The sequence below is a fragment of the Prionailurus bengalensis genome, chromosome C1, assembly GCF_016509475.1.
Source record: "Prionailurus bengalensis isolate Pbe53 chromosome C1, Fcat_Pben_1.1_paternal_pri, whole genome shotgun sequence".
In the NCBI taxonomy this organism is placed as follows: domain Eukaryota; kingdom Metazoa; phylum Chordata; class Mammalia; order Carnivora; family Felidae; genus Prionailurus; species Prionailurus bengalensis.
Genome location: NC_057345.1, coordinates 206,739,993 through 206,812,081, shown reverse-complemented (window position 1 = coordinate 206,812,081; position 72,089 = coordinate 206,739,993). Strand labels below are relative to the sequence as shown.

The 72,089-nt window shown below is 41.5% G+C and overlaps 1 pseudogene; it reads right to left on the bottom strand.

The window, feature by feature from the left end:
* Window positions 1–40,025: 40,025 nt before the first annotated feature.
* Window positions 40,026–41,219, bottom strand: LOC122479527 (annotated as a pseudogene).
* Window positions 41,220–72,089: the final 30,870 nt, after the last annotated feature.

Sequence of the window (72,089 nt, the reverse complement as noted above, 5' to 3'; positions counted from 1 at the left end):
TTGTTTGGTGTAATTTCTTGCCTATGATTCTCCTTTTTCAGAAACATCAGAAATGAGCCCCATTTGACTTTCTGGAGTCTCATGAACTTCTGAGGCTGCGAGATCCTAAAGAGACCCTTGATCCAACCCTCTCCTTTTTTTTTTTTTTTTAGGTTAAAAATGTTTATTTATTTATTTTGAGAGAGAGAGAGAGAGCAGGGGAGGGGTGGGAAGAGAGAGAGAGAGAGAGAAAGAGAGAATCTCAAGCAGATTCTGAGCTGTCAGTGCAGAACCCGAAGCTGGGCTTGAACTCACAACCATGAGATCATAACCTGAGTTGAAATCAAGAGTCAGATGCTTAACAGACTGAGGGACCCAGACGCCCCAACCCTCTCCTTTTATAGGTGAGGAAAAAAAAGCCTGGGATGTGTTTGTCTGAGGTCAGTGACAGAGTTGAAACGAGGACCAGGGTCTCTCGCCTGCCCAAAGCGGGCAAATTTTCCTACTACATCATTCTTGCCTTGCGGGTCCTTCTTTTTCTCAGCAATGTAATGGCTATGCTAGCCACATTTCTCCCAGAGACTGGCTCGCATGCTGGAGGTTTTCCTCGGACTATAGTTTCACTGCGAGCGCTCACTGTCCCTTACCAGGGTGACTGAAACCTTACCCCAATCCATTTGTCCTTCCTACCTCCTTCCAACAGGTGGTGACAAGGTATTCTCACCTCTCGCTGGGCATTAAGAACTACGCAACCTGCCAGCAGTGAGTGTTAGTGGTAGTTCCTGTTCACCAACCTTTCCTCTGGAAGAGCTCTTCTAGAGGCTCCCCAAACTACCTACCCAGGGGATCCAGATGGAAACAGTGCTCCTTCGGTGCATGAAGTGTGGATACAAGGAAGCGGGGAGCACAAGGCTCAGGATGCTTGTTTCAAATTTTGGCTTTGCCACTTGGGCAAGATACTTAGCCTCTGTGTCTCAGTTTCCTTGTGTATAAAATGAGGTTGAGAGGAGTATCTCCTTAATAGGATTGTTATGAAGATTCAATGATTTAATACATATAAAATATTTATTTTTATTAAACTTTTTAAAAAATGTTTATTTATTTTTGAGAGAGAGAGAGAGAGAGAGAGAGACAGAGAGTGACCAGGGGAGGAACACAGAGAGAGGGAGACAGGGAATCTGAAGCAGGCTCCAGGCTCTCAGCTGTCAGCCCAGAGCCCAACACGGGACTTGAACTCACAAATCGTGAGTTCATGATCTGAGCTGAAGTCGAGCGCTTAACCAACTGAACCACCCAGGCGCCCCACATATAAAATATTTAAAAGTGACTAGTACATAGTAAGTGTTCAATTAATGGTAGCAATATTATTGGTATGGGTTTTCATGTATAAACAGAATCATATTTATTTTTGGTCAAGATAACAGCCCAAGGAATGACACAGTTATTTCTGAATATGATTTTCTGTATTCCAGCTCTAGTGGCTTTCTTCCAATTCACAAAACAAGCTTTTTTCTCTTTTTTAAATTAAAAAAATATTTTTATTTATTTTTGAGAGAGAGAGACAGAGCATAAGAAGGGGAGGGGCAGAGAGAGAGGGAGGCACAGAATCCAAAGCAGGCTCCAGGTTCTGAGCTGTCAGCACAGAGCTTGATGGGGGGCTTGAACTCGTGAACCACGAGATCATGACCTGAGCTGAAGTCGAATGCTTAACCAACTGAGCCAACCAGGTGCCCAAATAAGCTTTTTTTTTTACCTAGTCCAGGTACGTTTGTACAAATCATTCCCTTTGACTACAGGGCTTTTTTTTCTTTACATCTTTAAAATAGATATTTAAAATTGTTTTTAATGTTTATTCATTTTTGAGAGAGAGAGAGACAGAGAGAGAGACAGAGCATGAGAGGGGGAGGGGCAGAGAGAGGGAGACACAGAATCTGAAGCAGGCTCAAGGTTCTGAGCTGTCAGCACAGAGCCCCCGACGTGGGGCTCGATCTCATGGATTGTAAGATCATAACCTGAGCCGAAGTCGGATGCTTACCTGGCTGAGCCACCCAGGTACGCCTAAAATATATTTTTTAATGTTTATTTATTTTGAGAGAGAAGAGGCAGAGTGTGTGTGGGAGGGGCAGGCAGAGAGAGGGAGAGAGAGAGAGAGAGAGAGAGAGAGGGAGAATCCCAGGCAGGTGCCACGCCACCAGAGCAGAGCTTGATGCAGGAGTTGATCCCATGAACTGTAAGATCTTGTCCTGACCTATAACCAAGAGTTGGACGCCTAACTGACTGAGCCACCCAGGAGCCCCTCTTTCTTCACTTTCATCATCAAGTTAGATTCCACTCGTCCTTAAGAATTTAAAATCAGCATTACGTCTTCAGGGGAACCTCCCATGACCCCCTAATACTTCACTATTCATCCTCATTGAACTTCTCTGATAGGACTGTATTTGTAGCACTTATAATAACATAATTTGGTGTGTCTATGAATGAAGATTGGATCAAAGCCTATCTTCCCCACTAGACTGGAGACTGCATTAAGTAGCATAGGGATTTTGTCTGCTTTTACTGACCATTGGCTCCTGAGTGCCTGCGCGGTGTGGTACACATGGAAGGTGTTCCATAGCTCTTTTTAAAATGAAAGAGCTGGGGCGCCTGGGTGGCGCAGTCGGTTAAGCGTCCGACCCCAGCCAGGTCACAATCTCGCGGTCCGTGAGTTCAAGCCCCGCGTCGGGCTCTGGGCTGATGGCTCAGAGCCTGGAGCTTGTTTCCGATTCTGTGTCTCCCTCTCTCTCTGCCCCTCCCCTGTTCATGCTCTGTCTCTCTCTGTCCCAAAAATAAATAAACGTTGAAAAAAAATTTAAAAAAAATAAATAAAAGAGCAAAGATGGGTCTAATAGACTCCTCATCCTGAGGTCAAATTGGATGACCCTCAGGAGGTGTAGCTCAAATAGGTGGATGCCATGAGATGAACACCATCACCATGTTTTGTATAATCTGCCGCGAGAAATCAGGCTCTGAAGACCAGCAGGTCTGGAAGCCCACGGAGCCAGAAGTCAGTCCCCCTTTTTGTAAAACGGAAAAATTAACTTCATAATTTTATAATATCGAATAACTCACGTGCAATCAAACGCATGGTTTTCAGCGCACATTTCAGTAAGTTCTGATAAGTATATAACCCCACGACCGGCACCACGACTGACTGCCTAAGCTACTTCTGTCTATACCTACTGCCGTTGTCTCAGTCAGGTTGGTGCTCTTCCTCTATCGGTCTTCCCACTTGCACTCTGTTCTGCTCTGATCCATTCTCCTCCCGAAGCTATCCACATCCTAATCCCCAGAAACCGCGACTTTGTTACCTCACGTGGCAAACGGCGCTGTGCAGATGCGCTTAAGTTCAGGCTATCGCGATGGGACCGTTCACCTGGGGGATCTGGGTGGCCCCCGTGTACTCAGTGAGGAATCAGTGAAAGAGGGAGGCAAGAGGGTCAGAGTCAGGGAAGCAAACGTGAGGATAGAGGGGAAGGTGATGTGATGCTGGGCCACGCGCCCAGGAATGCAGGCACGGCCTCTGGAAGCTGGCAGAGGTCAGGGATGGATTTCCCCCCGAGCCTCCAGAAGGAACGCAGCCCCGCCGTCGTCTTATTTTAGCCCCCCACGTAAGACTCATCTCAGACTTCTGAGCTCCAGAACTGTAAGATAATCACTTTGCGTGGTTTTAAGCCTCCTAAGTTTGCGGTTATTTCTTACAGCGGCGGTAGGACACGGATACAAGGTCTCTGTTTAAAATGCCAGCTTCTCGGGGTCACCTCTTCCCAACAGTCCTGCCTATGATAGAGCTCCTTGCTGCTCCCACCTCCCCACTTTCCGTCCCATTCCTACCTCCTTGTCTCTACTTTGGTCTCTCTTTGGATTTTTTTTATAAGAAAACTCACCCCTGGCAGTCTTCCTTTTACTTATTCTTTGCCCTCTTTGCTAGAATGTGCAGAATGTGTGCTCTTTGAGGGCAGGGGTAATATCTCATCCACCATCAGATATTCAGGAACCAGTACAGCACCTGCGACTTTGCACGTGTGTGCTTATAAATCTGTAGAAATGATCCAGGTCTGTGCTGCCCGATACGGTTGCCACGGGTCACATGTGAGATGGGCTACAAGTATAAAACACCAAATTTCCAGGTCTTTAAAATTTTTTTTTTTCAACGTTTATTTATTTTTGGGACAGAGAGAGACAGAGCAAGAACGGGGGAGGGGCAGAGAGAGGGGGAGACACAGAATCGGAAACAGGCTCCAGGCTCCGAGCCATCAGCCCAGAGCCCGACGCGGGGCTCGAACTCACGGACCGCGAGATCGTGACCTGGCTGAAGTCGGACGCTCAACCGACTGCGCCACCCAGGCGCCCCACAAATGTGTAATTTTAAAAAAATAGAAAAATTTTTTGTATTACCTTTTTAAAATTTGTAGTTTGATGTAATTTCTCATTATAAATATTCACATCTGTACCTAATTTTGTTCTTAAAATTTTATATTCTTTTTCTTTTTCTTTAATTTTTTTTTTAACATTTATTTATTTTTGAGACAGAGAGAGACAGAGCATGAATGGGGGAGGGTCAGAGAGAGAGGGAGACACAGAATCGGAAGCAGGCTCCAGCCTCCGAGCCATCAGCCCAGAGCCCGATGCGGGGCTCGAACTCACGGACCGCGAGATCGTGACCTGGCTGAAGTCGGACGCTTAACCGACTGCGCCACCCAGGCGCCCCTAAATTTCCAGGTCTTCAAATGAAGCAATAATGCAGAATATCTTTACGTCTTAAAATTAATATCTTAAATATATATTTAGATATATGAAAAACTTTTTAATTAAATGTTGAAATGAGGATATTTGGGATTGTACTGGGGAGAATAAGTAATTTAACTTAATATTACATTATTAAAAGAGTGTTACCTATTTGTTTTTTTTCTTCTCTTAATATGTCTACCAGAACATTCAAAATGATATATGTGGCTTACATTATATTTCTATTGGAATATAGCCCTTATTGGATTGTGGATTTCTTAAAAGCCAAACGCCGTATTTCACTCCTCTTTGTATGAACTCAAATAATTTGCCTCTCGTAACTCCTCAATAATAGTTGCTGCATGAATATTTGTTAAGTGTCATTTTATAAAAATAGGTATGTATCGTTGCACCAATGCAGAAAATTGGGCCAAAAGGAATTTTCATTCAACAATTTCTACCAACTGTATTTGTGGCTATACGTGATATTTTTCACCTGATAGATTTTCTAGTTGCTTTAAGATTAACACTCTTTTTTTTGTTTGTTTGTTTTTTACACTCTTAATACGTGTTACAAATCAGCCACTGTTTGGGTGGGGGGCATCTGGGGGGCTCAGTCGGTTGGGCATCTGACTTCGGCTCAGGTCATGATTTCATGGTTTGTGAGTTCGAGCCCCGCATCAGGCTCTGTGCTGACGGCTCAGAGCCTGGAGCCTGCTTCAGATTCTGTGTCTCCCTCTCTCTCTGCCCTTCCCCCCGCCTCAAAAATAAAAAACATAGAAAAATTAAACAAACAAACAAAAAAGAAACCCAACCAAATCAGCAACTGGGCACAGAACAAGATGGCAAAACGGTACATTTGACCTTCTCGTGCTGTTTGGCACAGTGGGACTCTACCTTGAGGGACACGGTCTTTTTCCTAAGAACACCCACTTTCCCGTGAAACGTCCAAAGCCATATCTGAGGACATCCATTAGGCAGTGCTTCTCGATCATTGTCCACAAATTATTTTGAAGGCCCCAAAGAGAGAAAGTGTACTCATGGTTGGGAAATGGAGCAGTTAGGACCTAACTGCACGTTCTGCCCAATTCTGCCCTATCCCAGCTTGCTTGAATTTTCTTTAACGTCCACCATTTTATCTTACAAATTTGACATCATTTGTCTGTATTTGTTCCAGTATAGAAGTATTGCTCTGTCGTCCAAATAGATATTCCACACCTTCAGTCTCAGGACGCTCGTGCCCTTGATGTACTGAGGCACCCAGGGACCCTGGCACTACATTCTCTGAGTAGCATGGAATTAGGACTGATGTCTCAAGCCCTGAAGTCTTGAGGAGTCCTTGCATGGCCCAAATGACAACTGGTTCAACAGTGAGCTGGGCAGTAGCTGCTGGAGAGAGGATGGCGTGGTTCTCCCAGTTGATGTGGAGGCAGAGGGTGAGGAGAAGTAAGAACAATAAACTGTCAACAAAAAGATGGAGAGCAGCTTGAGGCTTGTGGGTATCACCAAGGCAAATTGCTGGATCTGTCTTGTCTCTGGCCACTCTTCGTTTCCTGGGTTCAGGCTGCCTTTTGAGATTGTATGTGTGTGCACGTATGTGTTTTTTGTGTGTGTGTGTGTGTGTGTGTGTGTGTATGTGTATACGCTCACCCTCACCTTTGTATATATGGGTTGCTTTAAAGCAACCGTTGGGATCCATTTACCTCTATAAAAACTGGGGAGGGGGGCGCCTGGGAGGCTCAGTCGGTTGAGCATCCGACTTCGGCTCAGGTCATGATCTCACGGTCTGTGAGCTCGAGCCCCACGTCAGGCTCTGTGCTGACAGCTCAGAGCCTGGAACCTGCTTCCCATTCTGTGTCTCCCTCTCTCTCTGCCCCTCCCCTGCTCATGCTCTGTCTCTCTCTGTCAACAATAAATAAAGATTAAAAAAAAGTTGAAAACGTTGGGGGGAAGGGGAAAACAGAGTGTCATTTTTCTAGAGCGTTTTCTCCCTAGCCTGAATCTATTTGGAGATAGGCTGGCTCATCCTCCTTATTTTCCATTCACTGTATTTTTAAATCCCATTTCAACCCTGTAAGGTAGAGATTGGTTACTACCATTTGAAAGACAGGCAAACTGAGTCTCAAAGAGGTTATAAAGTTGGCCCATAGTCTCTTCAGCCTGTAAGTGGCAGTCAGGATTAAGAGACTCTGGCTCTGTGCTATTCCCGGCACACTTTTCTGCCTCTCCAGCAGGTTTAGAGGCCATTTCCACTGGATGCTACAATTTCTTTTGAGTGCCTCCTACGTCCCAGGGACCAGGCTTATGAATAAAGACATGTTCCCTGCTGGCTCCCAGGCCAGAAACTCTTCCCTTCCACGACTCTCCGAGCAGCATGTAAGAAGGATAGTAACTATTAAATTACTTTCTCGGGGCAATTCATTGCGACTAGCCCACAGTTAAACATTTCTTCTTTAACATTAGCAGATGGTGAATGAGGTAACAATGTCTGCGCTGGAAACAAAACAAAAGTAATAAAAAGAATTGGCACTTGAATAGAAAAGACGAACCACCATTTCTGCGCGTCCTTTGTCTCAATCATTCAGGAGAACGGAAAAAAAAAAATCACTTCATAAATCAGTCAAAGCTGGTCTCATTCTGCCATCCACAGAACGTGGAATTACTTGCTGAGACTGATAAATGGATGTCTTTGCCACAGCACTGTCACCGAGGCTTATATAACTTACAGTGCAATTATTACTTATGTCCTAGGAAGGACTTATTTATTTTAGCTTATATCATCTTTTCATTCTTGAAACATGTTTTTTATGTGTTTGCTTGCGAAAACTGGAGTAGATGCCAGTAGGAAAAGAGGCCTTTCTATTACTGTAACTGAAGTATAATTTTGCAAGGGAGTGATATGAAACAATGCCTTGATTCTTTGCATTTTATCACCAGAGACCAGAGCCAGAGGAAAGTACCAGCCGCATTTTTGTAAAATTAAGGCTAATCTGAAATTATGGTTGGATCCCGAGACGTTCTCAAACCAGGGTGGGTGGAGTGGGTAAGACCTAAATTTGTTAGTACCCAACAGACTGATTCACTACATCTGAGTTGTTCAGATCCAGAGGATAGACACAATCTATCTACTTGGAAGAACGCACACATACATACAATATATCTATGCATGCACGTATATGCATATACATAGAAACTTGCTCAAACCACCCCCCCCAATTCTATTTTAATCCTTTAAAATAAGTAAAAGGCTGAGTCTGATTTTTGCTCTGTATCCTGTGATCTCAATATTCCTGGGGAAGCGAGCTGAACGGAACCAAATACATAACCTGTTAACTGGGCACATCTTTCAGTCACCTTCTGCGATTCCCAAGAGTTTTGGTGAATGTTGAAAATTAATCTCTAAACCATTTTTCCCATTCATCTTTATATTTTTAACATGTGTTATAAATCTTTCTCTCCTTGTCCCTAGATTATGGCATATCTACTTTGAGAATGAATTCAGAACTGTAACTTTGCCTTGGGTGATGGCTCTATTTTGATACCCAGTCTGAGATTGCCCAGTGCCCGTCTGATTCTCAGCCTAAACGAAAATCGAGTAGTAGCACCCATCTGGCTTATAGCCAAGTTGGCAGATCTGCAACAATTTGAAACTAGAAGACTTTTTTGATGTTTTTGCACATAGTGCATCCTATATGTTCCTGCAGAAACCACTGTGTGTTTCTTTTTTTTTTTTAGATTAATATTTATTATTTGAGAAAGAGACAGAGAGCAAGCAGGAGAGGGGCAGAAAGAGAGGGAGACACAGAATCGGAAGCAGGCTCCAGGTTCTGAGCCATTAGCACAGAGCCTGACGCGGGGCTCGAACCCACGGCTCGAACCCACAGACCACGAGATCATGCCTTGAGCTGAAGTTGGCCGCCTAACTGACTGAGCCACCCAGGCACCCCCAGAAACCACTGTGTACGTTTCTTTTCTAAGTAATAAATAACTACAATTCTTTGGTAAAATCCAGGATTTACCCCTTCCTCCCCTATTTTTAATTACACTTTGGTTTAGAAAGTCACATTTATAGTTATTTTCCCCAGCCCAAACAGGATTGCTTAATTTAGTTGTTCACTTACCTTCCTTCTGTTGTTACTTTTCTAAAAGAAGGTTTCTACGTGATCATTTTGATGGATTTTAGTAGCAGCTCAAAGAACAGAAAGGGGAAGTGTCTGTTGACTTTTATCTGTAACCCAAGCTCACCTACTTCTTTTGCAGGTGCGTAGGAAACGACATTACCTCGTGTCCTTTGGCCAGCTCTCCTCTTATTTTCTTCCCATCCTTCTTATTTATGCCAAATGGAATATTATGGAAATGGCAACTGAAGAAGAGTGGGTCAGAACCAAAATCAAGAGCATTGTGTGACTTTTTTTTTTATTATACATTCTATGTAGTTTGAATTTTTTGTTTTCAATTTTTTAAAAATCCAGCAATAATAAGACATCTTTTCTGTCATTTTTCAAACTCCCTTACTTCGTGGCTGCTCTAAAGACCCTTTTCTTCAAACCTACACTTTACCTTCCTCCCTAGCCTAGTTCTGGGAGACCTTCCCCCTCCTTCCCTTCTCCCTTTCCTCACCCCAGTCTGATTCTGTGTCTTGCTGTAATTATTTGACCTGCTATGCATCATGAAAGCCTAGAATAAAAAGAAGTTACTACGTGGGATGGGGAATGGAGAGATGAAACTGAACGGCAAAGATAAAATGTGTTCTTGCGTGGGGTAGAAACATACAGAAAGTTTGGGAACCCCCACACTTTAATTTTGTTCCAATTATGCCTAAATTGAGACATCTGATTTTCCTTTGTCCTGCAGACATTTCTTCCCCCACTCCCAAACTTACTTATTTCAAATTCTGGAATCAAACACTAGGGCTTCCAATCTCCTAAAAGGAATTCGTCTATAGCATTTGAATAGAAACACTGTATATACTTACATATACTATGTATCTGTTCCAATTCTTCCCATTATTATGGGTGATGGAATGAGGCAAATCCCCAACAGGGAGTGGCTACACCCAAGCTGTGGACATAGCTTGAAAGGTAAACTCCTTAGAAAGCAAAGATTTTCTTGATATTCTATGTAGCGGTTCTAGTATATGACGGTATCCTGTAAAAATTACATAAAATGAAATATTCTGTAAATATTACAAAACATAAATCCATAGTGTTTGATACCCTGTTCAGGCCTAAATGAAATATTTTCTTCTAAACATAGGATTAAAGATCTTCCAAAAGTAAGGCTAATGTCTCCTTTTTAGGATTCTTATAAAATTATTTACTTAACTTATTAAAAAAATTTTTTTTGTTAATGTTTATTTACTTTTAATAGAGAGAGTGTGAGCAGAGGAGGGGCAGAGAGAGAGGGAGACGGAATCTGAAGCAGGCTCCAGGCCCCATGCTGTTAGCACAGAGCCCGACACAGGGCTCATACTCATGATCCATGAGATCGTGACCTGAGCCTAAGTCTGACACTTAACCGACTGAGCCACCCAGGCGCCCCTACTTAATTTATTTTTTATTAAGGTATTCTCTTTTAGGATTTAGGCATTTCTGAAGCTACACTTGGAGAAAATATAGCTACACACAAAGAAATGAAAATACAACTTGAATACATTTTTTAAACCTATGGAAAATTCAGTTTTATGAAATTTGAGACACAGTTGAAAACTATCATTATCTTATATCGCACACACCTACACACGTACACAAAACTAAGATGTGCTTACTAGTTACGAATTTATTTTCACCTTTGCAAGATTTCTTTGAGACTTAATTAGAAATGTATTTTTTTTTTTTAAATCATACTTCAGTCTTCTGCACACATCAAAAGGGAAATAAAGTAAAAATGATTAAGGCGTTCCTAACCTGTTCACATCCTGCCACTGTGGCTCAGGGCTGCTGGTGTCTGTGGTTTTTCTTTCTCCTTGTCCTGTCTTCCCTTTTTGAAATGAGACGAGACGAGACGAAATGAAACAAAACGAAATGAAACGAAACAAAACCCCCGAAGAATTAAAAGCACTGTAGCTCTGGTGAGTCTACTGTTGTCTCCATCCAACGGTCTCCTACCTCTGTATGGGGATGAACGTGACCTCCAGCTCACTCTTCACGAAAAGAAGCTTTGTTCTCGCACCTGTTGGTTCTATTGTGTCCTTGCCATTCCTCAGAGAGATAGATAGAGATAGAAATAGAGACAGAGGCAGAGACAGAGATAGAGATAGAAAAGACAGAGTTCCCAGATGGTCCCAGTCTCTAGCTCCCTTCAGGAGCACAAAAGGGCTCATGGGGAAGGGTCTTCCTTGTAGTTCTTAGAGAAAAGCAAGTCCTAGAGCCTGGTGGTGGCGACACTAGGTCTCCATGGTTTGTCACTCTCCGGAAAGGCATGTTGTGCTGTTTGGTTCCAGGTTCCCCATGTCGCCCGTCTCTAATCCCTGCACGTGTGACTTTCTTGCCAAACCTGGACACTTCCCTCAGACCGCGTCTGCCTCCTTACCCTTTTGGGTAGTGCTGTAGATGTGTTTCATGGGAAGTCTTTCTCCTAGCCCATACAGGAGCTCCTTGGCCAGAGCTGGAACAGGCTGGTTTGTAGTGATCAGAACATTCATACAATCACACAGTCCTTTCTGGGTCGGATGAGAAGTAAGGACTTGGATGTAGTTCCTAACCAGGAATCTGTTAAAGCGTCAACTTCTGCTCTTAGTCTCTGTAGTTAGTGCAGGGGTGTTTGGCTGGCCCAGCAGGTGGAGCCTCTGTCTCTTGATCTCAGGGTTGTGAGTTTGGGCCCCATGTTGAGGGTAGAGATTAGGTAAAAAAAAAACAAAAAAACAAAAAAAACCACCGGCTACCCGGAGGAAAAGCTCTTGTGCCCTTGTTTGATTTGGGGTCTGTGATTTTTTTTTGACTCCCGCCATCCGCTGGGCCAGCTGGCCTGTTAATGATGAAGGATTTCTTGAAAGGGTGCTCCAATATTGTGTCTAGCATTTTCTTCAAAGCAGCTGCTCCCTATTTGCGAGTTTTGAGGCCTGTTCTTGTTTGTACCGGAAGGTATCAGCAGAATATTTTCAGACAATAGCTAGGACCTGTGTTGCTTCTTCAGATGGACCTTACATAGTTTGTTGACTGCACCATTAAGGGGTTATGACTGTCCCGTTGGGTCTCTAGGAAGAACACCTGACTTCCTACCTGCACAGGTAATGATAACTACTTCGCACTTCTCGCCAGCTGATGACAGTTGTAAGATGTACTCTGTTATAGATGTAAAATATGAAAAATGTTCACTTCAGAATCGATGAGAAATGATGGACATTTTATTAGATGCCAGATATTATATTTGATTGATTATTCTACAGAAAGGAATCGCTAATCTAATCATTCATTTTACCATTATGTATCATTAAACATGGCCTTATTCTAAAGTTTAATGAGCTTGATATCTTCACTTATCTTATTTTCCTGTTGATTCCAGCTCTTACAGAAATTATGGGATATTGAAATATTTTGTGGTAAGATTTCAGGTCTGCTTCTCAAGTAAGAGTAGACTGAAGCACCCAATAATGGAAGATGTTCAGGTCCATTCCCTGGGAGCCGATTCTTAACTTTGGGGTCCGTGCAAATTGTAACGGGCAATGGCAGAGAATTTGAAGACCGACGGTCTTGGGTCCAAATTTGGCTCTGAAAACAGTAACTGGAAGATCTTGAGACAGTCTCTCAATTTCTCTTCCTTTTCTACCTAAAGAGGCATGTTAATATTTATTTGTAGTATTACTTTAAAGATTGGAATTGTTGAAACCTGGTGGGTTTAACAAAGGGTTAGCTGTTATTTTTTTAAAAATTTTTAGTGGTTATTTATTTTTGAGAGAGAGAGAGAGAGAGAGAGAAGGGCAGAGAGAAAGAGGAAGACACAGAATCTGAAGCAGGCTCCAGGCTTTGAGCTATCAGCAGAGAGCCCAGTGCGGGGCTCGAACCCACGAACCGTGAGATCATGACCTGAGCCAAAGTCAGACACTTAACCGACTAAGCCACCCAGGTGCCCCAAGGGTTAGCTGTTATTATATATGGTCTGCCCCTATTGGGTATCAGGATGATGACTTCAACTGTCATTTGGGTGTATTTAATTCCATTATCTTTGTTTATCTTTTACTCAAAGTGATATTTAACTTGTGATTTTACGAAGACTAAAACTTAAGCAGAATGAAGTAAGCCGTGCAAAGTTTGGAAAATGACTTGTACTCAAATATACACATATGTATGAACTTCAGATGCTGTTATAGATCAATTATGACATAGTTTTGGCACTTACTCCCAGGTCCCCCTCATCAGGGTGGGTTGGTTGAGCTTTTAACTAAGAATGACAATGGCCGTATTTCATGTCTGTTCCTGCCACGAATTCCCTTCACTCAGTATGTGACTGTGCAGGAGCTTTTGCTCCAGTTGTAGTGACTCTGCGTGGATCCCTAGCAATCTCAGATGGACTGGTTGTTATCCTCTATCATTGGTTGTCTACCAGGAGCTGAGAGTTTTCATTCTGTGGTGTGCAAAGCAAGGGTCTTGAACTTGTCGAGATTTATCAACTGTATTTATTTTGTGCTAGCTAATGCTCTTGGCTCTACCCATTATTGAATCGTTTCTTCAAACACATACAGAGTCTAGCCCCCTCCCCATTGGAATGAATGTCACAAATGGCCTTCTGTTACTAAGTGATAGGGGTTTCTAGAAGGTTATCGTGTTTCATAGCTTTTCGCTCAGACATCTTTTCTTCTATGTCCGCTTCCGTCTTCAGGCTCTTTGAAGTCCCCATTGGCTACGGCAGCTCGAGTCAAAGCCCGCTTGTCTCCTTGGGTTTTCTCTTACGATTTACTTACACTTGGGTTACATTTATACAGAGGTTCTCTTTGACAAGTGGCACATTGCTGAAATAGTTTTCTCCACCCATCCCAGCGAACAGGATAGTGTCCATTAACTATTCATTCAGTTACCTCTAATTGTGAGCATAAGTGCATAATGAAGGAGCATGGAGATTGGACGTAGGCAAACTGGGTTTAAATTTTTACTCTGCCACTTGCTAGGGGTGTGACCTTGGCGATTCAACATAATATCTCTACACCTGAGTCTTCTCATTTATGAAAGAGAGATCTTACCTCTCCAGGCTGATGTGAATATTAGATAAGATGGTATTTGTAAAGTACTCGGCACAGGAAAAGCCCCCAGTAAATAGTTGTAATTATGAAATGTGCCATCATCTTGCATTCAGTGAACAAGTTGGTATCGAGACCTCCCCTTTGGAATGTATTTCACTGCCCTTATACTGATGGGCTTTCTGGATTCACCTTGAACTATCTCATTCCTCAAAGGATTGCCTTTAATAGTATAAATGGTGCACCCATGCTACATATATATATTTTAAAAAGTGAAGCCCTATTAAATTTAACAACTCACTTTCTTCTGTTGCTTGAAATGAAGTTTTTGTATTTAGTGAGGAAGACGCTTGTAAAACAGTGGCTTGTCGGGATGTTGAAACATTCTGATATTGAATACTGAAATGTTGGAAATATTGGTTTGAATCTCTTATCTGTGTTCCATGAAGACCAGCATTTTACCACAATGGGTGTCAGATTCCCTGTTATCACTAGAGCTAGGTGTTTCAATAGACCCTTAATTTTCATCATCTCTGTTTAAAGGACAACATCCCGCCTAACACACGGGCTTCTGAACAATTCGCTTGTGCTTGAGATTTCCATCATGGAGGGAGCTTTCATTCACAGAACTGCCAAAAAGCTTAACAGAAATGGGCAAATATTTCTATTTTCTCATACTTTCATAGAGATGGAAGAAACATGTCAGGGACAAAGCTTGCCTTTAAAGGATAAAACATTATATCAGATACGTGAAAATGTGAGTACCTCATTTAGGAATTAATATTATATTACAGTTCCCACCAAGCATTATTCAAGCAACTGTTTATTCTGTCAAGCAGGCATGACATGGACCCCTTTCCATCACAACCTGTGAAGACCTTGGCAATAACAGTGGGCTTACGGTGCCAGGAGCTTCAACTTTTAGAACTAAGTTTGTTGAGACATAAGATCACTGGTATAAATGTTGGCAGTTCCTTCACCAAAGTTGTGATAACAAGTGTTGATGTAAGGAAAGCAAATGAGATTAATGATCTCTTCCAGGTTTTTATCTGGCAGTGTCTTGCGAGATTGAAATTCCTTTTGCTTTGCCTCAGCCGTGGTTACTCCCCCCGCCCCCCTTCCCCGTCTCCAGTCGAAATGAAGTAATACAGAATTTATCTTTTGGGTGTTCTTTAGAATATACACATGGTCTCACGCATACCATAGTATGTATTCATGTTGAGAGGAACTGTACAAATATAAAGTAGTCTTAAAGAAAAAAAAGCTTACAAATTCAATGGGGGAGAAAAAGGGCATAGAGTTCCTCTTGCAAAATGAGCATCATTTAATGCAAATAACAAATTAGCAAATAAATTAATCTTTCTCTAAATATAGCCTATATCATAGCCAGAATAATTCAGGTTTTAATGTCAAAGCATAAAGTTATTTTAGAAATGTATTTTGACTGACAAGTCTTTTTTTTTTTTTGCAGTAATATAGAGGATATAGATGATAAAATGACAGTATACAGCTGATGTCATAGCTTAATTAAATAATTGCACTTTGGATATTACACTGTTGCTTATTTGCAGTAATTCATGCATTACTGCAGCTAATTCACATATTAGACATTAGATTCCAAACTAAACAGTAGAATTTGCCTGTCTAAAAGATTTATTTAACCAAAGTTTTCATTAAATAATGGAGAGATCATACATAATGAAGGTATTTTCTCCTGTGCTAAGAAATGGTATAATCCATAGGTTTCTTCCAGGAGTGTATCATGAGATTACACAAATTTTCATTACTGCATTCGAGAACAATATTGTTGAGTAAATATTTGTACTAGTATGTTGCCATTTTAGGCTTTCCTGAGGTGTACAGAGTCTCAAAAGATAAATAATTAAAGGATCTTCCTTCCTGGGTAGCACCAAGCAGGGCTTGATATAGGTTTGATTATTTCACTTGTCTCTTTGATAATCCATAACTGTCTTCTCAATTATTTTCATCATCCAGCCAAGCAAAGATAAAAGATGGAACACACTTCCTTTGCCTACTCCCAAGGAAACTCCATTATCCTTGAAAGGCCATGTGACTGCATAAAGCCCAATGTGGGTCGAAAGAAGCAATCCACAAGGACAAGCTTAGTGTGCGCCGAAAATGAAGTTGTTACCAGACAGCAAAATGCAGTCCTCACTTCTTATGAATATTTGAATGAGTAACTAAAAACAGCTCAGTAAACTCTAAGCAACTATGACAGCTCAAACTGTCTGGAAACCAGGAGTCTGCCAGGACTGTGATGAAAAGATCACCAGTTACCTTGTGCTTCTTCTTCCTGTGGGTCTTCAGAGGGATGGTATCAGATCTATTTTACTCAAATATAAGTTATGAAAAATCTGATTTATCTCTGCACATTCAGAAGCTAAACAGCCCCCAAATCTCTTGCGTTATTTTGAATTCATTAAAATGCAATGATTTCTAACAATCTTTTCAAGGCAAGAGAATGCCATGTTTCTGCAGACCCTGAAATATTGATGTTGTTGTTGTTTTTGCCCATAGAAAATTGGCCCTAGTCAATCTTCCGTGAGTATCTTTCAGATTTTTCCATGTGGGAAGAAAGACAATGAGAACAGAGTCCCTAAAGCCAAAGTTCTCTGAATAATTCTTCCAAAAGCTCTAATAAAAAGAGTTACCAGGTACATAGCCTGACTTATTTATTCCCACATAGGTTGTTGCTTTCCTGTAAAAAAAAAAAACAGATAAATTGCTATTTTTATTGGAGCAGAAAATTCAAAACAGATTTTGTCACATGGAGGGAGTTCTAGAAAATATTTGTAGAAGTTAAATTTATTTATTTTTACTTGACTTCCTTGGATATGTAGACAAAACAGGACTACCTTAATTTTCACGTCCAGGGTGCTGAGGAAGTCGTGTACAATTTTCAAAGTGATGCCTTTAAGTGGAGAGAGAGAGCCAGTTATTCAGTTTCTCTAAGTGTTATAGTCAATTCTACTTAAACCCACTTAGTTTTGTGCATGTTGATGAGCCGTGTAAATAAAATAAAGCCCTCTCATAGTCCATGAATTCCTGGTGAAGAAAGAAACAATGCAGGTTGAATATCTAATGCAGACAGTGCTGCAATTCAAACCTAGTAAATGACTGAAGATAAAATCACACTGACGGGACCTTGAGGACGATGCCATTCATTCGGTGGTTGTTTATACAATCTTTATGAAACTTGAAGTTTCCCTGAGAAAGCCCATTTAGAAAGTTCCAGAAAATATTGGTCATTGCTTTAACTGTGAAGAGTTTGAGAATATTTTCAACGACACTGGGGTCCACAATGCCTGTCCAAGAGGCCACTGCTGGGACTCCTCTGCTCATCACTGGAAATGAGAGTCATATTTCCATCTTGATTGTTAAAATACAATTCCAGCTCCTTGGTGTATCTGGACAATGGCAGACGTTCCATGGCTGTTGGCCGTGTCCTTTCTCTTTAGCCATGTGTGGATTTAAGATTAGATGTTACCAGGTTTTCAGGTTTTCCGTACAAGTGGTAAGGAGCATGCAAAATGCCATTCTAGCTTGTGCTCATCCAGTGGAGAGAAGGAAGGAACTAGACTGAATTTGCTCACCCCCACATCAGAAGCCCAGCCCCTCAAGATGGACAGGAACAGTCACTCTGAAGCAGTGTGAAGAGAAAGAGCTCCATTTGAATATTCAGAGTTAGTCGGATTTCATGCCAGTTGCAAAAGCTCACTAACCTCAGCAGGGCTGTGGAAAGAATGTGGAATCAGCGGTCGGAAGTGTAGCTAGCAATGTGGCCTTCGGAAGGTCACTTACACGCCTTGGACTCTTCTCTCAGCTGTGCAGGGCGGTGTGACTAGATTGACAGTTACAGGGGCAGTTCTGGGAATGGAATGAGCACAGCTTTTAGGTTCAGAAGGCCTGGGATTGCCTTCCCTATCCATCACTTACCCATTGTGGCAGCTTCCGGAACAATCTAGGTTTCCATTTAGGAGGCTCAGACGGCTCGCCTCTGGCAGGGGGGCTTGAGAAAAATGAAAGATACGAGGGACGGAGAGAGCCCCACACATGCAGGTGCTGTGATAAATGTTAGTTTTTTCTCTTTCCTCATGCTAAAGTTTTTTTGTCCCTCCCAATTTTAAATCCTGCAAAGAATTTGTTGAACAAGATAAAGTCTTTCCTGCGGTGTATTTGAACAGAAGTGCTGTCTTGGTATCTCTTACCCACGGCACGGGTGAAAGATTGAAAATATAGTGGTTGGGATACCCGGGAAATACCAAGAAACGAATAGATGGCAAAGAAGGACAGGGTCACTTGAAATCACTAAGTATGATAATTTTGATACTTTCCAACTCTTTCGTCTTATGGTCTATGATACAAAATTGTTGTATATCAAATGTAAAGTTTAATTTCAAAGGTCACAACTAGGTCAGTTTAGAATGGAAGTGTCTCCAAAGACTTACACAATAAATATGTATTTGGGTGATAAATATGCATTAACAGGTACTCGTTTTTCTCGCATTACATTGATTTTCAAAATTAATGGGAAAGAAGGCAGCCTTATAATCAAGTGATCTTAAAAGTGGCGTCAGAAGACAAGAGAATAGTGCAGTCAGATCCAGCAGTAGTGAATTCTTAAAAGTTTTACTTTAGGGCACCTGGGTGGCTCTGTCAGTTAAGTGTCTCCCTCTTGATTTCACTTCAGATCATGTCTCATGGTTCATAAGACTGAGCCCCATGTCGGGCTCTGCCCTGACAGTGTGGAGTGTGCTTGGAATCCTCTCTCTCCTTCTTGTTCTGCCCCTCCCTTGCTCACACAGCGCTCCCTCTCTTTCTCAAAATAAATTAAAAAAAAAAAAAACTTAAAAAAAGTTTTACTGTAATGCACGGGAAAAATTTCCTCCCCAAAAAGCCACCTGTTTTAAGTCCTGTTAAAATAATTCTAAGACCCGGTAATCCCATTTTTTGATATTTGGCCTGAAGAAATACCATTATAATAAAAGCAGCAGAATTTACATGGTTAGGGCAGCATTTTCTCTAAGAGTAACTAATTGGAAATGCCCTACTTTTCTCTCAGAGGAGAATAAATAATAATACATACATGCCATGAAACGTGATGTTGTTATTAAAAAGAATGAAGCAGACCTATTCATGCAGCTAAGAGAAGATGACTATGATTTGTTGTTAGGTGAAAAAAGAAAATGACTGGCCAATATGCTTAGTATGTACCCATTTTGAAACAAAAAATACATATATGCATTATATAAATGTGTGTGTGTGTGTGTGTGTGTGTGTGTGTGTACCAGGCTAACAAAGAAAAATACCTGATATACAGGTGTCGCTGTTTACAGTGACTATCTTGGGTTTGAATTTTTTTTTAAATTTTTTTTTTAAGTTTATTTATTTTTAACAGGGACAGAGAGCGAGCATGAGCTGGGGAGGGGCAGAGAGAGAGGGAGACACAGGATCCGAAACAGGCTCCAAGCTGTCAGCACAGAGCCCGACGCGGGGCTCGAACCCACAAACCGTGAGATCATGACCTGGGCTGAAGTCGGATGCTTAACCAACTGAGCCACCCAGGCGCCCCCGGGTGCGAATTTTTTTTAAATGCAATCCTGTTGTGGTGTAACATGCCACCACAAATGTAATACTTTTACAATTAAAAATTAAATTTAAGTATGAGTCTAGGTATTAAAATGACTTGGAAAATCAACACATTTCTTCTGACATTTTTTTCTCCTAGCAACTTAACAGTGATGTGCTTTAAAAACTCAAGGTCCGTATGTGAGATGAATTAGTGGGTGTTGGCGCTGTGTTTTCCTGCCCTGAATCTAATATTGACTCTTCCATTAGCTTTCTTTGACTCTCAGAAAAACTGGTTCATTCTCAGCTTCCTCATCGAGAAAACAAAAAGATTTGAAATAAACGAAGGGATTGGGCAGAGAAATCCCCTTCCAGCTCTGAGATTTGGTGTTTCTGTTGAAATTAACTAATTTCATGGTCCTTCGTGGTGTAATGCTTTTGTTCAATATGCTTCATCTTTTACTGTAAATAGCCGATTACTTCAATGGAGAAATGACCAACAATACTCTATTTGGTCGTGATTTTTTTGTTCTGAATAACCGGAATGTCAATTCGTGGATCAGGAAGGTCTTCAGACCTTCACAGTCCTCACATAAGGATAGTTCACAGGTCTGACCTTCCATTTGGGGAATGGCGGTCAAGTGCATCCCGTGTTTGAAGTGACACGGATTGAGGGCACACTGTTCTTCCTCAACGTCTTCTGTGATGCTTGGATTTCTGGGATTCTGGGATTGCAGTCTTTTTCCTCCCCCCTGGAGGGCGGCGGTAGGCAGATTTTGTAGATCCCTGTGTCACGAGCCTTGTTGATCTCATTGTTCATCTGGTCTGTGGCATGTATTTGTAGCAAGCCGGCCTTTCAAGAGAATGCATTCTGAATAAAGGCCACCACAATTTGTCTGACACCATTAAAGTTATTTTGTTTTCTCTGGCCACAGTGAGATCATGAATTATTCTCCTTCTCTGAAAAACCGAGTAAACATGGCTCTAAAGATCCTCCGCTGTGTGCAGGAGAATGAGAAGCACAGAAGACATTGTGCCTGCCCTTGGAAGTTTAAATTGTACTGAGGGAGACAGAATGAAAACAAAATAAATCCACAAAAGTAGAACACAATGTGCTATTAAAAAAAAAAAAAAGCACCAAAGATAAGTGTTCTGAACAAAGAGATAAGGAACTAGGTTTCAAGGAAATACTGAAGTGGCCTCTTGAGAGCTTGATAGCACTTTCCCTGGAAACATATAAGGGAGAAAAGTCAGAGATTTTTATTATATCACTATTACAAAGGGATTTCTGGGACAATTTTTTATAAAGATAGCTGAGGCCACATTGGATGGATTTGAACATAGAAAGCTCAAATCAGATGATCGCTTTTATATTGCGAGTGGATTAGTGGTAGATAGGAGCTCAGACAGACAGAAATCTCAGACAGAAATGGAACAGGTTCCCTCCGTGGCAAGTGTCCTCAGGTGGGGTCTGAACAAGACCATCTATTGGAATAAAGAAAGGAAATACTTGATCTTTATAAATTCATCCTTAAGTTTATCCTTCAAAATATCCCACCTTCGTATTTGTTTTGTAATGCGACATACTGGTAAGTATTGCACGAATATAATTTATAAATAAATATTCCCGGTCGGGGCTGCATACTTAGACATTTTATTTCTTGAAATACACATTTGTTCAAGTCTACCTTAATTCAGTCATTTTGCACATTTTGGTAAATAGTTTAAATGACATTTATCGGACTGCATTAGCCAAAAAAATCTGGAACTCAATGCTTTTGAGAAAAATAACTCCTGATTTAGTTTGTATTATAAATTGTAGATTTTTTTAAATAAGGAAATGTACTGAAAACGACTCTAGCATTTCTTCGGAATTTCTTACATACCAGCGAAATTTTTCAGGCTGACAAAGTTGGTAGGAACATCAGTGATTCATGGATGGATAGCTCTCCCTCCTTTCAGGTACCTCTGGCTTTTGAGCTAAGCCATTAGGGATTTTCATGTGGGTAAAGAGCGCCCAAGGTAAGAGGTTTGTCTTTTATCTTTAAGGTTTGAAGGCAATGCCTTCGGGGATTTCTGTGATTTACTGGCAGTACAGTAACTGTGGTAAGCTAAGCCACTTGGTGCTTCCTTGTCATTATGCTGGCAGGAACACGGTGGAATCCGGTGGAATCTGCTCTGAGTCCTGTGCCCTTCCCCCTCACCATGTAGACTGTGATCAATGTCACCAGCTTTGTTTCTCTATTCTGTCAGATCCCCAGCCTCATCCTGTGCAGGTGGGTTACTCTTGTTGATTTTCCCCCTAACTATGTGACATTTCTTGAGCACCAATGGGACGTTTGGTTTTGGTTAAGGGATTATTTACTGATCGTGTGGCTCATGGAAGGTGGGGCGGGGTATTTCTATCTTCTTTCAAGAGTGTCCATAAACAAGAAAGGGTCAGCAGGTGTTTGGAAAAACCACTGCAGTTATAAACTGGCATAACCTTTGATTTATAAAATGACTTTTCTCCATTAAATAAAAAGTGAGAGTAGATTTTTATCAATAAAGTAAGCATGGTGCAGGATATTCTTCATATCTGTATAAGTGTTCTTTAGAGAAACAAAACCAATAGAAGATATCTATATTTATATTGATATAGATATAGGTATATCAGTCTTTTTTCTATTAAGGTCCTCAATCGATTAGATGAAGCTCGCCCCGCATTATGGGGGTAATCTGCTTTACTCAGGGTCTACTGATTTACGTGTTAATTTCATCCAAAAAATATACACTCACAGAAACATCTAGAATCGTGTTTAATACAAATATCTGTGTACAGCAGTCTAGCCAAGTTGAGACATAAAGTTAACCATTACAATATGCTCGCAAAGTCCCGGACTACTTAATGAATTACTGCTCTGCCATACATAGTTGACAAAATGCCCCTTGTTGTACTCCTGCATGCTAGAAATAATTCTAGTTCAGTGATGTCACTTTCAACAAAAGCTCTCTAGTTATTTCCTTTTCAGAGCAGTTAGAAATAGGCTTTGATTACTGAAGGCATGAACTCACTATCTACAACTCAATTTTAATCAGGTTCTGTCTAAAGAGTCAAAAAGAGTGTGTGATGTGGATTAAAATGTTGGACGCGCCCCTCCTGTGTGGTGCCAAGGAAGGGACAGCAGGTGATATAAGGGAGTGGGAGTGTCCCCTCGGCGTGTCCCCAGTGAACCAAATCGTCATTTTTACTTTTGCCAGATCCATGCATTCTCAAAGCAATACACTTTTGTCAATGTTAGTCCCTTTGATATTTAGCTATTTATTCATTTATTTATAAAATAATCTCTGTCCAACAGGGGGCTCCAACTCATGACCCCCAGATGAAGAGTCGCACACTCTCCCGACTGAGCCAGCCAGGCACCCCGATGTTAGTCCCCTTTAAGTTGGAAAACACTCGACTTACTGTGAGAAATTAATATCATTACAAGTCGTAGCTAGCACTTACTTCTAAAATACCTTTCAAGAGTTCAGCTCCAAAACTGCATCTCCCAAAGGGCTCACATTTCTTTTCCTGACCTGGATATGCCTTAGGTAAAAATGTAGAGAAAGAATGGTTCTTGCCTTTTATTTAACATTACCAGGATACAATGTCCTTGCCTCCAAGCTGTTTTGCTGGTAAACCCGAAGTGCCAAATGCTGTTCTCTTCTTCTGCAGGAGTAAGTCAGGCGTCCACACTGCCAGCTCCCTTCAGGAGTCACCTCCATGGGTACATATTGGACAATGCAGCACCTGGACTCTTGTCTCTCCTGAGTCATCCGGTAGCTGCTCGTCCACACCTCATCCACTATCTCATGGCTCCTAGCTCTGTAGGGGATACTGCTTAATTCGGTTCACTAGTTTTAGCTCATCACTCTTGGTGGTGTCCACTGGGGAGGGCTGCTTCCTTCCTGGGCCCAGCAGAGTGGGGAATTGGGGGTAGAACCCACTTCTCTTTACTGCCTTGTTCCTTGTCCTCTATGGTGCACTGCCCCCAGATGGTTCCTTGGCTCTCTCATTGGCTTTTTGGTGGAGCAGGGGAAGTCAGAAGGAATAAGAACACAGGTGGGGAAAATAGTGAGGGCAACTGAGCCCCTCCCAAAACAAAGCCAGTATTCCTTTCTTCCTCTGCGCTAAGTTGTTTTCCTCTGGAAGGCGGCTTCCCTCGGTTTCATCCATCTTTTGGAAATGCTTCTCCTAACCAACGAGTGATCTCTCTCCAGGATTTCTTCCCTCATCTGTCTTTTCCTCGAGTGAGAGCTAAATGAGTCTAAAATACTGCCCTGGAGGCTCCGCTAGGACTGGATTGATGATCTTTGATGCCCTGGGTCTCACGCCACAGTAGAGGTGGGTGTGAACATTTACGTTTCGTCTCTTCGAGAGCTTCCGCCGGTGTGAGCAGCAGATAGGGTTCCTAGGTCATCTGGCATCAAGTGGGTATCTGCTGGCAGGTGCGTGCACACGTATTCATACTCGTATCGAGGGTAAACTGAATCTCACAGAGAGTGAAATCTAAATATATATGGAAGTGACATTTTTCTCGCCGGCTCGTACCAAAGCTCTGCTCGGAAAAGGTGCCCGTTTTTTTTTTTTTGTTTTTTGTTTTTTTAATATATATTTTGCCGAACAGACACACTTACTCTTTATTTTCAATTTCACACCGTGTCCCTAGGCTTCCTGAGCCCAGGCGCTGGCTAAAAGATTGTGGCCAGAGCCGAGTCATTTGTTTGTTGAGAATGCCTCTTAGCCCAGGAAGCCCAGCTTTGAAATTGCCCTTGGTTTTGAGCTGGGCCAAATCAAATCTTGGCAAAAATGCATTGGCATTCCATTTTCTTTGGTTAGCTGAAGAAATATGGTAGGATAATACCGGACTGTCCATTACTAAAATGCCATGATGGTGCTCCTGGTGGTGTAGGTTCATTATGCTTTTCTACCTATGCAGAAACAACAAGGGGTTACACTGAGGTGCTCACAATTTTGTCTGAAAGAGCTTAGTTTTTCAGAGTTTCTTACTAACATAGTTTCCTGACTGGCGATTTCTTTCCTCCAAGGAGAGGATTGTATTTGGAGAAATAAATGCCTTGATAAAGTGATTGGAAGTGGAAGGTTGGGTTTTCGGGAAGAGATTGGACGGAGGCAATAGAAACACAGCTAAACTTCAAAGAAAGGAGTTGATGGAGGGAGTGGGTCATGGAGAGCTGATCAGCTATTATGGGGCAGGAAGGGAAACTATGGGCTACTGGGCCAATTTTGTGAAAATTTGAACCCCAAGCTGACAGTCATTATTACAGAACTAGTTAAAGGATAGAAAAAAGAAATACCCAATTTTAAATTGTCTGCTGAACCGCTCTGTTGCATTATTTCTTCTTCCCCGGTAAGTTTCTGTCTCCAGGGGCCATCTTTTATGAGTAGGATAGAGTGTGTTTGTGCTGAGAGGAGAGGAGTGCAGTAAAGAGAAGCCCCCTTGAAAAGGAAAAAGGTACAGTCCTAGACACAAAGTAGGGAGAGAGAAATGGACGGAAGTTGGACACTGGAACCAGAGGTGACTAAGGAGTAATGGGATTTCTATAATTTTGAAATATTCCCTGTGAGAACTTTGGACTTCCCACAGGATGTGAGTTGGTAGTTGAAAATCATCTTATAAAGATTTTAAGGGGCGCCTGGGTGGCGCAGTCGGTTAAGCGTCCGACTTCAGCCAGGTCACGATCTCGCGGTCCGGGAGTTCGAGCCCCGCGTCGGGCTCTGGGCTGATGGCTCAGAGCCTGGAGCCTGCTTCCGATTCTGTGTCTCCCTCTCTCTCTGCCCCTCCCCCGTTCATGCTCTGTCTCTCTCTGTCCCAAAAATAAATAAACGTTGAAAAAAAATTAAAAAAAAAAAGATTTTAAGTGGCAGGGTGGCCCCATGACACCTTGGTTACACTGAGCAAGTACTGAATTTTTGTTACTTAGAAGGAATAATTCAGGAGCATTCATTAAAAAAAAAAAAAAAAGCAAAGTCTCACCAACACAATAGGACAAAATAGGTGGTTTGAAGCAGTGACTTGGGTGTACGTTTTGTCTTAGGTTCATTTGATTGAACGGAACGAAGGTGTACTCAAGAAATCATCAGTCGGTGTTTCCCCAAATCCTCATCAAATTACTGTTAATTACAGTGGAGAGTAAATGCTCTCCCTCAGGAATCTGGAACTCAGCCTCCTGTAGACCGTCACCGTCCCTTCTCCTCTCCAAGTCTTTGAAGGCGCATGTTCTATCCTAAACAGTCATTAGATATTTGTATAATACTATATAATACTGCCTTTAGTTTTCATACAAAAATTCCCCCACCCTCGCGCACAGTATTTATGGTCAAACAAACACGCTAAGAAAATTTCCCATCCCTGGGTGGGAAGCTTTCTCCCCCTTTCCAACTTTAAAAATGTGTTTTTTTTTAACCTAGTTATTTATTGACTGTCTCCTTAGGTAGAATGCAAGGTCTGGGAGAACAAGGAATCTTTGTTTTCTTTGTTTGTGTATCCAGATCAGAAGTTTAATACACATTTATTGAACACATGGATAACGTGGCATACCTACCCCAGCCTTACTTTGCTTTATATCCCCAGGGATGTACATAAATGAGGCAGAGAAGTCTTAGGAAAGGGGGTTTATTGAGAAGAATCTCAACCCTTCGGTTCTAATTCTAAGCCATTCTGTAGTCTCTCCTAGGCTATAGTTGGTATATAACGAGTCTTGGTGCAAATTATATAAAGGTGCTGTCACAAAACAGGTGGGTTTTTAAAGGTCTCTCTTTATCTGGGTTGACAGGATTGCTGCTAGGGCTCGCGGCTTGGCCGACTGAGCTAGGTCTGCAGTGCCACTGAACAGTCTGGGCTCTCTCTGAACCTCTCAAGGTGTCTTGATGGTCTCTGCCTCCTATCTCCCACCTCCTCAAGCAAGGAGGAATCTGATTGGTCCCCTCAGCCACCACGTGATGTGATACTGCTTTATTGGCCTGTCCCTGGCTCACGCTCCTATCCTTGGTCCTATCAATGCAGGCGCCTTGGTAGGATGGCCTGGTTTTCGCAGAAAAGGACCAGAGCAGTCTGCCTAATTTACGGGATGGTTCCACTGTGACTTTCACGATGGATACAGCTTTTTAACACCAAAGTCATGTCAATAGGTGAGAGAAGGAACCATAGGTACCATCAAATTTTGCTAGTGGTAGGAAAACAAATTGTCATGGAGTTAATATCCAAAAGAGGCTGGCAGCTTACTTTGGATTGTTTCGGTATGAACTGTCTTCAACTGCCTCTCCCATTTCTTCTCACAAACACTGTGCGCATTATCCCTATTTGATGGCTGAGGACACTGAGGCCCAGAAAGTATCAGTGCACCCAAAGTCACACAACCATCAAATAGACTCGACAGTCGGACCCAGATGTCTTGTCTTCTCATTTCCGTCTGTTATTGTATTTAACATAGTGCTTTCATTTCAAGAACAGCCCACAGGGTGAAGGTGCTGGAGATGGTGACTTAAATGATAGGGTTTTCTCGTATCTACGAAAGGTGTTGCATTTTTAAAACGCCTGATCAACTGCCTGAAATGACTTAAGGCCACATGCATACTTTACATTCAAATATTCATTTATTTTTTTCTTTAATATTTCCTGAATTCCTTCATTGTAGTGGGTCACCCTTGCAAAGACTTTTCCAAAAACCATTAGCTTTGTTAACAAGAGAAAGAGAGACACAGAGAATATTCTGGAAAAAATAGCATTTTAAACCCTGATGACATTTATTTATTCTGTCACTCTGCCACCTTTTCGTCCTTTTCTGCTCCTAATATCAGAGCAACAACTAAATAGAAATGCTCTCTAAGGTCTTCCTTAATCTTAGTTCTCAAGAAGACAAGCGAAGTAAGTATGACTGATAGATGCTTTGAAGATCTCCTCATACATTCTCAGTAGCGCTGTAGGAATATCTTTATATCTTGGGCACAAAAGTCTAGCTCTTCATGGGGAACAATTTTCTATGTGGCACAGAATAAAATGGTCGCAGGAAATGCTTCCAGCCCTAAAGCTTTGAGCGCCTCAGATCACATGATATGCATATCAATTCACAATAGGCACATCATGTATCTTTTTGGCTTTGTTTACTTTTATTTATTAATTTGCTTATTCATAAATTTGTTCATCAGCTGCTTCATATTTTCATGTTGACCACTTTCCAACCTAAAAAAAAAACTGTCCTTTTGTCCCAGGGATTCAACATAATGGAAGGAGCACCCCACTGAGACCGCCAACTGCATTCTCCTTCAGGTTTACACGGTCAAGTTTCTCTCTTTTTTTTTTCAATATATGAAATTTATTGTCAAATTGGTTTCCATACAACACCCAGTGTTCATCCGAAAAGGTACCCTCCTCAATACCCATCACCCACCCTCTGCTCCCTCGCACCCCCCATCAACCCTCAGTTTGTTCTCACTTTTTAAGAGTCTCTTATGCTTTGGCTCTCTCCCACTCTAACCTCTTTTTTTTTTTTCCTTCCCCTTTCCCATGGGTTTCCGCCAAGTTTCTCAGGATCCACATAAGAGTGAAAACATATGGTATCTGTCCCTCTCTGTATGGCTTATTTCACTTAGCATCACACTCTCCAGTTCCATCCACATGGCTACAAAGGGCCATATTTCATTCTTTCTCATTGCCACGTAGTACTCCATTGTGTATATAAACCACAATTTCTTTATCCATTCATCAGTTGATGGACATTTAGGCTCTTTCCATAATTTGGCTATTGTTGAGAGTGCTGCTATAAACATTGGGGTACAAGTGCCCCTATGCATCAGCACTCCTGTATCCCTTGGGTAGATTCCTAGCAGTGCTATTGCTGGGTCATAGGGTAGGTCTATTTTTAATTTTCTGAGGAACCTCCACACTGCTTTCCAGAGCGGCTGCACCAATTTGCATTCCCACCACCAGTGCAAGAGGGTTCCCGTTTCTCCACATCCTCTCCAGCATCTATAGTCTCCTGATTTGTTCATTTTGGCCACTCTGACTGGCGTGAGGTGATATCTGAGTGTGGTTTTGATTTGTATTTCCCTGATAAGGAGCGACGTTGAACATCTTTTCATGTGCCTGTTGGCCATCCGGATGTCTTCTTTAGAGAAGTGTCTATTCATGTTTTCTGCCCATTTCTTCACTGGGTTATTTGTTTTTCGGGTGTGGAGTTTGGTGAGCTCTTTATAGATTTTGGATACTAGCCCTTTGTCCGATATGTCATTTGCAAATATCTTTTCCCATTCCGTTGGTTGCTTTCAGTTTTGTTGGTTGTTTCCTTTGCTGTGCAGAAGCTTTTTATCTTCATAAGGTCCCAGTAGTTCATTTTTGCTTTTAATTCCCTTGCCTTTGAGGATGTGTCAAGTAAGAAATTGCTACGGCTGAGGTCAGAGAGGTCTTTTCCTGCTTTCTCCTCTAGGGTTTTGATGGTTTCCTGTCTCACATTCAGGTCCTTTATCCATTTTGAGTTTATTTTTGTGAATGGTGTGAGAAAGTGGTCTAGTTTCAACCTTCTGCATGTTGCTGTCCAGTTCTCTCAGCACCATTTGTTAAAGAGAGTGTCTTTTTTCCATTGGATGTTCTTTCCTGCTTTGTCAAAGATGAGTTGGCCATACGTTTGTGGGTCTAGTTCTGGGGTTTCTATTCTATTCCATTGGTCTATGTGTCTGTTTTTGTGCCCATACCATGCTGTCTTGATGATGACAGCTTTGTAGTAGAGGCTAAAGTCTGGGATTGTGATGCCTCCTGCTTTGGTCTTTTTCTTCAAAATTACTTTTGCTATTCGGGGCCTTTTATGGTTCCATATGAATTTTAGGATTGCTTGTTCTAGTTTCGAGAAGAATGCTGGTGCAATTTTGATTGGGATTGTGTTGAATGTGTAGATAGCTTTGGGTAGTATTGACATTTTGACAATATTTATTCTTCCAATCCCTGAGCATGGAATGTTTTTCCATTTCTTTATATCTTATTCAATTTCCTTCATAAGTTTTCTATAGTTTTTAGCATACAGATCTTTTACATCTTTGGTTAGATTTATCCCTAGGTATTTTATGCTTCTTGGTGCAATTGTGAATGGGATCAGTTTCTTTATTTGTCTTTCTGTTGCTTCATTATTAGTGTATAAGAATACAACTGATTTCTGTACATTGATTTTGTATCCTGCAACTTTGCTAAATTCATGTATCAGTTCTAGCAGACTTTTGGTGGAGTCTATTAGATTTTCCATGTATAATATCATGTCATCTGCAAAAAGCGAAAGCTTGACTTCATCTTTGCCAATTTTGATGCCTTTGATTTCCTTTTGTTGTCTGATTGCTGATGCTAGAACTTCCAACACTATGTTAAACAATAGCGGTGAGAGTGGACATCCCTGTTGTGTTCCTGATCTCAGGGAAAAAGCTCTCAGTTTTTCCCCATTGAGGATGATGTTAGCTGTGGGCTTTTCATAAATGGCTTTTATGATCTTTAAGCATGTTCCTTGTATCCCGACTTTCTCGAGGGTTTTTATTAAGAAAGTTGCTGAATTTTGTCAAATGCCTTTTCTGCATCGATTGACAGGATCATATGGTTCTTATCTTTTCTTTTATTAATGTGATGTATCACGTTGATTGATTTGCGAATGTTGAACAAGTCCTGCATCCCAGGAATGAATCCCACTTGATCATGGTGAATAATTCCTTTTATATGCTGTTGAATTCAATTTGCTAGCATCTTATTGAGAATTTTTGCATCCATATTCATCAGGGATATTGGCCTGTAGTTCTCTTTTTTTACTGGGTCTCTGTCTGGTTTAGGAATCAAAGTAATACTGGCTTCATAGAATGAGTCTGGAAGTTTTCCTTCCCTTTGCATTTTTTGGAATAGCTTGAGAAGGATAGGTATTATCTCAGCTTTAAACGTCTGGTAGAACTCCCCTGGGAAGCCATCTGGTCCTGGACTCTTATTTGTTGGGAGATTTTTGATGACTGATTCAATTTCTTCACTGGTTATGGGTCTGTTCAAGCTTTCTATTTCCTCCTGATTGAGTTTTGGAAGCGTGTGGGTGTTTAGGAATTTGTCCATTTCTTCCAGGTTGTCCAGTTTGTTGGCATATAATTTTTCATAGTATTCTCTGATAATTGCTTGTATCTCTGAGGGATTGGTTGTAATAATTCCATTGTCATTCATGATTTTATCTATTTGGGTCATCTCCCTTTTCTTTTTGAGAAGCCTGGCCAGAGGTTTATCAATTTTGTTTATTTTTTCAAAAAACGAACTCTTGGTTTCATTGATCTGCTCTACAGTTTTTTTTTAGATTCTATGTTGTTTATTTTTGCTCTGATCTTTATTATTTCTCTTCTTCTGCCGGACTTAGGCTGTCTTTGCTGTTTTGCTTCTATTTCCTTTAGGTGTGCTGTTAGATTTTGTATTGGGGATTTTTCTTGCTTCTTGAGATAGGCCTGGATTGCAATGTATTTTCCTCTCAGGACTGCCTTCACTGCATCCCAAAGCATTTGGATTGTTGTATTTTCATTTTTGTTTGTTTCCATATATTTTTAAATTTCTTCTCTAATTGCCTGGTTGACCCTTTCATTCTTTAGTAGGGTGTTCTTTAACCTCCATGCTTTTGGAGGTTTCCCAGACTTTGTCTTGTGGTTGATTTCAAGCTTCATCGCACTGTGGTCTGAAAGTATGCATGGTATGATTTCAATTCTTGTATACTTATGAAGGGCTGTTTTGTGACCCAGTATGTGATCTATCTTGGAGAAGGTTCCATGTGCACTCGAGAAGAAAGTATATTCTGTTGCTTTGGGATGCAGAGTTCTAAATATATCTGTCAAGTTTTTCTGTCATCCACTTGGCTGGCAGGGAAGTTGTCAAGATAAAGGAGACAGTGTTCCTAAGGTGCTTTTAGATTTTCTGAAGAAAGAGTGGTGAGACACACATTGATAACAATGATGATAATGGTGATGATGATGGTGTGTGTTAATGATTATATTGAAGAAGGGAGAAAGTGGTTTTAAAAAATAAGTTAATAACCTTAGATAACACTGACGGACAAAAAGAAAGTACTGTATTCTTATGAAACTGCAATATGGTATTTCCTCACAGTTGCTAAACACTGAGTCTCCCTTTTCAGGAAGTCAAGGTAGTTCCCGTTTGTGAAGGGACCACCATTTTAGAAAATATTTCGTTTAGGTGGCTCAATACAACCGATCGATAGATCCACCAATGCATCCTGTTTCCCGTCCGCTGAATTTTGCAGTTCAAGGTCCTCCAGGGAAGATCGAATGGAAATGAATTTAGAGTCTGGGATGGTAAGGAAATTTGGGTTTGTTGAGAGTCTGGGTTATAGACTGAATGTTTGTGTCCCCTCAGAATTCATGTTGAAGCTCTGACCCCCCTTGTAGCTCTATTTGGGGATGTAGCCCCTAAAGGTTAATTGAGGCCAGAAGGGTGGAGTCCTGATCCAACAGAATGAGTATCCTTTTTTTTTAAATTTGTTTTTAATGTTTATTTGTTTTTGAGAGACAGAAGGAGAGCAGGAGTGGAGGACGGGCAGGGAGAGAGGGAGACACAGAATCTGAAGCAGGCTCCAGGCTCTGAGCTGTCAGCACAGAGCCTGATGCAGGGCTCGAACCCATGAACCACGAGATCATGACCTGAGCCAAAGCCAGACACTTAACTGACTGAGCCACCCAGGTGCCCCTAGAAAGAGTGTCCTTGTAAGAAGAGACACCAGAGAGCTTTCTGTCTCTCTCCTGTGTGCACAGAGGAAAGGCCGTGTGGGGACACAGTGAGAAGGAGACTGTCTAAAAATCAGGAAGAGAGCCTCACCAGAAACTGAGCCTTTATGGAAACTGGTCTTAGACTTTCTAGCTTCCCGAGCTGTGAGAAAATAAATTTCTGTCTTTAAGCCACCTCGTCTGGAATTTTGTTAAGGCAGTCCAAGCTGACCACTGCAGTCTGCTATCGTTGATACTTGAAAACAAAAGCAAGGTGTCCTCAAGAACTCAGAGATGATGGAAACAAGACCGTGCCTGTGGCTTCAAGGCCACCAACCCTGGACTGACACAATGTCAGCAACATCAGGGACACAACTATTCCATTTAACACCCACTAGATGCTAGGCACGAGCCCTGGCACTTTACAAGTATTAAGTCATTTAATCACTCCAAACGTCTGTTAATAAGTCTCTCTTTGAATGTGCAACTTTTAAATGTGGTCAGAGAGTCTCAGAATGATTAGGTCACACTCAAGGTCACTCAGAGATAAAAGGATTCAAGCCTCGGCTGTCTAATCCCCAACACCAAGGGCTTCACGTTGTCCACACTGCAACTCAACTAGATGCATTTAATACTTCAGGAGTGTGGCTATCAGAAGAGTAGTTAGTTAGCAGCAAAGCACAGGAAATGAAAATTATAGATACAAAGCTGGCATAATTCATCTTGGCACATCTGAGATCTCTGTCATCTCAAATGAGCTTCCAAAACTGTGAAAACCAAGCTTGGGCTTATAATTAACAAAAGTGCCCTCTGTTCTGTGTTACTCACATTCATTTTGTGCCTTCTACTAGCTAATGAGCTCTATGAGACCTGGAACTAGTATTTGATTTAAACTTCTTCAGGATTGTCCTTAGCTGGGAGCAATGATGGGTAAGTAGCAAGTGCTCAACAGATGTTGATTGACTCTTATTCATCTGACAGCTCACAACATCAGGTCTACTGTAGAGATTCATGGATTTTGCCTCGGTTACTGTTCGTTGCTCTTCAAGCCCCTCCTCCCTGGTCTGTAGCTCAGCCCGGTAATGTCAACACTTAATATTCCAGGCTGAATATTTCCTGGGTTTCTGCAGGCATACTGCAGACAAGAAACAAGCAATTTTTGTCCCTGAGGGCTTTCGAAAACAAAGGCGTCTCCTATGTGCCATTTCTTTGTAGCATCAGAATATCACAAACTTCTTAAAACTACAATAAATAAATTATAAATTTAAAAAATGTCTGTATTCACAAAGATGTCTTTTGACATCCTATTTTTATCCCCTGTTTTACCAGCCCGTACCTTCTAGATGATCCTTCCTCCTCGTGTCCTCACTCGAAGCCAGAATACAGGGTCACACAGGTATTGCCTCGTTCGGGCTTTCCATTTTCAAAGGTCAAATGTATCTATTTCTTTTATTCATTAGGCTTTTAAGCAAATATGCCCCTGACTTGATTCTGGTAAGTAAAGTGGGTCTTTGAAAGATATGCCAGAAATATGCAAAGCAATCTCAAAAGTGGGAGGTTTACTATGTTAAGAAAATTTGAGGATGGCGAATACTCATCTTCATGAAAGCTTGGTGGTGTGGATGCGAAGGGAGATTATCCATTACTTGTAGATTGGAGTTTAGTCTAGAATGTTAATATCGCAATGCTTATTTGCTATCACCTTATAGATTTGGAGTTTATGAGGCAAATATTTGAACACACTTTATCTCCCAGAGATTGGGTCTGCCAGTTTAGTGCAAACAGTGGGTTTTTTATTGGCAAAACTAATAGGGTAGAAGAGATTGTACGTAGATTTTTTTTATTGACTATATTCCCTATGCTGTTCTTTTCATTTCCGTGACTTATTTGTTTTATAACTGAAAGTTTGTACCTCTTAATCCCCTTCACCTTTTTCACTCCTCTCCCCCACGCCCATCCCCACTTTCTCTCTGGCAGTCACCAGTTTATGCTCTGTATTTAAAAGTCGATTTGTTTTTTCCTCTGTTTGTTTGTTCCTTTATTTTAGTTTTAGATTCCACATAGCAGTGAAATCATATGGTATGTATCTTTCTCGGTCTGACTTACTTCACTTAGCATATACACAGATTTTTGATGAATGTTTTCTCTAACAGTTGTTAAATGTCTGTCCATATCCTCCTGGCCGACTTCTAAGTTTATTTGTAGCTGTGGTGGGCAGTTTCTGTACATACTGTTTTCTGCTGGAGGCTCTCTCCAGTGTGATAGGAGCTGCCCATTTCTCATGCAGGCAATGCCGTCTAGAGGGAGAGGGGTCAGTGTTCCTCAGTGGGAGAATTCTGCAATGTGAATTGCATGATAGCTCACATCCCATGACACTGAGCCTCGGTTTCCTGCAGCTATACCCCACTCATTAATATACCCTCCTTTGGGTTTTCTCTCTTGAAGATTAGATAAAGCAACGGAGGTAACGCATGTCTGATTTAAATCTTCGGTCTGGTTTCTAAAGGAAATTTTTGTCAATGTGTCTTAACCAACGCAACCCCTTTGTTCTTTGTTGCTATTGTTCCTCGTGTTCTTCTTTAGTAAACTAAACACACTTCTTTAAGACCACCCATGGGGAGGGGCGCCTGGGTGGCTCAGCCGGTTAAGCGTCCCGCTTCAGTGCAGGTCATGATCTCGCGGTTTGTGAGTTCGAGCCCCGCGTCAGGCTCTGTGCTGACAGTTCAGAGCTTAGAGAAAATGACTGCCCACAGGGGGCCAGAGCCATGGTTGTTCTGTTTGTATCTGTATCTCCAGCTGGTAACAAAAATTTAGCACATGGCAGGCCCTTAATAAGTATGCTCCAAGTGGAAATTTATGTGTATAGATGTGCATGGATTTATTTATCGCAAAATTCAGCGGGTTTTATTATATGCACAAAGTTGTGCAACCATTGACTAATTCTAGAAGATTTCCACCCCCCCCCCAAAAAAAAAAAACCTGTATCACCAAATTCCTCCCTTCCCTAATCCTCTGGCAACCACTAACCTACTTTCTGTCTCAATGGATTTGTCTACTGCGGACATTTAATACAAATGGAATCATATAATTGGGGTGCCTGGCTGGCTCAGTTAACCATCTGACTTCGGCTCAGGTCATGATCTCACGGTTTGTGAGTTCGAGCCCTGTATCAGGCTCTGTGCTAACAGCTCGGAGCCTGGAGCCTGCTTCAGATTCTGTGTCTCCTTCTCTCTTTGCCCCTCCCCCACTCACACTCTGTCTTTCTTTCTCTCTCAAAAATAAACATTAAAAGAAGTAGCATAGGATTTTCAAGGTTCGTTCATGTTGTGGCACGGATCAGTGCTTCATTCCTTTTTATAGCTGAATAATGGTCCCTTGCATGTATATACCGTATTTGTTTATCCATTAGTCAGTTAATGGACATTTGGGTGGTTTCTACTTTTTGGTTACTATGAATAATACTGCTACGAATATTCGTGCACAAGCAGCCGTACCATTTTAGGTTTCCATCAGCAATGCACAAATGTGCAGGCCTTCTGCATCTTCACACCTTGTTATTGTTTTCATTTTTATTATAGCCTTCCCAGTGCCAGGTTGAATTTGATTTGAGAAGAATGGTCTTTGGAGGACATCTTAGCATTCTTTTTTATCTAGCAACTTGCTTTCTTGGAGACCTCTTGGCATTTTGCAGCACTACTGGAAAGAAGCTCCATGACGTAACCAATATTGTTGACTTATAAGAAGGCTGTGATGGTCCTTCAGCATTCAACATTTTCCCTGGTGCCCCTTTTCAAATCTAATCAAATCAGAGGTAGTTCAGCATACAGTTCTGAGCTTATCAGATTGTGTGACCATGGGAAAGCCCCTTTTTCTCTCTGGACCTCAGGTATTTTACATGTATATTGAGTAAGACATGTTCAATGTCTTACTGGAAGGTTGGAATAAACCCTCTCAAAGCTTACTTTTAAAGTTCAACGCAAGGCAGTAATCGATGTCTGCTTTCCAGTCTCCTCCCTGATCTGTCTCCTTTCTTTTTGGGAATTGGTCCTCTTTCTGGCAACTGATTCTTATGGGAACCTTCGAAGCAGCATCCCTCACTCCAGAAATGGACCTAATTAAAGTACTTTCTTCTGCCTGGACAGAGCGATCAGTTCAGAGATAGGTATATGGCACAAGCGAGGGAAATTGGAGTCTTTCGTGGGATTGTGAACCTAAGCTATTAGGGAGGGTGCCCTCTGCTGCTGGGACTCGGTAGCTAAAGGAGTGTGTCCCCTGTGGTGCTGGTGGCCATCATGCCCTCCACATGGAAAGTAGAAATGATGAGACACATTGTGTTGTTCGAGGTCCTTGATTCACCTGGGCCTGCAGTTAAATCCGCCCCTACATTTTTCTGTTCTTCCTTCTGTGTGTGTGTGCATAACTTATCTTAGCTGCATTTCAGTCCCTTCTCTTAATCAGAAAGTGTCTGACTAATATATACAGAAACATTTACTGAGTGTCCATGGTGGATACTTTGGAGTCAACAAAGAAATGTAAGTCCACAGTCTCAAGGAGCTTACAGGCTAGATTAATGGCCAAGCCGCAGAAATAAGAAAGCCCGCTGTGCAGTCAACCTTGTCTGTATGGGGAAAGGTGCTTTGACTGTCCAACTTACTGATCAGTATTTTAACTAATGTGCCATTTCAGAGACTGAAGTTTCATGGCACAGAGTCTCACATAGTTTTCATATCTGACGGCCCTGAATGGTCTACCACATATTAGCTGCATGACTTCGGACATGGTGTTTTAATGTTCAGAGCCTCATTTTCTTTTGCTTATCCATAAAATGGGGATACTATTATTTAGTTCATGGGTTGTTTTGAAGATGAAATAAAACAATTCAGACAACGCGGTTCCTAATACCTAATTCGTCTTCATAACTTTGCTCCCTTTCTCTGTCCAGAACCCCCTCCAGTCTTGAAAAATCAAACTAATTCAGAATCTGCCTGTAAAAAAAAAAAATACCTGTAAACAGGAGAAAGCTTTTTTTGAAACAGCGATATAAAATAGTTCTTCATCTAAATCTTAAAATAGTAACCGTTTATTTGGGATAATGAATTCACAAACATATTTAAACAACATAATTTAGTGGTTTGCCCAGGTGTTGGCACCGTTTAGGAAAGCTAGCAGGCAGAGATAGATATTCATTGAATGTAATTATTCCTCATACAGAATGAATAGGATTACTAGAAATTAACAACCAAAATGTGTTTAAGAATTCTTTTGCCTGAAAGCATGGGTGTTTTGATTCCGCGTTGTAACTGTAACAGTCTTTGTATGACATTGGTAATGTAACCAACACACCTATTTGTCATTGACTCTAGGACTTGTTGACACATAAATAAGAAATGAAAATAATGTAGTAACCCAAAGGGCATCCTGGTGAATCACCCCCATATTGTTATTATTGTTTAATGAGCACGCATGATAAATTAATGTTATGCTAATGGATAATCAGTTTATATTCTGCTGGCTCAGGGCATATATGACATGTTCACTTGACTTTTAGTTGCATTTCTAGTTTTTCCAAACATCAGTTACTCTTTTTCAAACCTTAGTTGCCCTTGTCTTTATGAACCTGACCCTACCTACAGGGTGACCAAAATTTGTTGAAGTAGTGAAGAAACAATTAAAATATTTAAAGATACTTCCTGAAAATAAGTATTCATGTATAAGGGAGAAATATGAAATGGCATGAGGGTTGCTCTTACCATCTAAAACAATGGCAAGTTTGTTTATAGAACAATCATCCTTTGAATCAATTATTTTTCTGATTAGATTACCCTCATAAGGAAATGAATACAGTGCCCTTTAGAAATGCAATATAGTTATGAAAAAAAAAAAAAGCCCACCCTCTCCCCGTACATTTTAATGATTAGCAAAGCTATCTCATGGTTTGGATGGAGGCCCAGGAAATGATCCAAATGGGATTATATTTTCTTAATCTATTAGGATAATGTACAACTTGCTTCCACTCTCCACCCTACCCCATCTAACTTGGCAAGTATTGTTAGCAGACTCTGAAATAGTTATAGTCCAGAGACAGACTCACATACAGTTTATCATCTCCAGACGCTGTGTCTGTCATAGCCTGAAATCTTAAGAAGAAAGTATTGCTGACTAGAAGAGAATTCATGTGTTTTAGAATTTGATTGATTATGGGCACCCAGTTAACAGTCAGTGTGATCAGCATTATGCAAACAGATAAGGGTCATGGCCTCTGTTTGCTAAAAGTGTTCGCCTTCCACATGCACCCCTTAAAAAGTTACAGCGAGTATTGAGTTTCAAATTTATAATCAAAATTCAGGAAAATCTAAAGTGATCATTGTTCCTTAGCACCTGCTCTTAATCTGCCTGCATAGCCCAATGCAAGTGTAAGCACTGGGGAGGAGAGAGATGCTGTTTTTGTAGTGATCAGGCGGCTTAAGATAGGCAGTCATCTGAACTGCTTTCAGAATTAAAGAGCTCTGGGTGAAAAAGTGGTGAGCACTGCTTGGGGAAGACACCAAGACTTTGCCCTCTGCTCAGATGATTTTGCCCAGATGCGATCGTGATCGTGATCATTGAGAGACTCAGAGATAAGAGCAAAAGTTGCCAGTCACGCCAGAGGAAGGGGCACTGCTCTTTCTTCTCCCTACAGATACTTATTCCCAAGGGACCTTGCAGGGCCCTGGGTTTTGGGAGATGATACCATGGACTTGGAAGAAACCTTTATTTGGTGTCTCATTTGGAACCGGCTGCTGAGAAGACCATGCTGACTACCTGGAGAAAGAACTCCATCAGCAGATCCTCCACACCTGTAGGACTTGGGGAGCCACTCTGACTGCCAGAGAGGCAAGGAATCCAGGAGGGGGGAGATCCTTCAGTCACTCCTGTGCCATTTTGAACCTTTGCGGGTTCTTTGAGAGACAACGGTATTACGGGTAATTAACGTGTACCATTGGGTTGTTGACTGTGTTTTATCCTAGTTTAAAACTCTCGTAGAATATTTTGGTCAGGGAATTGACCGACACAAACATGTCCAGCGGGCATTCACTACCTGTGTTCCGAGTGGGAATTTAAGTGAAGGAGCATCTGATACCCCCTGCTCCCCCTCACCAAATAACCGTGTCTTTAAAAAAAAAAAAAAAAGAATCCACAATTTTTTCTACCCTCTCTTTTTATTAGAGGTTTAGTTCAACTGATTAGTATTTAGTGTTTATAATATCCAACTTCTCCCTCGGGGGGTGGCATGGGGTGGGCTGAGAGCAAAACCAAAATACCCTAAAAAGAAAGCAGGCCCGTTTCTTTGCCCTTTCTTGAAACTTGATCTTTAAAACAGATCGCTTCTCTGCAAATACCTTTCCTATTTCACTAAAAATGTACCCCCCTCCAAAAGTCCTGGCCTTCCCAACCTCCTAAATGATGAAATAGAATATACCCCCCAAGCTCCCGCCACTGTGGGTAGGAGAAGGTAGGAGTAACATTCTCCACCCTGCGCCAACAAGGAGTTCATTCATCACAACGAGGCACCTTTCCTCAAGAAGAAAGCAGGAGACATGGAAGCTTTCCCCCGAGTTGGCTAGCAGGGCTTGCAAGAGGAGGGATGCATGCAGGGTTTGAGATCCTACTGTCTTTAAATATAAAGAGTCCGATCACCAAGTGTAGAGGCGGAATGCATAGGTGGAGGTGAGTGGGGAGGACGCTTGCTGTCTAGGGGGTGGGTTGCACTGGAGAAGTCAGGAGCTGTCATGCAGGTTTCAAGGGAATGGATGGGACCATTTGGGCAGAGGAGGGGAAGGTCCATTCTCCTCCTGAGGAACAGGACCAAGCCAGGCTTCCCCTGAGAATGGGTGGCAGAGGCGAGGCTCTATGGGCAGCTGGGTTTGTTTTGCTGGGATACGTTCTCTGAAAGTCTTTATATTCTTCTGGAGCAGGAGAGTCTTCCACTAGATGGGAAGAATACTTTGAGTCAAAATCATCCAAGAAAGAACGACAGTGGCAATAGAATCGCTGTGGCCATTCCTCAGTGGTGGTGGTGACGGAGGAGGCGGGGCTGGCCCAGCTGGCGTCCTAGTGGGAGGCGTGGTGGGGGCTTGCCTCGGCTCAGGGGTTCTGACCCATGCATTCAGCATGGCAGTGGGGAAGGCGGAGCATCTCTGGAACCATTTAGGATCATGGGTGAGGGGGTGGGCGTGGTACTCCCTGACTGCGAGAGTCCTGGACTGGGGGAGGTAGCTGATTACTCTATAGCGAGGGAGAGGCCCTAGGTGGCCTCTGTGGCAGCTCAGGGACCCATCCCTTCCTTGGTGGGACTGGAGGGTCCACTGGGGACCCCAGGAGGCTGGCAGCGAGATGGGGGAGAAGAAGCCAGACACTGGCCACGTGGTCCCATTCTGATATTCACAGGGGACAGAGGTGGTTTTGACAGGGTTGGAGCAGGAGGTCCCTCTTGACCAGGGTGCAGCCTGCGTCCGGGTGTGGGCGGCATGGGTTTCTCTCTGTCCTAAGACTGGAGCTTTGTTGAGGTGCATAGGCAGAGGTGGAGCAAGAGGAGCCCAAGAGCTGTGCTTCCTGCCTGTACTGCTGGTGGTATTAAGCTGAAAGAGGTCTAGTAATGAGGGTCCCTGCCTCCCGGACAATTCTGGGAGGGAGGCTCGGCTTCTGTCTGTATCATCTTGAGCACATCCGTTGGCTTGTAGACACCGGTGACCTTTGGGCAGCAGCTTGTGAACCGGGGACTTTAGGGCCAGCTCACCAGCTAGGTTCTCTGAAAGGTCCTTGGCTCCCGCAGGCCGGAGGTGCGGCACTCCTCCTAGAAAGAGACCTCCCTCGGGCTTCAGGGCAACTGCTCCAGAGCCAGAACCACCACTATTTCCTTTGGGTTTCTCAAGGTTGGGAGTGAGCACTCTGATAGTTAATGTTGGTCACCTTCTTCAGCCGTGTGTTTTATTTCAAGAAAGTTGTAGTTGAATTATGCTCACATGGAATCTTACAGTGGCTGTTCATTTTTGTGTGTATAAAAGTAGCTTCAAAGAATAAGATACAGGTGTGGTTGAAAAGAACAGCTTCCCTTTGATGTTAAACACCTCTGTCTTTATTTATTTAAAACAAGCCAACCTTAGAGGAGCCTGGGTGGCTCAGTCAGTTAAGTGCTGGACTTCAGCTCCAGTCTTGATCTCATGGTTCATGGGTTCGAGCCCCGCATAGGGCTCCGTCCTGACCCCTCAGAGCCTGAAGCCTGCTTAGGTTTCTGTGTCTCCTTCTCTCTCTACCACTCCCCCACTTGTGCTCTGTCTCTCTCTCTCCCTCAAAAAAAAATAAATAAAATGTTAAAAAAATCAAATAAAACAATCCAGCATTAGCTTGGATTAAGATTTTAGAATTAAGACACAGAGGAAAATCAGCTCCACTGTGCAATTGAGAGTTTTTTTCCCCCCACGCATAGATAGAGCAGCTACATGTGAGGTGGAGAAGTCTGCTAGGGTAGATCTTTGAGGCCTGGCCTCATGAAAATAGGTTAAATTTATTGAGCCTACAGAATTTCATACAGAGGAATTATTTGGGGTGGGCTGAAGCAGGGTAGCTTGGAGTCAGTTTGGCATTCACTCATTTATTTGTTCAATAAACATTTGTAGAGCACCCAGTTTGTACTCGGTCCTGGGTTGGCTATGGGTTCTAATGGAGAACAAGACATAGTTCCTACTCACACGTAGCTTACAATCAACAGATCAGAGTGTGTGAATTGAGCATATCTCATGTGCAAAGCAGCGGGATGCTCTGGGTGAGGTGTGCAGATGAACAGCAACTGTCTTAGCTTCAACGAATCCACAGTTTAATGGTGAAGTTGGATCTACACATTAATTATCACTCCAAGCTGTGTGTGATTAGGGCCGTATTAAAGGACTAGAGTGCCTAAAGTTCTTCTAATCCTTTCTTTGTTGCAACTTTTTATTTCTGTAGGGCTTTCCTCTGGGACACATTGGTTTTATAAATATTAATTCCATCAGAAAAGAGCCATAGAAAGCAATGGAAAGAACACTTCGGCTTTAGCCTCTGTGTTGATTGAGGCACAGCTCCACTGTGCTCATGTAATACCTCCCGGTGAATAGGATTCCTGAAGTTTCCTTTTGTCTATGAACATACAAATGGAGCCTTTTTATTCACGGTTCTGGCTTTGCACGAGCCAGCGACTGTAGACTGCTGAGACCCTCTGAATAGATGCTGGGACGACAAGCCAATGCGACAGCTCATTGAGCTTTGAGGCTCTTGCACTGCCTCCAGGACTCGTGGTCTGAAGCCATTGCTTATGAGCTAACTCTTCTTGTCCTGCCCACTACCCACAAGGCTATGACCAAGTTATCCAACAATTCTTAGAATGTCACTGGCATGACATTTCTGGAATCCACTCATTTCTCTGTTGGATGTCTGTAGTGCAGAGAAGCAGGTGAATAGCTAGTCTTGGGGCACTGTACAGAATAAAGAAAGCTCTAATGGAGCTAAAAGTTTCTAAAATCTCTACCAGTTACATTTTTCATCATTGTCCCATTGAATATTTCAATATTTCTGGGAATATATGTAGCAACTAAGCCAGCTATTTAGGAGCATAGAGGTGGGGTTGCCTAAATTATTATTCTATAAGAGCTGATTTGTGCTTTCAAGTATGTGTTTGTCTTTAGATCCTTAACCTTTACCCAATTCCATGTTTGTCATGATTTATTTTCTGTATATGTTTTTGACCTTCTCTTGGCAGATGACTCCAACATTATCTTCGTTGAGAATGATTCTGACACTGGCTGGAGAGATACAATTGTGTTCTGTTTATGCAATATAGAAAGCCAGAGCACTTTTTCTAAGCTGTCGTCATACATCACTGTCAGTATTTTGAACCACTAAATTGTTATTAAAAATTCAGGGACAATAATCCATTTTGAGAATACCATGAGAAAAGCAAATACTGTAATGACTGATTGACATTTCAAGAATAACATCATTCAAGACATGCTAATTTTTCTGCAGCCCATTTTCTTGGATAAGTGTCTATTGTATAAATAAGTTTGGTTTCCAACCCCTTCCCAGCATTTGCTTTTGACGAGGGAGTCTTTATATTAAAAAAGAAAATCATCTGAAATGAAATTTGCTTATGTTCTCCATGGCTTTACAGGGGGGAAAAGAAGCCTGCTTCATGGCTAGAATAAATGACTTTCTTTACCAACAAGGGTTTTATATCACATGGTTTCCACCATGTTTCAAGAAAAAATCTGCTATAATAAGCACCCAAATTGGCTTGTGTACTTGTTCAGGAGTAATGAGCTATGATGAGAAAAATAGTGGATAGAGAACCAGGAGATGGGAGGGTTCTGGTTCCGACTCTGCTCTGACAAAGCTGCACTCATAACCTTGAACACAGGATTTAATATCTCATGGCTGTAATTGACTTTGGGGTTTTGCTTCTTTTCTTTTCTTTTCTTTTCTTTTCTTTTCTTTTCTTTTCTTTTCTTTTCTTTTTTCTTTCTTTCTTTCTTTCTTTCTTTCTTTCTTTCTTTCTTTTTCTTTTTCTTTCTTTCCTTTCTGTTTTCTCTTTCTTTCTTTCTTTCTTTCTTTCTTTCTTTCTTTCTTTTCTTCTTTTAATTAGCATGTTTGGGTGTTTTCTGCCTCTGGTAGGCTATGATAGGATGCCTAGATAAAAATGCAAGAGAATGTTTCACTGATACCCTTTCTCATATTTTTTCATGTTTATTAATTTTTTGAGAGAGAGACAGAGCATGAGTGGAGGAGGGGCAGAGAGAGAGGGAAACACTGAATCCAAAGCAGGTTCCAGGCTCTGAGCTGTCAGCACAGAGCCCAATGTGGGGCTCGAACTCACGAACCGTGAGATCATGACTTGAGCCGAAGCCAGATGCTTAACTGACTGAGCCACCCAGGTGCCCCTCTCATGTTCTGTATGGAAGAATTTTTTTTTTTTTTCAGTCAAGAGTAGGAAATTGACCTTCCAATGCTATTGTTTTCAAATACTTTTATCCATTTTGGCAGGTCAAAAGTGTCATGGACAATTTATCCTATAACTTTCACTTGTCACTACAACAGAAAATAAAAAATAAGCAGGTTTATTAATAGTAAATATGTTGTTTGTTTCAATCAGATGCTAATGAGAATGAGCATAAGAAAACTTAATGCTTTTTTTGTGCCAGAAAGTACAGATTCCAGTATCATAAGAGAATTGATAGCAATAATTTGCATTTATGTAGTGTCCAAGTTTACCAAACACTTGCATTAAAAAAAATCTCATTTGACCCTCACAAAATAGAATGTTATCCTTTCTGCTTGATAGATGGGAAAATTGAAGCTGGGTTATGAGGGGTAGAGCCAGATCAAAATCCCTGTCTTCCATTTCTTAATTCGGTTTGCTTTGCATTCATTATACCATGCGTCCCCCAGAATCTCATAGCAGGGCAATATAAACCATGAATTATTGAGTGCCTCCAACGTTACTTTGGGATACCGGATGACACATTCTTCGTGATAAAGTGTGCATTTGAAAAAACCATCAGGAGAGAACAGTATTAGTACTCGAGGGATAATTGGGATAATAAAAAGCCTCTAATATTTGTATAGAAATACACAGTTTACTGAACCCTGATTTTAGGGGCTCCTTGAACCAAAAATCTGACACGAGCTCTGTTATCCTTTGGCTATAGATGTGGAAATCTGTGATGTGAGGCTGAGTGCATGGTTTACACAACGGCATGTGGCAGGTCCAGGTCTGTCTGTCTGGTGTGTTTCCAACGATACTACATAGGTTTAGACACCACTGGAGAACCCAGTTTGGCTGTTCTTACTGATTGGAACTTTTCAAAGCACAACACAATGAGCTCTTTACCAGTAATCATTCTTTCATGGAGGAGAGGGGGGGATGCATAAGAAGCAGGAAGTGTAGAATACTGGTTAAAGATATGGGCTCTGGAGTGAGATAAAATTCTACTTCTTGCTGACCTATTAACATCAGGATAATAGATACTATTACCCACTTGTACCCTTTGAGGGCTCCTTTAAGGTGGAAATGCCTCCCTAGAATGGGCTTCCTTTCTTGTGTCCTACTCAGTTGCAAGGGCATTAAGGTCTGATCCTAGGACTTGAAATATTCCCTCCCCTTCCAATGAAATGGATTTCCCCTTTTTAAGTTGTCAAAACAAAAGTGACCATACGTCACTTAAGCAAGCATCCTTTTTCTCCCCCCTTTTAACATCTGGAATACATTAACATCAGAAATGATAAAGTGGGGGCCTGACCCCTTCTCAGACATGATAATTGTGTCTCAGTCAAGAATAGTCCAGAATCTGATGTCCAGAGTGAGTTACAAGGGGGCTGGAGGACTAGGACTATGGCGGGTTGAATTGACATCTATAGATTCTGAAGACTCTAACCTCTTCCAATATGAATGTATCCTTTTTATGTACACTGCATGATTAAAAGACTCCCATTCAAAATGGAAAATGGATTACTGATTGATCATTCAAAGCAGATGACAATCATGTTCCTTCTACTGACAGCAAGTAACAAGAGAGATGTGTAGACATGAGGACATGAGGGAAGGTCTGGAATCGGCCACTCCATGGCCAATATTGGTTGGCGTCATGAAAGAATAAAGCAAGAGGGAAGTTAAGATGTATCTAAAAGGACAGAATGGGTTGAGAAGAATGATACATGCTTCTCATTTGTCGCTTTCTAAGGCATTCCTCGGTATCCCTTGGCTGAAATACAAAATCACTTTCCAGCTTTAAACACCAACTTATAAAGTTGAAGGGCAGGAAGTTAATGACATAGACCTAGTTTTTGTGTGGATAGACATGTATGCACTTGCAATACATTGAAAATGCATTAGTAGACAACTGCATACATCCACAGGGTGTGTGACAATTAAATGAGACATCACCTCTAAGGCGCTAAATATTACACGCATTGCCAGACATTGCTTCTTCTTGTAATGATGATAACAGTAAGAGCGTAACAAGAATAATTATTGTTCAGATATTGAGGCTCACAGGGCAGAGCCAGGAAAATGCAGTGCCTGGGGGTAGAATAAAGAAAAGAGAGGAAAAGGAACCTTGCATTGTCTACTTTGAATTCTGGTCCCAATTAGGTCTGAGGTGTGGGTTCTTTCATTGACTGCCACCATTAGGCTTTATGATTTAATGCTTGTTTCATGGCCTCACATGAAAACCAGAACAATATCTCCTCCCACTAAATGCCAGGAGGATCTTTTGAATGAGATATGGGCAGTGAGGTCGGAGCTGGAGTTCAGCAATACAGATTGGGGTTGCTGGCATTATGAAGGCTAAAAACGCAGAATTGAAGACCAGATATTTCTGGGGGATGGGAATCAAAGGCAATAGCCTTACCATTGACTTCCATGACCTCTTCAGCCAGAGCGCCAATGTTTCATATCAGTGGTCTAGAGACAGACATCCTGGGAACCAATGGTCCTTCTCTAATGGGCCATCAATACAAAGAAATGCCTGTCATTTTGGGTCTGCAGTGAAGGTTCACTGATAAATGCTTGTTAGTATTCTACAGGAGAGTTACAGAAATGGAAAGTACTCGTGAAAACATCTTCCTTCTCTCAAATACGGTCCCTGCCCCCAACTCATTTGTCTTAGGTACAGTAGATCATGAGCTTCCTATTCAATTAATTTAGGTAAGAGCAGAATCCATTCTTTGTAACCTTTTTTTCTGCCCCCAGGGAAAAATGCTTTTGAAATTGCCATCTGCTCCCTGGCATCTCTTTGCCTTGCTTCTCTTCTGTGTGATTTCAGCCAAACCCAACAGGAGGGCAGAGGACTCAGAGGTAGGTAGGTGTCTGACAAGTGTCACAGAGTGTCACAGAACCACGACAATGAAGGTGCTCTCCAACGTTCGGAGCCAACATGTTCCCCAGTTCATTGTGCATCATTTGTAAAGATAGCATTGGTCCCCTTTAGCTCGGGGAGTCCAAGGATGTATCTCTGAAAGATGATTTTTCTTGCCAAAAAATATAAGCATGTTCCGGATAGAAACTCTTTTTCTTCCTTTTCTCCTAAATACAACTTAATGATTGGGGTGATTTCAGAACTGCCTAGGAAAACAAATCAATTCTTTTTGGTTTTTAAAAACTAACAAGAAATGCTGAGTGAGTCAAAGGCAACGAGGCGGTGTTCAGTAAATGCACCCGCATCAGGAAGGAGGTCAAGTTAAAATTGTGTTTGACTGTTGGAGTTTACTAAAAAAATTTAAGTACCATTACTGGAGATAAAATATTGTACGTGTGCATTAGCTCTTGGCTAGATAGCCAGTACTCATGTACATGGTACAATTTTTATATATAAATGGATGCACTACAAATCAATGTTCTCTAATCTCAGCTGCACCCTCCATGACGCTTAGAAACGCTGTTATTCATCTGATTTCTTATCACACTCCCCCTCGGGGCCAGTACAAGCCTTTTGTAACTTCAGCTGGCTCCACTCCCCAACACACTCTAGCTGATGGCTCCTTCTCCAGAGGCTCCTGTCATTTTCCTCCTCCTCCAAGCAAGACCCTTTATGTGCAGCCTAGGTTTTATCCCCTTCCATCCTTTTGGTGTTTGGGGATCTAAAATCTTGTTGTTCAAGTCCTCCAGCGCTGTTTTAGAGCTTTGCAAGGTTCTTGCTCTCTCTTGCTTCTCTTCGTAGGAATTTAGCCTAGCTAAAGCTTAGACGTCCTTGCAAGTGGGACCACTGGTTTTAATGCCCCCCCATGGTAGCACCTGACCACACCTCGGGCAAGAGTATATCCTAGGTCCTTGCTTCTCTCTCATGCACCGTCAGTGAATCTTATTGATGGAATTCTCCTATGACAAAAACACCTTCTCTCAAGCCTGATATGCCTTCTGGCTGCTGACCACCTCTCTCCTTGCACTACTAAACTTCTGACAAAGGAATTTTTATACCAGTTGCTTTTGCTCTCTTCCCTCTCACTCACATCTCAAGCCCTGACACACTGGCAATAAAAAAAAAAAGATCTTACTTTGGCCTTTGGGTTACTACATTTTTCTGGTTTTTCTTTCTTTATAGTGGATCCTTCTCACGGTCCTCATTTTTCTCCCATTCTCCCATTCCATGTGATTCAATGTGAGGAAAGCTTAGATGCCTAATTATTTCCATATTTTAACTAATTGCCTTATGACAGTCATCCCCAAATCTACATCCCTGCCCTTTCTCTCTCCAGAGCTCCGACTTCCTGTGTTCAACTCCATTGGTAACTTCCACTCTTATGTCCATTGATACTCTTTCATTTTTTTTTTAACTCTGCCCAATTATCTCCTCTTCAAAAACCCCTTCTCCTCTTATCTTTCCTAATTCTGTTAATAATGTCATAACAAAAAAAGTCACCATTGAAATCTTAGTATTATCTTCATTTTCTCCTCCTTTCTCTTGCACCTTGAATTGATCACCATGCCCTAAACAATCTCCTTCCTGGGGTGCGCCTGGGTGGCTCCCTCGGTTAAGCATCCCACTTCGGCTCATGTCATGATCTCGTGGTTTATGAGTTCGAGCCCCACGTTGGGCTCTGTGCTAACAGCTCAGAGCCTGGAGCCTGCTTTGGATTCTGTGTCTCCCCTTCTCTCTGCCCCTCCCCGGCTTATGCTCTGTCTCTGTCTCTGTCTCTCTCTCTCAAAAATAAATAAATATTAAAAAAAAAAAAAGAATCTCCTTCCCTCCTGTCTATTCCTGCTTCTCTATTTCCTATTCCTGCTGCCTTTGTCCAGACCCTCCCCTTCTCTTCCTTTACCACCAGAGTTCTCCTCACTGGTTTCTCTGACTACACTCCATCCCCCAGACTGCCCTTGGAGATTGCCTTCTCAAACCCAGCTATGACCACACCAAGTCTCCATGTTTAAGAATGTTCTGCACTCTTCTGCCTGAAGAGTTGAATTCAAAACATGTTTCGTGTAATTTCAAGTCTCCTACCTGGCCCCACTCTCTTTCCCCTTTACTTATCCTCCCATCAGCCTCTTTCCCCTGCCATTTCTATATGTTGACGTTGAACCCATATTTCAAGGATTAGACCAAGACTCCAAAGACCCTTGTACAGACCTTCTCCGAACACCCTATTAATAGTAGCTTATTCCTTATAACTTCTTCTGCCGAGTCTTCCGCAGCCCTTTCCTCTGCCTTGCATTGCTGGCAGGTGAAGAACTCCAGAGTCTATGTTTATCTTGACCTCTCAAAGTACCCAGCACCTGGAGGAGGCACTCACCGCTTCATGGATCAGACTGAGTTGAGGCTTGACAATGATGGAAACAAGAACCTGATGCTTATGATTTTGAAATCATTTAAAAAGGTGAACTCTCTCAAAGATTTTATTCAGCAATGTTCAAATAAGGGAACTGTTTCTTTTTCACGGTTTGTAATTTATTCTGTCAGACAGGTGTAAAATGGCTGTGGAAAGGCACAGATGCAAATTAATTATCTATTTAACCTCTGACAAAAGAAAATAATCTGACTCCTCTTTAAGAGTACCCCCCCCCCCCGTCTCAGTCAGGATAATCATGTAAAATTTTACTGGTATCTTTCAAGGACAGTGTCACATTTATGGCCCCTTGTCACACAGTCTCCTGCAACTGAGCAGACTGTGGGTAGGTGATAAGGCTGGGTAAACAGAGCTCTTCTGAGAGGGGAGGGATACATATATGTGGTACATGGTGATCAAGGAAAAAGCTGGGTTATACCTGGTGGGACGCACACGTGCATTCACAAAAAAAGAGGAGGGCAGGGTTAATGATTATGTCTGAGGAGAATGAGTAAACATAGATTAGGATTGTATTTCTGGAAACCGCAGTATAAAATTAACCGAAGCAGCACTCTACCGTCTGATCCTGATGCCAAAGAATTTCCTTGCTGAATTACAGAAGTTGCCACTGGGGGGATTAATACACAGAAAACTTTGAAGGGTTTTCCTTCCTAGGTTCTTAGTTTCTTTGCTAAGAAGGAAAAGCATTCAGCATAAGCCATTAAGACTGCTTTAACAATATTTACCACAGAGCATCATCTACTCCCTATCAAGGCAACATTTCTCTGGGTATTGTTATTACTATTATTATTTTGGAGAAAGAGAAAAGGGGTTTGTATCTCAAGTGGGTTTTTGAAGCATTATAAAGACATGGCATAGTCAACTCTCTGTATGAAAATTCAATCACCTTAAAAACCGAGAGTGAGTGACTCCAAGGTCAGCATCTTGAGAAATTATTCCTTAAATGGAGTGGCTTTAAATCTAAATTAACTTTTTACAGAGTCATTTATTCAGCAGGAAAGCATTGGTGGCTTTCCTTTTCTTATTTTTATCTTTCCAAAAAAACAACCAATATGTAAGTCATCTACTTTGTATGGTACTGATTAGAGAGTTTTTTTAAAAAGTTTATTTAGGGGCGCCTGGGTGGCTCAGTCGGTTGAGTGTCCAACTTCGGCTCGGGCCATGATCTCGCAGTTTGTGGGTTCGAGCCCCGCGTCGGGCTCTATGATGACAGCTCGGAGCCTGGAGCCTGCTTCGGGTTCTGTGTCTCCCTCTCTCTCTCTGCCCCTCCCCTGCTCATGCTCTGTCTCTCTCACTCTCAAAAATAGATAAACCATTCAAAAAAAAATTTTTTTAAGTTTATTTATTTATTTTGAGAGAGAGAGAGCGAGCGTGCGCACATGAGCAGGGAAGGGGCAGAGAGAGAGGGAGAGAGAATCCCAAGCAGGCTCTGTGCTCTCAGCACAGAGCCCAATGAGGGGCTGGATCCCACAAACTGTGAGATCATGACCTGAGCTGAGATCAAGAGTTGGGCACTTAACCGACTGAGCCATCCAGGCACCTCTGATTAGATAGTTTTAAAAATCGAAGTCCTGCTCTCTTTTTCTACTGAGCACGCACCAGCTCATGGGAAATCAGAATATCTGTAAGTGTCCTGATTTCAAACAAAATTAAAACGAACCATAAGCAAACACAGGTACAAAAGGAGAGGATGCGGGAGGTGGAAGGCTGGCTGAGGTGTGGCCCTTGTCACATTCCCGTATGGCCCTGGTCTTCCCCAACAACCACCGTTACCAGCAGGGCTTTCAGAAGAAAAATGAAAATATGAGGACCCGCTGCTCTATAACAGAAATGGTCCCGTTCCCCAGACCCACCCCAGAAAGGACTCTGGGGGAGTCCCAATGTCCGGGTGACATCAGTCCTGGCTGCCAGGCGTGAAGCTATACCCCTCTCTCCGCAGCCTTCCGTGGTACCCTGTGAAAATGCCATTCTGTTGTTTCCTTTCACTGCTCTGTTTTGGAGGGAGTTGCCTTTACTTACTGCTTACATTTCCTCATCTCCAGCTTGAAATCTTTGACCTTCACCTATGTATGGTGACTACATTTCAGATCTTCCCCAGCGGGCTCCGGGTCACCCATTCTCACTCTACTCTGGCTCCCTGCCGTGTTGGACAACAGTGGATTTATAGCTATGTTTCTGTTCTGGCTTCCCCCCAGTGATAAAAAGATAGGATTGTTCATTCCACAAGCAGGCCCTCCTCTCTGTATATTTTTAAATTAAAAAAAAAATAAAGCTATTTTATGTATTATAATATCATATACTATATATAAAATACATATAGGTATATAGAAATACATATATAGGTATACATAAATTGTATAGAGATATATGAAAATCCACACATAGATGTATGAAATAACAGAAAATATAGTTATACAAAAAGTATTAAAAATAGCCCATATTTGTCCTCACCTACCACTGTTTTAAACACCTTGGTGTGTAATACCTCCTGACTGTTCAAAATGAATGTGAATATATATGCATATAAACAACCTGTTCCGTGTTCTATAACTTTTTAAATCCTTAATATAAATGAATATCTGTCCATGATAACATGTATATACTTGCTGTGCCTGCTCTTTTCCTGTGAGCTCTCAGCTCTTTTTTTCCCCTGTTCCCCAGCCATGCCTTCCTTCTTGGGACCGATCTCTCCAAACTGTACCTCAGTTTCCCCAAGAGCGTCCATTTAAGTTAAGCTAATGGGAGACTGAAGGAGGGGGGAGAATGGGACCACCTGGGTATATTATCTTAGTCTCCCTCTGCTTTGGGCGGAGTCCCTGGAGATTATGGGGCCCAGTGCAACGTGAAAATCAGATCTCCTGTTCCAAAACAGATCTCTTGTTCCAAAGTTCTTAAAAATTTCAAGATGGCGGCAGAGAATTGCACCAGGTGCACCCTGGGGGCCCTCCTGAGTGCAGTGTTCTGTGTGGCCGCACAGATTTCACACTGACAAACTGGCTCTGATCTCTGGAGGGGGCTCCATCTCTTCTGTGACTCTGCTTCTGCGGCCTCGGGCAAACAGCTCATTGGGTAACGGTTTGGACAGCTCCCGTCCAGTGGTCTGCTAGCCCTGGGGGTGGCAGTGCTTGGAAATCTTTGGGTTGTTCCTTTTCCCCTGGTTCCTCTTGTGGCTCTTTCAGTGCCTCTGTGACTAGCTCTCCCTCTTAAATTCCTTCTAGGGAACTACCTGTCTTAACCCTAATAGCTACGTTAGGAATGGTAAGAACGAGGCCATTGTACCGCCACTGTCTTTATTCTACTCTTCCTGGTCAGTCATGGGGAATAGCTTGCTTTCTTCAGGAGGAAATTCAGTCTCAGGGGGTGCCTGGGTGACTCAGTTGGTGAAGCTTCCGACTTCGGCTCAGGTCATAATCTTGCAGTTCATGACTTGGAACCCAGTGTCGAGCTCTGTACATGGAGCCTGCTTCGGATTCTGTGTGTGTGTGTGTCTCTCTCTGCCCCTTCCCCCCCCCTCCCCCACTTCTCTCCAAAATAAATAGACATTAAAACAATTAAAAATAAAGAAATTCAATCTCAGGATCCTTAACACCATGTTTGACTGCAGTTAACACATGGCCTAAAATCCGTGTGGCCTCCCATCTCTACATCATCCTTTTAAACAATCTCATGGTTTCTACTATGGCTACAGTATTTTTTATTTAACTTATCCCTAACTGGTGACAATGAGTCTGTCTTAGTTTTCCTCTACTTCGGTGATGAATCGTGTTCCGTAGGTATTTTTGTTTACTCCTCCTTTTATCTTCAGGATGATGTCTTTGAAGGGGAATGACTTCGACAGACAGAGGGTATGCACATTTTATATTTTGCTACATATTTCCATCTCCGAATGGTCGTATAAATATTAGAATGTTTAAGTATGAAATGTCTAAATATGCAAAGACTGATCTTTTCTCCTTTCGAAGTAGTTGGGAGTCATTACACTTATTGCAACAAATCATTTTCGTGATTCTTCTTGAAAATTGTCTCCAGATCCAATTTCGAAGGTGCTTAGAAGTCACCCCTTTGTGTTCAACTTACAACTTATTTTTAAAGAAAAGCAGTATTACTGAGCTTCACCACCTCTCAGTCTCCAGACTTCCTTCCAATGGACTTTTGATTACTTTTCAAAAAGGAAAATCTATTTTCATGTGTTGAAGTTCCCTTATTTTTGAAGATAGTCAAAACGATAGACTGCTCTCCCTGAAGGCTGAAACAGAAAAGTCAGAAACTCTTTCAAGAAATTGCTGCAGCCTTATTGAAAGCTTATAGCTTCGTAAGGTAACCCCTTTGGGAGAGGGAAGCGATATTTATTGAAATGTGTTAAGGTTGGTGTATTTGTTTTAAAACTCAGTTGCTTTATGTTGTTGAAGACCCTCATCTTCATCAGCGGCAGGTTGTCTCTACCTGTAATTCCTTTAATCAAAGCATTTTGTCAAAAGGGCTGTAAAATATTTATTTGGCTTGCTTTCATCAATAGAGCTATGGAACTATCTCATCTATAAGTACCTCATCTTTCACCTGGAATTGTTCTGACTGAAAACAGTGTGTCTTCTAAGTACACAGTAAATCATGCTGCTTGATTTAAAAAGATAGGCCACCCTTCAAAGAGCTTTGGGTCATTCCATTTTGCACACTCTGTCCAAGATAATTTCTAATTTGCCTTTCTCAAGGAGAGTGTGGAAAAATGCTCTCGGAAGATTTAATGTTTTCTCTTTCTTTTCTTCCCAAGAATGTCACGCAACTTTCAAATCATCACAAGGCAAACAAAAAACACCCTCCCGCCTCCCCTCTGGTTAAAATCTGTCGGTTTGAAGGCGATGTCTGGTTTCAGTAATATGAAATTCTTTGTTAGCCTTAGAAATGGGAGATCAATGACTTATTCTTGTAATCCCTTAACTCTTAAACAGTCTACCAGAAAGCTGGTTTCAAGAAATAAGACCAGGCTTTGCATTCAGATAGAGACTCAAGTGAGTCACTGGGAATGTGTGAGTTCCTTTTGGTACTGTGTTTTCTTCCCGTCAGACCAATAAATTCCTACAGGTCTCAGCTCTGTAATTCCCTTTAGGGAGGACTGGGATAAAGAATATCAGCCCATTCTAAAAAACCCTGCTGTTTTTATGACACACAGAAATAGCTACAAGAAATACCTTCATCATTTTTACTTGCAGGGCCATGTAACATTTTTTTCCCCCCTCCAAAGTTAATGATCACTAAGGGCCCGCACACATGCACACAGAACCCTGGCCCTTGGGTCTACCTAAGTCACCTTTATGGTACAGCCCCAAAATAAAACTTTGCTTCGTTCTCTGAATTTGCGCTCCTGCTATCCACTTCAGGGTTTATAGGCTTCCATTTCATTTCCTCCGCTAGCCATGTTGCAGCTATAATATTTCAGTTCCTGAGCAAGGTACTTAGCAGGGCCAGACTAATCCAGCTTAAATTTGCACTCATGGTGTAAAATTGACTGAGGCCTGTCTCCATTCATTGGAGTCTTCTAGAGAGTTTGGACCCCTCATTCTCGCATTGGTACTTCTGTAAAGTCTTGTCCCTGGAATGATCTTCTTTTTCCAGTGCATTTAATGATACTCGTTCTTCTATCAGCCCTCAGACAAGTCTCACTTCCTCCCAGGAGCTTTCTCCAGCGTTTTAAAGGATCAGAGCTTTACAGTTCTCTTTCTTCTTAGAAACCTTATCATGCAAAATATAATATTTTCAACTTCTTATTATTGGTAATTTGGTAATTATTTTCTGAAAGGGACTACCTACCATTCCTGGGCTGAGGGCACTGTGTCTCTCCCGGCAGCCCCCTTCTCCAACACTTCTCAACCCAGGGCAGGTGTCGAACCGGGGTCCTCACACCTTCTCATTGTCTTGTTCAGTGTTTCAGCCTTCATGCAGGAAAAGATGTAAAAATGCAGGGATTTTATCTGAGTTACAAACAGAGGGCTTGATGACAATAACACTTTTGCACGTTTTCAGTGTTCGGATGAGTAATTACATCAAACGTGCAATATCCTACTCGTGAATTTTATGTGCATTATATGTAACACAAGCCTACCCTTTTGCATGGTTTCTAGTTTTTAAAAATGTAAGCCGGCCACCTCTTGGGGAAATTTCCATTTCTGTTTTTCTTTTCAGCGATGTATTTTTTTCTAAGCTCTTTTCCGAGATTCCCTTTTATATTTTCCGTTTCTATCATGTTCTCAATTTGTACTCCTGCTCAAGAATCTAAAGGATTCAAAAAAGAACATGTATATTAAATATATACCTAAATATATAATATATATATAAAGAACATGTATGTGTATACTCAAAGCTTACAAAACTTGAAAATATTTTCATCAGTGAGGTAAATTCAAGTAAAAGTGACATTTTTAACAATTGAAATTATTAGTTTAACTTTTCCAAGCAGTACGTTTTTCTCTAAATTATTTGTAATTATCTACAAGGTTAAAAGGGAAACCTAGTATTAATAAATATCAATATTCTAAATAAAATTAAGTTAAAGTGAATCACAAAATGTAAAAATATTTTTCTTTGTTTTCTTGAAAACTTTTTATTATAGAGAAATGCAAACATACCAAAGTAGTTGGAATAGTATAATGAACTCCCATAGACTTATGACCTAGCTTCAAATAATTGCTCTGCTTGTGACCAATCTTAATTCATTTCACATTCTGGTTTTATCCCTCCCCCATTACACTGAAGTAAATCCCACGTGCCATCTAATCTGATTTGTAAATATGTCAGCAGTGTTTCTAAAAGATGAGATTTTTAACACAACCCCAGTATCATTATCATGCCTTAAAGATAATAATAATTCCTTAATATCAGCAAGTGTCACATACATATTTATTGTGTAGTTGGGATCAAAATCCAAATCAAGCTCATACACTCTAGTTTGTTGAGACACCCTTTTTAAAATTTATTTATTATTATTATTTTTATTTTGGGGAGAGAGAACACAAGCTGTGGAGAGGGACAGAGGAAGAGAAGAGTGAGAATCCATGCTCAGTGTGGAGCCCAGTGTGGGGCTCGATCCCATGATCCTGGGATCATGACCTGAGCCGAAATCAAAAGTCAGATGCTCAACCAACTGAGCTACCCAGGTGCCCCTTGTTGAAATACCTCTTCAGTCTCTTTTAATCTTTTAATTTTCTTCTTTTTTTCTTTTTCCGTCTCTGTTTCTCTTTGTCTCTGTCTCTCTTTTTCATTTAGTTTGTTGAAAGAACTGCCTTATTTGTCCTATAGAATTTTCCGTAGTCTGAGTTCGGTAGATTGTATCTCTATTGTGTTATTTAACATTTTTATACTAATATTAATTGCAGCATTATTTACAATAGCCAAGATTTGGAAGCAACTTAAGCATCCATCAAGATAAATGGATAAAGAAGATGTGGCGTGCACACACACACACACACACACACACTGGAATATTACTCAGCCATAAAAAAAGAATGAGATCTTGCCATCAGCAACAATATGGATGGACCTAGATGGTAATATGTGAAATAAATCAGACAGAGAAAACAAATACTATATGATTTTACTAATATGTGGAATCTGAAAAAACAAAACAAATGAACAAACGAGACAAAACAAAACAGAAACAGACTCATAGATACAGAGAACAAACTGGCGGTTACCAGAAGGCAGTGGGGTTGAAGGAACCAACAAAATAGGTGAAGGCTATTAAGAGGGACAAACTTGTGGGGTGCCTGGGCGGCTCAGTCGGTTAAGCCTCCAACTTCAGCTCAGGTCATGATCTCATAGTCTGTTGGTTTTGAGCCCCGCATGGGGCTCTGTGCTGACAGCTTACAGCCTGGAGCCTGCTTCCAATTCTGTGTCTCCCGCTCCCTCTGCCCCTCCCCCGCTCACGCTCTGTCTCCAAAAAATAAATAAATGTTAAAAAAAAATTTTTAAAAGGGGGGAAAACTTTCAGTTGTAAAATAAACAAGTCACAGAGAAACAAAGTATGATGTAAAGAATATAGTCAAGAAATATTGTAATAACTTTGTATAGTGACAGCAGATAATTGGACCTATTGAGATGATCATTTCACAATGTATAAAAATGTCGACTCACTGTGTGGTATACCTGAAACTAACATCATATTGTGTGTCAACCATAATTTAATAAAAATATTTAAGTAAACTTTATGCAACACTTTGTAAAATTATAGGTGTTGCAGTGTTAGCATCCAATACCCAGTTAGTTGCCGACGCAAAAAATTCGTGTGTGTATACTTTTCACTTAACACTACAAGTTCACTTTGTACTCCCCCGGATCACAAATTGGAATCTGACATAACTACAAAACCATGCTTCGTTACGTAGGAAGCTATTATATTTATGTTGAGAGGAAGATCTCACAAACTATTTGATTTGTCTCTTACCTGAGCGGCCCCCATCCCATTCTATTCCCATCATCCTTCTCTGCTGTCAGGACCAGCACAACACATCTAGCCCCACCGGCATCAGGTTTGGTTTCACAGGCCATCGGGGGAGAAATAGGTGAAAACATTTCCCTGGAGCCTGACTGGTGTTAGCCACGAGAGAGCAGATGTTTAGATTTAGCAGATTAGACTGGGCTGGCATGGAGTGAGGAGCTTGGCAAACATTTAAAAATAGGACTAAGTGGGTCTCCCATCAACGATCGGATAAGTGAGCTACAGGACTGCACGAAATCTAAGAGAGCCGTCCCAACAGAGAGGCGTGGCTTCTGTCCAACATGTTTCTGTGCTGATTTTATGGGAAGCCGAAGGCTTTCGGACAGTGACTAAAGGCTGGGTTAGGAAAACGATCCAATCCATAGATTGTTCTGTGTGATGGGAAGTGTTTCAGTGCCACAAAGATTATCCAGGAGACTAGTCAAGTCCTCAGAGATATGCCTATCATCACTCATTTCACCGTCTCTTCAGGAGAAACACACAGACCTCTGGTACTAATTAGATCTCCGCGATACCAAGCAAGTGATTAAACGTTTTGGCCTGCAGCTTCCTGGGTTGTAAACTGAGGACGCCAAACCACATGATCTGGAGGATACATTCTAGCAGTTTTGCATCCTGAACTAGTCCCAGAGGTGTGAAGAAAACTCAGTTCGGCTGTGACCCAGTCTTGCACGTGGTTCCACTTGTGCTAATTCATAGCCAGCCTATGGAAAGATGGAGGAATGAGAAGTCCCTACAACAGTGCCTAGCACATTGCCGTTTCTAATACTTATTTATGGATTGAGTAAATGTTTCCTAGGTTCCATTAATCAAGATCACTCCTGTGAGTTCTAAAACACATCCCGTACCTGCAGTCCTGTGGTCTTTATATTTTTCCAATTCTCTCTCCATTCTGTTGCCATTTTGAGGCAACATTTTGAGGTACATACTGGCTTAGCCAAGGGAAAAAGGAAGCAGCACGTCTTGTGTGGGGACGCACTTTATAAAGATATTAAAGTAACAGAGGCATCAATTGTTATGCAAAGCAGTATGCAAATTCAGTAAAAGGGAGCATCATAATGGAAGTTTTCTAAGCTTTGACTTGTGTCAGCCTGGAAGAAGTTCAGAAGTGCTGTGTTAAGCTAATACCGGTCTGCGCAAGCTTTTTCAGAATAAAAATACATCGCTATTAACCCATCAAAGCATCGTTTATGCAAATAAATAAAGCAGCAGCATCACCTGCTTCTCATTAATAATAGAGGTTTAATAATTACAGAAATATCTTGGTAAAATTATTTGAGTCTTTATGTCAAAATAAGTATATTTTATCCTCTTTATATTTCACTACATTCCACAAAGCCATTATTCTCTTGGGCTTTTGTTCTCTGGATTTATATGGTATCGATGCCTGGGAATACCATTGTCAGGCTATAGCAGTGTTTTGTTTTTTTAAAATAACTTGTTTTTTATGAAGTGCTGCATACATACATACACTCAGGGTACAAATCATGGCGCACAGCTCAGTGAATTTTTACAAAGTGAACACGCATGGCCACCACTCAGATCGTTATGCGTAAGTCACAAGAGTCTACCAAGCTCCCCGTCCCAGTCATTTGGCCCTGCTCAAAGGTGATCATTATTCTGACATCTGCCGTCGTGACTGATTTTTGACTGTTTTTGAGCTTTTTATACATAGAATCGTTCAGTAAGTGCTTTTCTTTTTTGTCTAGGTCTCTTGCCTAATGTTATATTTGTAAGATCTTTCATGTTGTATTTTGTGATAGGTCGTCTATCTGTAATGGCTTACAGTGTTCCATTGTATGGCAGCCATGGGGGTGTGATGTCGGCCTGAGGAACACAGGTAGCCAACGTCCTCCAGCTATGGTGCTTCGGCCCCACTGCTGCATGCAAACCTCTAGAACATGCTCTCTGGGAGCAGTATCCAGCCAGTGACTGAGAACGGCCTCAGGGTGCTGGTCTTGACTCCTCCATGGGCAGTATTTGCACGGGGATGCCCGACTGGACTGGCTAGACCTTCTCAGGGCCACCCTGTGTCTAAGCTCCTCCCCTAATCTTCCTTCCTTCCCTCTTTCTTTTCCAGGTGTCAGGTCTTCACTGCCTTCTGAAGAGTTACTCTGCTTACTCCTGCTTCATCCATCAATAAATGTCTTGCACTCCTAACCGTATCTGATTGTGTGCTTCCCAGAGGATGCGAATTGACACACATTATACAACTATAGCACAATGTATTTATCCATTCTACTGCAGATAAACATTTTCTTTATTTCTACTCTTGAAAAGCTGTGAACAGTGATGCTCTAAACATTCCCATACGCGTGCTTCGGCGCACTTTTGTATGCAAAGCAGTTGAATCACCGTGGCATTGCGGGTCATAGGTTACGTGTAGATTTAGCTTTAGTAGATCCTGTCAAGAGCTTAACCAAAGGATTGTGTCAGTCTACATTGCCACCAATAGGATATGAAAGTTCTAGTTGCTTCACATACTTACCCCACACTCAGGATTGTCAGTGTTAACACTTTTCAATACTTTGATTCTCTCATGTCTAATGGTGTTGAGCACATTTTTGATACATTTTTAAATGTTTACTTATTTATTTTGAGACAGAGAGAGAGAGAGAGAGCGAGCAGGGGAGGGACAGAGAGGAGGAGAAAGAGGATCCCGAGCAGGTTTCGCACTATCAGTGTAGAGCCTGACACGGGGCTGGATCCCACGAACCATGAGATCATGACCTGAGCTGAAACCAAGAGTTGGATGCTTAACCGGTGGGGCCACCCAGGTGCCCTGAGCACGTTTTAATATATTTTTATTGGTCATTTATTCTTTTATGTGCATGTGACTATTTTTGTATTACTTATCCATGTTTTTCGTATTGACTTATAAGAGTTCTTTATATATTCTGGGTATTACTCCTGTATATCTTTCCCCACTTTGTGCCATGCTTTCTTTCTTTTTTTTTTTAATGTTCATTTATTTATTTTGAGAGAGAGAGTCAGAGACAGAGACAGAGAAAAGAGAATGAGTGGGGGAGAGGCAGAGAAAGAGGGAGAGAGAGAATCCCAAGAAGGTTTCCAACTGTCAGTGCAGAGCCCAACTCAGGGCTCGAACCCATGAATTGTGAGATCATGACCTGAGCTGAATCAAGAGTCAGATGCTTAACTGACTGAGCCACCCAGGTACCCTATAGGCCATGCTTTCTTAATGATAATTTTCTTCTTTTTGTAATGATAATTTTGATGCATTGAACTTCTTAATCTTAATATAGCATAATTTATCAATCTTTGCTCCTTTTTAAAACCTTTTTTCACTGACTACGTCAAATTTATTTTTTAAAAGTCATGAAGATAGTTGCCAGTATTTTCTTCTAGAAGCTTTTCCTTTCCACATTTATTTCTATTTTATTCATTTTAGGTCTAAAATGGAGTTAATTTTTGTGTATGACATGTAGTAGGGATCATTATTCATTTTAGGTCTAAAATCTACCTGGAGTTAATTTTTGTGTATAATGTGTAGTAGGGATCATGATTAAATTTTTTTAATATATGGATAACCATTTGACTCAGCATTATGTATTAAAAAAAAATCCTCTCTTCACTGCATAGTGCTGTCATTTTTGCCATAAATCATGTCATCTATTCCTTTACTTTCTCTTTTGTTCCATTGATCTATTTGTATATCTTTGAAGTAATGCTATATTCCCGTAATAACTTAACTTTATGTTAATTCTGACTATCTAGTGATTAATTATTTCAGTTTTCTCCTTTACCTTAAGATTGTCTTGGCTATTCTGGCATTTTCATATGAAGTTTATAATCAGATTTTCAAGTCATGCAAATATGCTGTTGGAATTAGAAAAAAATTTTTAATATTTATTTATTTTGGGGAGACAGAGAGACAGAGTGCAAGCAGGGGAGGGGCAGTGAGAGAGAGAGAGAGATACAGAATCTGAAGCAGGCTCCAGGCTCCGAGCTGTCAGCACAGAGCCCAATATGGGGCTTGAACCCATGAAGTGTGGGATCATGACCTGGGCCGAAGTCAGGCGCTTGACCAACTGAGCCACCCTGGTGCCCGGTTGTTGGAATTTTGATTGAGGTTTATTCACCCATAGATTAATGTGAAGGAGCTGACCACATTGAATCATCCAATGCAAGAACATGGTATATCCCTCCATTAGCTCAGCTCCTCTTTAATTAGTCTCAGTAATATTTTCTGATTTATAGGTAGACAAGTTTCACAGGGCTCATTTGATTTCTTCCTAAATAGATGATTATTTTTAGTAGTATTATGAAGTTTTATTTTCAAATTTTATATCCTAATTATTTGTTTCCAGTGTACAGAGATGAACTTGACCTGCTAGGTAACAACTTTCACTTATTGTTTATTGGTTCTTTATCATTTTCTATGCACACATTTATATTTTCTACAAATAATGAGTTTTATTGTTTTCTTTAAAATCTTTACACTTTTTTTCTTGTTATATTGCATTGGCTACAACAGTGTTGTATAAAATTGTGATGTCAGATATGCTTGTTTCATTCTTGATCTTGCAAATGGCAAGGGATATGCATTTAATGTTTCACCATTAGCTCTTGTTTTGGGAAAAGATGTTCTTTGTTAGACTGAAAACAATTTCCTATTCCTGGTTTACCAAAAGTTTTGTTTTTATCATAAATGCATATTGAATTTTATCAAATGCTTCTCTGCATCTATTGAGAAGTGTTTCCCTTTTATTTTGTTAATTGGTGAATTACGTTGATTTATTTTAAAATATTAACTCATCTTTAAAGAAAAAATTTTTTAACGTTTATTTATTATTGAGAGACAGAGAGACACAGAGCATGAGCAGGGCAGGGGTAGAGAGATGGGGAAACACAGGATCTGAAGCAGGCTCCAGGCTCTGAGCTGTCAGGACAGAGCCTGATGCAGGGCTTGAACTCACGAACTGTGAGATCATGACCTGAGCTGAAGTTAGTTGCCTAACTAACTGAGCCACCCAGGTGCCCCTTAACTCATCTTTTTTAAAAAAAAAAAATCTGGAATAAATCCTGCTTAGCAATGATGTATTATCCTAATTATATTTTTACTGAGTACATTAGCTAAAATTTGTTGAAAATTGCATCATTTCCTCTTTAGATACTTGGGATATTTCACCAGTGAAACCACCTAGGCCTGTATTTTTCTTTATTGGATGAGTTTGAAATTACCAAATAAATTTCTTTAGGATAGCCTATTCATATTTTTGATTTTTGTGTTAATTTTGTTAATAAATTTTAATTTGTGTTAACTTTTGTTAAATAAAACTTTTCAAGGATGCTTACATTTTATTTAAGGCTTCAAATTTACTGGCATAAAGCTGTGCATAATACCCTTTTACTGTTCTTAAATTTCTGTAGGATCTGTAATGCTGTTTCCTTTTACTGTCCTCATCTTCTTTTGTTTTCTTGTTCTGTATAGCTAATGATTTATCGCTTTTATTAACATTTTTGAAAAATCTCTTCTTTTTTTCCTATTATATGTTTACCTTCTATTTAACTAATTGCTGCCCTCGTCCTCCTGTCTTTTTTGAGATTAATTATACCCCTTTCCTTGAGAGAGAGACTTGGATAATTGTTTTTCAAATTTACATATATATAGATAGATAGATAGATAGATAGATACTTTGAGACTGAAATGTGTATATATATATACACATATATATACACACACACACACACACATACACACACACACACAAAGAGAGAAAGAGAGAGGGACTTTGAGACTGAAATTCAAGTTTCGCAAAGGGTTGTCTATATTCAATTTTCTCTAATTCCTAGGATGTTACTATTCAGGAATCTTAACTAAAAACCTGGAATGTTAATCAGAGCTCCTTCTGCTTGGTAGGTCCTGAATGCCAATTTTTTTTTTTTTCTCCCTAGCTCAGTGGTACAGTTAAAAGCTCTTCTGAGGCTTTTTTTTTTTTTCAGTAAATAGCTTTTTACAGAAGTTTTAAGTTCATAGCAAAGTAGAGTGGAAAACACAGAGCATTCTCACATACTCCATGCCCCCCACCACCACACTGACCTTCCCTACCATCAACATGCCGTGCCATGGGGCACATTGGTTATAACTGAGACATCACTGTCACTGACACATCATTATCACCCCATAGTCAGTGCATAGTTTACATTGGGGCTCACTCTTGGCCTTGGGTAGTCTGTAGGTTTTAAAAATCTATAAGAACACGTATCCACCATTGCAGTAACGTACAGAATACTTTCACTGACCTTAAAGTCCTCTGTGCCTTACCTATTCTTTGTAGCCACTTTGAAGTTGAACATTCTTCTTAATTTATTGGCCCCTTTCTTCTAACATATTAGGATTTATCAAATGCAGAACAGTTAGAAGCTCAATAAGCTCCATTTTATGTTAGGCTCCCTCCCTTCTCTGAGCGTCTCTTTTTCTTTGATATTCCTGCTCTTAAGTCTTAGAAATTTTGGTTGTTTTGCAAAGCCTTAAGTAGCTGCTGTTTTGTTTGGTTTAGTTACGTTGTATATTGTATGCAGCATTTGTTTGTTTGTTTGTTTGTTTATTTAGGGACAGGTTTTATCTAAAGAAGCTAGTCCTTCCACCACGTCAACTTTGTAGAACTACTAATATAATTGTTTTCATCTGAGCTAATTATTTTGTTGACGTATAAAGACTACAAAGGTGTCAGAATAGAGGAAAAATTATTCTTGGTGAATGCCTATTTTTGTCCCAGTAGAACCCACCTACTCATTAATTCCACTTATTTATTCATTCCTCAGCAAATAAATATTTGCCGAGCATACCTGATGTGCTTCTAACAAATGTAAAATATGTGAGTCTCTGGAGAATAGGGAAGTAAATTTATCAATGGTTACTGGATTTGAGGGGCTTTCTGCCTAGTAGATTACATGAGTGGAAAGATTAGGGGGAGGAAGATATTGAATTTTGGACTCAGATGGACTAAGATTATTTATTAGTTGTGACCTCGAGCAAGTTTGTCAGCTATTTCCCAGCTTCAGCTGGGCGAAATATTGAGTGTTAAAAGATTAGACAAAAAGTATGTGATATGCCTATCACTATGCCTGCAACATAGTAAGATATAAATAATTTGTATTTCTTATTATTATTCCAGTTGGAGAGACACATAAAGTGTAAAGTCCCTGGGAGTGTTTGTGGAAGACAAGGGAAGATTTCATAGAGGTTAAAATATAAAAGAAATATAGGAGATCACCATCCAAAGTAGGTGGTGATGGTGGGCCTAGTGTGCGCGCGCGCGTGTGTGTGTGTGTGTGTGTGTGTGTGAGAGAGAGAGAGAGAGAGAGAGAGAGAGAGTGGGGGAAACAAAATAGGTTTGAAAGTTGGGAAGAAGGAAGTCTTTGATACGGAGGGAATTAGACAGGCCTCTATTTTTTTTTACATACCAAAATGGGCATTTGTAATGTGTTTGGCATAGACTTCTATGAGGATATAATTGTGAATAAGATAAACATAGTAGATTGACCTATTTTACAAAGTTTACTGATAATCAAGGATATAGACATACAAGTAAGTAGGCAGTTACAAATAGTATGGTACTTTGCATCTTTTGGGATGATAGCTCATCACATAGCCATTGCTCTCTTCTCTACAGTGGGCCCTCAGTTAGATGCTTAACTTAAATAGAGCCAGTCAAATTATGGCAGAGGGATGCCCGCGTGGCTCAGTTGATTAAGCATCAGACTCCTGACTTCGGCTCAGGTTGTGATCTCACGGTTCGTGGGTTTAAGTCCCTCGTTGGACTCTGCACTGAGAGCAGAGCCTGCTTGAGGTTCTCCCTCTCTCTCTGCCCCTCCTCTGCTCTCATTCTCTCTGCCTCTCTCAAAAGAAAAAAGAAAAAGGAAAAAAAAAAACAAAGGAAAACAACAAAAAACCCCTAAGAATATGACAGAAATTTGAGGTTGTCATTCAGAGACATTTCGTTTTCTGCATGTGACGACAGCCATGCCTGCCGTAGTCTCCCATATGGCTAGAGAGAAAGCTGGTTTACAAAAACCAATAGAAAGGAAATAGATATTCAGAAATTAGCAAAAACATGAGGGAGAAAGAGTCCTATCACCTTTTAATTTATGGTGCTAATCCTTCCTTAAGACCCGGATGGTGAAAGATAACACCACATCTGTATATTGCTTATAGTCCCTCAAAGACTGATTTCCACACCTTGCAACCCAAAGTCTTAACAAATAAATTTATGATAAATGTTAAGACACAAGACCTATACTTTGCCAGAAAATTAGATATGAAGGGCACATAATGCTACTGAGTTGGTAGGTCAGGGAAGGACCTGGTTGGAAGAGATGGCTAAACTGAGATTAAAAGGATAAGCAGATGTTACAAGGAAAGGGACAAGATTGCCCCGAGGAGAGGGAAAGAAATGTGTGAACTGGACGGGTAACTACAGAGGGTGGGTCCGTCGCGGCACAGTGTTGGGAGGCTGGGAAGGAGAGAGCAGGAAGGCATTAAGTTGGAGAGGTGACCAGCTTCAAGTCATACAGCCTCCTTGCTAGGACGTGGACCCCCATCCTCCCAAGCCCATGTGGAGACATCTCCCTACACTCACAGTCCCCATCCATTACTGACTTCTCTGCAGAGGAAAACGAAGGTATCTGGAGGGCGAGTAATGGCCGTTACTCCACGTATCTTGATAGAGTGAGTTCTAGAGTAAGAGCTGGGTGTTCGGTCTCATTCCATCCCTCTCTGCCTTCCTTTCTCACTTACTCTTCAGGAAATACAATTTGTGCCAGTACGACAGTGGGTGACGCTTCCCCTGATGGCTGATGAAGGGAGGGTTAGAGACTCCGTTCATGACAGGGGCAACCTAAACATAGCACCTTGGTTAGGACTCCGGTAAACGATTCTGTAGGTCCTCTGAGGACATCTAGCATTGATGTATTCTAGAGACTGCTAGGCCAAATCAGATAAGTGAGTGAAAAGTTAGCAGGAAAACACTTGGGTTTTATTAAAGTGTTCTCTTTGGTGTTTTTTAGCCTGTTTATGAGCAACTTGAGTTATTTGGAGGAACGTGTTAAATGAATAGGCAGTTGCTAACTACTTCAGTTTTGTAATTGACGCTTCTCTTAGGTTGCTATTAAAGAGTGTGGCTGTTATTTTTGTAATTTTGGATGTGGGAGAAAGCAGAATTGCACCGTACATTGCTGTTTCCCCCAGGCTCCACAGCAAGTCTTTCTGGAACAGGACTGCAATGCCAATGAGTGGTAGAGACCATGTCCGCATTCCTTCCTCCTGACAGGAGGCACCATATTTCTCCATCAGTTAGAGACCTTCCCCTTCGGCTGCTTAATCAGAGACAGGAAAAGCCTGGATCTGGTGTGTTTCCACTTTATCTTGGAACTCTGTGTGACCGACCGGACTCAAACCCAGACGACTCATCAGTCATTACAGATGGCCTTGATTGTGAATCCCAGGCTAATACTAGTTTATCAGGAGCGGCTACTTTCTCTCCAATCAACATTTAATATCAAAGGACAGCTAGCTTGAGAAGGATTTGGAGGATGATGAATTAAATGGAAAAATCAAGGAAGACAGGGAGTAAGGAATCTCTGTAATCGATGCAGGTGCATGGCAATGCTGAGAGGTATATCCAGTGCATTCCAAACATGTGAAAGCAGGAGCTAAATGGAAACCTATGCATTTAGGGGTGGTGGTGGTAGTCATACCTGGCTGCTTTAACACACAAAATAATGACAGATGCCATTTTTTAAGTGCTTACAATTTGGTAAGCGTTGGGCTAAGCACGTCGCGTGGATCGTCTTAATACAGGCAACTTTATGAGCTGGATGCTACCCCTTGCTCCGTGTAATAGAGAAGTAACTCAGGTGCCTGGGTGGCTCAGTCAGTTAAGCGTCCGACTCTTGATCTCAGCTCAGGCCTTGATCTCAGGGTTGTGAGTTCGAGCCCCCGCATTGGGCTCCACGTGACAGCACTCCCAGGCTGTCCCCAAGGTCAGCTCTCTCTCCCTGCCCCCTTGTGACTTCTTCTCACCCCTCGGTGGAGCTTTAGCAATGCCACCCTGCCCCTCCCAGGGGCCCTGCCGTGGGCGGGAGCGAGGAGGGGCTGTGACCAGTGGGCTAGCTGTCGGTCCTTTGTCCGTGCCTCTGCTCACCATTTCAACACACTTGCTGAAATGGAATTGGAATGCTCAAAAGGTTTAAAGAACATTGCTCGAACCCACAACTTCCCAGCAGCTTGAAAGCCTCTTAAAACATTACCTTCAACCTGCCGCTCGTGATGAATGGATGTTGAGGGCTCAGGAGCCCGGTGTCCTGCTGGTCCGTCGTGAGCTGCCCTCCGTGGCTCCCTCGGCTCAGCCACAAGCCAGCACGCACACCAACCAGGCTCCCTTTGGTTTCTTGGAAGAACAAACCACTTCTCAGAAAGCTGATAGCCATGGAGTCTCAGCAGAGAAATCGTTCCCTCCAAGTATAAGGGAGCCTCATCTAAATAAGGAAATGGAAAGCTGGATGGGAGGGTGCAAGGTCACAGGCAGGAAGTGCAGCCGTCGCAGAGAGAGGGCATTTCTCTTGCCCCGCTGCCTCCCCTGGGCTACCCCCGGGGTTGATACCTTGTTAGGACCTATCTCTGGCAACAAGGTCGTTTTTATTTAGGGTGAATGAGGCCTAAGAGGGACGACCATGGTCAATTTCTGCATTAAAGGACCATTAAAATAAAGTGTTACTGTAAGAAGCTGTCTCTGCTAGACATTTCTCAGAAGAGCTTTGTGCCTTCTCCGAGGGCTGTTTGCTGCTTCTTTCCATTTTCGGGAGGGGGCAAAAATGCCCCTAACGAAACGGAGCCTTTTTAATTGATGATAAAAACAGAAGAGAACACAGCAGCGGGAATTGTTGGCGATGCGTTTACAGCAAGTGGCGAATCACTGCATATTCATTTGTTTCTCATTGGCCAAGATGAATCCTCTTTTGGTATCAAAGCAAATGTGCTGTGAAGGTGCAGAGGACAGGGTTTAACAACTTTTCCTGGCTGGAGGCCTGGGTGGTTTTTTTTGGGGGGGTGGTGGGAGGGCCAGGAAGTGGTGGGGGTGGGAAGCTGAGCCGGGGTTGGGGGGTGGGGGGAGTGGCGTGCAGGAGTGTTTTAGGGAAGGCAGGAGCTGTGGAGTGCTGAGGGAGTCTCTGAAAGAATGGTTTTATCTGTGTGGGTGTAAGTGGGGAGAGTGGGATTACAGTGTGGTAACTAGGGTGGCCATGCTCGGCATATAACGTGATTATTTCCGTAGTCCAGAAAATATGAGTGAGTTGGAGTCTGTTATGGCAGAAGAGAGGAAGTAGTTCACCCAGCCTCTGTTCCTTTTCACTGTGGGCTATCTGGTTCTCAGGCACTTGGAAGGGAACCTGACTACGTCTTGTATGAACTGAGATGCAGATTCTGTTTCCTCCCCCTGTCTTAGCGCCCTCGGTACCCGTCTGTGATCGCCTTTCTGTTCCATCTCACTGTCTTCACCTCTCAGTGTTCGCTTTCTGCTCCAGCCAATCTGGACTCGCACAGACAATTTAGTTTCTTAAAAGGGTCAGTTTCTTCCTGTCTCAGGACCTTTGCACATGCTATTTCTTCTACCTGAACTGTTCTTTTCCAATATCCTGCTCCTTCCCGTATGGCCAGCCTGGCTCCTAGTTATCCTTTCAGCCATAACTTGACACTACCTCCTCAAGAAAGCCTTCCATGGACACTGTGACCAGAATGAGTCCCCTTGCGAGGGTGCCTTTCACACTCTGCTTTCTCTTTAGACCAAGAGCTATAACTTTAATTGAATGATAACTTGCCAACCTAGCATAATGTGCATATTTCTGGCAGATTTAATACTTATCAATAAAAAATTCACACGCTGTTTGCCTTCATTTATATGTTTCATCATGAAAAGTGATCAACACTTTGGGTCTCAGGTGATCAACACTTAGTGATCTCAGGAAGCAATCCTTGAGACAATGGCATGGAATTATCCCTGCCTGATTCTGGGAAGAATTAGAAAATTTGGTTAGTCGTCTGTTTTTGTAACCAATCCAGGGGCCAATAACTTTCCTTCCTGAGTTACATGAAGTTCCAAATAGGTGATGCGTGTTGAATGGCACCTATGGTAAATATTTTAAGAAAACTTTCTAAAGGTTTCAATGAGTGTGTACTTAAAACATTAGGCAATTTTTATAATTAGTTTGTCACTTGTTACTTATAAACCTGCAAGCACACTTCCCCCCAATTACTGAATGCCTCATTCTTTGGATGGGGTGGCTGGAGAAAAACCATATGCAGTTGAACCTCAGAATTTTGTACCATAAACTCTTCGCGCTCAGAAGAAGCACTTTCCTCTGAATCATCTAGGATTAGTAGTTGGTTAAAGCAGTGAACGGTGGTAGGGGTGGGGATGAAACATGTATTTAAATATTCCATTTTAAGTTAGAACAAATATGCACCCATTTTCCAATCTTATGATATAGAACCAGGACTTTTGCTTCAGTTTGGGTCTATTGACTAAAGTTTTCCATCACCTTTCTTGTATCAATCACACACAAAATACAACATCTACATTTTCTAGTTTTTTTTTTTAAAGAGAACTAAAAGACGTTTTAGAGGCCATATGAGACCAGAATCCCTTATATCTTGTATTTTTCTCCCCAGTCTTTTACAGTTGCCTCACCCACGCTTCACTTAATAAACTCTTTTAGTAGCATGTCTTGATTGGAGCTTTCTATAGCTTTCACGTAGTTTTCATAGAAACAACTCTTTTCACACGCTTGTTTCATAGATTTGTATAATATGTATCTAAGTTATTTAATGACAATAAATTATACAAGTGGCACCAATGGTTTGGGAACCAACACAGCTGAGTCTTGGAAAGCATAGACCCTAATCAGTGGGTTCAGGGGAGCTGAGCATTCTGGCAAAGAGTGGTCCACAGGCTGAGAGCATCACCTGGAAGTTTCATAGAGCGAGCGGAGAATGTTGGTTAATCCCTCAAACTGTTAGGTAGTTAAAAGAATTTCTTCGATGTCTAAATGGTTTACTACTTATTAGGGTCAGTCTCCCATAAAGGCAAGAACAGTTCCTGCATATAGTGGGTACTCAGTCATAACTCACTGAATGAATGAATGGAAAAACTCACTCTCCAGTCCATGCTTTGGCTGACGGTTTCCTTCAGGGCACTTCCTATCCCTAACACGCTTTGTGAAATCAACTTTATGGTTTAATTGATTGATTGCTACACTGATAAGACTGAGAGCCACAGGAGCAACTATAGTAGCCTTAAGTTAAGGCAAGACATTTTAATTTTCTTTTTTCAACCGAAGAATAGCAGAGAAAGGATTGCTTGCCAACTCAGAGGTTTTCATTTTTTAAAAAGTTTCCGAATATGCCTCGTACTCACAACTATATCATAAATAAATTGGGACAAAAAAAAAATGTCATCGCAACTGAAACCACAAAATTACTGGCCCAAGAGGCGGATATTGACATGCGTAGAAATACCTGAATCAAAACCAAAGAAAGTTTGTAAGGTTGGATTATCTCTAAGTTCTTTTGCAGCTCTAAATACTAATATCAGAGAAGTGACTCGTGCTGCGTATCTCTGAAAGTAGGAGCAGACATTTCATGAGAACCTGCAGCTTGCCAAATGCCTTGACTGTGTCGGGAGCCCTGATGGCTACAAGTGACTAAGGTATGGCCTCTGTTCCTGTGAAAACTACCAGCCAGTGGACCAGACTGGTTGGAAGATAATCATTGTACAAGGCAGCGTGAAAAACTGCTGTGATGAAGAAGCATGGAGGAATGAGAGACCGTATCCAACTGAAAGACTGAAAAAGAGATATCTGAAGCTACCCGATGATTGGCAACAGAAAAAAAAAAATCAACATTTGACCTGCTTGGGAATATTACCAAAAGATGTGGGTTTCTGGGAAACAGAGAACAGAGAAACTGATCACCTGGAGGC